Here is a 72,089-nt window from a genome sequence, read left to right on the forward strand (position 1 = left end):
TTTGAAGAACATTATTGAACACATCCTCCATTTTCCATTTAATTAGGTGACATGACAAAGCCAAACTGTGAGAAGCAGTAATCTATACTAAATGGTAATGAGTTATTTAACTGCTTGGGGAGGTGCTGTAATAGTACCCATGCCTTGCTAAATGCCGTTCGAATGTCAGGATTTAACCCTCCTCCTCCCTCTCTGAAGTTCTGCAGGTTTTAGATCTGGCCACACATTTTTTCATGTAGTTATGTGACTCGGGCTGGTAGAAGCGCGTTGTCCCCATGTTGAAAATTTGACCAGGTAGCCAACAACTTATGCATGAATCTGAACCCTCATTACACCCCCACACACATACGTATATCCAAGGACACCCCAGCCCAAGACCAGAGGTCGAAACGTTGAACACCTAGTAGCTCCTGTGTGGAAGAAGGTGGACTGTACTCTCGATTGTGAGGTCTTGGATGCAAGGTGTAACTACAAGAATGCATGGAGCATGCAAACGCTTCCGAACACAGAAAGATGACAATGGAGGAAGTCAGCCAAGTGAGCATTTATAATGAGCGCAAGTATGCACATAGGTAATCCGGTTAACAGATCCGTAAATCCAATTAAAATTCCATGGCATGACTGAATGATGCCACAGTCTTTGCCAAAACCAAAAATTTAGGGGACGATTGAGACATAACTACCCCTGAAGGTGGTCTCTACCATATTGGATGCCACCTCCTGTGTTCCAATTATGGTCTACAAAGTTCTAGAATGACGAGTAGTGAGGATATGGATGTCGAAGTTAACTGAAAATATCGAATTATGAAGACAAAATGCAAAAGTCTGTATAAAATACCTGATATGTTCTACAAAGGCCACATCTGTCGGTACAAGATCACAGAAGGGAATTGTTTTACCCTGGAGTAATGTCCTTAAGCTGATATGCTGCAGTTGAAGTGCCATCATTTGGCACTAGGGGGCAGTGCTATGAAGCATGACATATTGATTCCTGCCCATCTGAGTTGACGTAGTGCTATGGCCAACTCATAGATTGCTGCCAGCAATTGTGAGGAAGGACCCCAGAGATCTGGCTGTCCTCTGAGCCAAAAATAAAATTCCCAATCAAAAGGGATCATTTCCTTGCGAGGTGATTTGAACTTGGTAATTAAGAGCTGTCTTCATCAAGCCTGAGACTGACAGCTCCTGGTGGATATTTTAGCTGAGGATGTGTAACATGCAGAACTAGACGGATACCTGGGCTGAATTCACCAGAACGCACAAGTGGATCCACCAATGGTCCCAGTCTTCCGGGACCGTGAGAAGGTTGTCAACAAGAGAGACACGCGACTGAGCTCAACTGTTCAACCAGGTAAAATCACCGCCATGTGAAAGAGTCGCAGCCTTCCTCCGAGTGCCACCGTGTGAGATAATTTAGATGTTAAAACCACCAGGCACATGTGGAAGGGAGCTTGGGGAGACCGTGAGCTTTGGCAGGAGATGAGAATCTTCTTCCTCTTTGTAATTATTTCAACGGATTTTAATTGAGAATGCAAATTATTCAAATCAGTCTCATTCCTCACAGGAGCATGCCTGAAGAGGAATAGCGAATAAAGAAACGATTACAGTGTCCTTCAGATGCGGGGGGGACCTTTTATTCCACGTGCTGGAGGGCATGCTGTCCCTCTTGACATTGCTTTTTGCCCATGGGGGGGTCCTGATAAAGGTGAAAGTGCGAGAATCTCATAAATATATCACCGCCTGCTTTCTGTAGTAGCGACTGCAGGGAACACGGGCAGATCTTAGGGAGTCACACTCTTAACCAGGCCCTTACAGACACCCTTGGGCATGTCTTTTGTTTCGGGGCACCGCTCAAGTCACTTTACCCCCGCATGTAGTGACTGTCTGTGGCCAGCAGGGGGTGCCATGCAAAAGGTTGAATTGTAAAAAAAATGGTGCCGCTGAAGACACAGACCTGCAGCTGGACAGACTTACAGTGCAGGACACAATGACCTTGTAAGGAGCGAAAGAGCATCTCATTGTTGTCACACACCTCCTTCCTTATTTTTCTGTAGCCATGGCGTTTGTGTCTCTTTGATTCTTTCTCTGCCAGGTATCAGAACCGTAAAACCACCATAGATAGTCTGGTGCTTAGCTGGCAAGGAAAGGTCACTTATGTTACCTCACCTATAAAACCATGCATATGGATTTTATGGACTGGCTGTTGCAAGGCTTCCCACTGTCATCGATTCTTAACCTTGATGCAGTCAATGGTTAACGGCTTACAGTGATGCAGTGTGCTTCTGACAGGGCATCTCCAGGTCAAACACAGAGTCTTTCACACTAACACAAATACCACTTTCTCCTGTGAAAGCTTACCACTCAACAAGCAGACCAAGATGCAACACACAGGTCACACGTGAATATTATTATGCAATACTGGACAGCAAATCATTTTAAAAGAGTAAACTGGAAATTAAAACTACAGCTTCACATGTATAATATTATAATGATATAAACAAGACTTTATTGATTTATAAGGGGTCAAATACATTCTAATTTCTCTATAACATTTGCTGTTAAATATAATGTACAAGAGATGCATCATCTCATATGTCTTAATTGTAATGGGTCTGGGATTCCCCTTCTTAATGCTGTGGATCATTAATTTTTAATAGTGCATTTATCACAGTTAACCTTGTCATTCTGCTACAAGAGGGCATGGCCAGGGACATTCCGTACCATACACGCACTTTGTTTTACCACAACCAGTAAGTGGCTCCTGGCTGTAGCTTTGATACTTTTGGAATAGAATAGAATGATAATTTATTGATCCCCATGGAGAAATTCCCCTTTTGCCTACCTCATCCTGCTCTCCATGTTATTGTGCCTATCATCAGTGGGGTCCTTCAAGGTCCAGTACTTGGACCAGTTCTATTTATTAATTGTGTGATTAGTTTAAGGGAGATCATCTGTCTGACCTGGCCTGCTTTTCTCTCGTTAATAAGTGATACCCAAGTCAGTGTGATGGCATCAGTTTGCCTGACAGCTTGGCAGTTGATGACTCAATTTTCTGGCACAGAATACCAATAAAACTGAGGGAAAGCTCAGAGCTGAGACAGCCCATCTGGCGTTTTACCTTGTTTAGCTTAGTCTATCATTCAGGTTTTATTAGCTGTTTGTAATTGGCAAACTTCTATAGGCTAACACTAATATGGATATGAAAAGCCATTTCTTCTTCCTCCAGATATAGATGAACTTTGTCTTATCGCAGACTGATGCTAGTAAGAATATTAAAAATCATTTCTGTCCTTGAACCATAAAATCCCATCATCAAATCCCAGGCTAACTCTAATGAAGATGTGACCAAATCATTCCTGTCCCCGAAATGTCAAACAACATCGTCTAATCCCAAGCCAGCTCAAATGAAGATGTGAAACACCATTCTCCTGTCCTTGAAACATTGACTACTGTTATCTAATCCCAGGCGCTAAGCGTTTGACGTACTTGTCTGAGATCCTGCGCAAGCTTATGCCCCGAGCACATTGCCGCTCCATTAAGGAAACTCCAGCAGAGGAGAAAATCCTACATATTGGTTTCTTACACACAGCTCATGTCTCCAGTCCATAGCTACACATGGAGACACTCAGTATCTGTAAGGCAGCTCATCTAACAAACCATACAATCAGCAGCAGCATCTTCTTATCGCAGCCATAAAGCTCTCTCCTCTCACCCCTACTTCACGATTCCCAAAAACTAGACTTGTGATGAACAATCCTGTTTGGACCCCCTCGCACGTCCACTGAAGGGCTCTCACAACAACAGTCCGACTCGTATTACAGCCGGTTAACCAGCCAACTCATTTAGCTCCATTTCTCCTTTTCACCCATTTCTTTTCTTCGCTTGTTTGTCATTTTCCGACAAGCCGACGCATTTGATTTTCTTTAGATTCTTACATCTTTTTGTTTGTAAAGTGTCCTTGGCGTCCGCATATGATTGGTGGGGGGGGGGGGGGGGGGGATTATGGAATGACTGAAGTGATAGAAATTTAACACCATCCTAAATAGATCGAATTCCTTTGTTAGCATGTTGCTATGCTAATAAGTGCCAACGATGTATGTATAAAAATAATTATAATAAGGAATAAAGCCTTATATGAGGCTACCAGCAGATGGTTAACGGTTTTTTTCATCCATTTCAAGCAAAAACACAATCTTTATTATTATTCACATCCAAAGCCATTGTTGGGTTGCTGTTTTATTTTTTAATAGGCCTATAAATAATATGGCATACGAACCCAAAAATAATTCAAGAATGTTATCCCCACAGAAACGCCCTCCTGTATCTCGGTGTTCCCTCGCCTGTCGGATCGTTCATCGGTAAACTATCCAGGGCCTGGAAACACAAGCTGCGGGGGTTGCACGTTAACCCGGAGCGCGGTCGGAAAGCGCGAAGCGGCCGCGAATTGCATGCCTCCCCCGAACAGGCGACGTGCCCTGGCAGGGAAGGGCTATGATCGCGAAAAGAGCCGGGTAAGCAAGAAACAGCACGTGGCGATGCCTAGCTGACGGAATTACACGACACGTCCGCCGGGGGGGGCGCGAATGGCAACGGCTCAGCATCCACAAGTCACAATGTGAACAGAAGATAGTCAAATGTGCTGTGATCGCTTTTCAGAAATGCCTCAAATGTCACCAGTGATCTTCAGTAAGATGGAAGATCCCACTGTGCTCGTCGCGGGGTCTGAAATCCTTCTCCGCTCTGGCAGAACCTGCTGAAGTGTCGCAGCGCTCGGCGGCGGAGATCCGGGTGAGCGGCAAAGCCGCACGCTGGGGGAACCGCGGCATTCAGCATGTCGCCTGACCCATGAACGCGTACAGCGGAGGGACGGAGCGGGCAGCAGGCTCACTAGACTGGTGTACTTTTCAAAAATGAAGAGGGAGCTTGTTTAGTCAAGGAGGGAGAGGAATTAGCGTTAAATATGAACGTCAATTAGTCTACGGTGAAATATCCCAAAACAGAGAAATGTTACTAGTGTTCCACAAAATATCAAACAACATGGAAAAGTGATGCTATTATTTGCTTGCTTAATTATTATTATAGCTAGTTCAATAATTAAAAGTGTATGCAGATTTCCAAATTAATTAATCCCAAAGCATGCACTTAGTAATTAGCCTATAATTCTTTAGTCATATTGTATTTAACGCACAGCACATAGTCCAGATGTCGAGGCAATAACGGGAGAAATGTGTAGTAATTAATAACACAATAAATTATTTTAGCGTAAGGTTAATTAATACAGTCACTTTCCCCAATACTTTCTGGAAGTATATTGATAGAACAAATCTTTGAGGAAAATGACTGCGCAACAAGGAACTTCAAGCAAGTTAATCAAAGACCTGAGCCCTAATTTGCATTAATAATTATCAAAGAGAATAATTAACATGCATGCAAATCTAACAGTCACGTTCCAAACATCACAGACGTCCCTATAACAATCAAGTAACTAAAATAAGAGATTGACAGTCTTACTGCTCAATTAGCGCAATGTTTTGCGTCTTTTGAAAAATACTGGATATTGAGAAGTATTTTTAAACGCTACTTTCAGGTAACTGGAATTGTTCCGGAGTGTTCCGGCAGCCCTGTTACACGTTCTCAAAATGTGCAGCTGCTGGGTGTCTATTCGGCTTTGGAAAGTGAGTATTCATTTACAAATTCTCACAATTAAATGGGGACTTTAAAAAAATTACCAGATACTCCGTGTAGAGACCCAGATGACCTCTGCTGATCAAATATACATCATTTCTTTTTTAAAATGTTTCAGTTCTATAGCCCGGCCATGTTAAAACGATCTCCGCTGCGATTATCGAATGATAGGACACGTGTTTTGGGCGCTTTGAATGTCAACATGGTGAAGGAGAGGCCAGGCAGGCACTGAAATGGAGAGGGCGAGGGACACCCCGAATGGGTAGGCGTTGCTGGAGATGAAGGAGCGCAATCAGGGTAAAACAGCCTCCGAACAGACCCTGTGATAATAGCGGACTCCTAAAGGCATTTAGGCCAGCAGGTGGCAGTATAGTTAAGGAGACAGTTTCGTAAGCAGTAGATTCAAGGGTTTTGTCACATGTAAGACGTACAGTGTCTGCAGTGAAATGCAAGGTGGCCAACTCCAAATTAGTAACAATAGCAAAAAGCAATAATACATTAAAGTAACATTACGAAAAACTTATATCCATAAATAACCATACTGAAAAATCCAGCATAGACCAGCGTCGCTTGTTACCATCATGGTCAGCGTAATAGTAGTAAACCCTTGCCCTGCGACAGACTGCCACTTCATCCAGGGTGGCCCTACCTTGCATCCTGTGCTTCCTCTGATGGATTCTAGCCCCCCTGGGATGCAGAACTGGATAAGCAGGTATGGAAGATTGAGGAATCTATATAGAACCCCCCCCCCCCCCCCCATATGTTATAGTTTTTAATGCCCTTTGCTAATTTCTATTCACGTTGTGCAGAAAAAAACGATCAAAATGTATTATTTTCAATACTACAAATACATGGCAAGGATCAGTTCGAATGCACAAATGGTACGGCACAAAGTAATGATTATGGATGAAGACCTGAGCTGTGATTGGACAGAACTGGATCAAAAAAGAAAGAACAACAGGAACACTGGGAACCAAGGATAATGGCACATGAGATAAAGGATAATGGAGGAGCATTTTCATCGCGGCTCAGGCTACTAACACTAACTAAATATCCTGGTGTCTTTGATTAGCCGGAACAGGGGACTTGTAATTTAGTCATGTTAAGGGGGAAACTCACTAGCTGGTGTTACATTAGGGCCTTTGAACAAAGAGAGCATGAGTAAGTGAGGATGTGTGGATTTAAACAGCACGACGGAAGCATGAACTTCAGAAAAGCTTGTCCGTCAGAGTAATATCAATGGTTCTAATTCAATAAAAACATCCACATACACACAAACACAAGGCGACAAAGTATGGAGATGTGAATGTAACCGAGGACCTGAACGCTTATCTGAATTCATCACGTTATTTTTCTGGATATGTCATTTAGAAAAACTCTCGGCCGTTTTGTAATTGGACCAAACGACAGATAAGGCAGCTTTGGTCTGTCCACCTTTCACAACCGAGAGCCTGAATCCTGTTCCGGGACGAACACTGGACAAGATGCCATTCTATATCAGAGCTCACATGATGAGAAACTGGAAACAACAGGAAACCAGAACATCCAGAGTATTCTATGCACGGAGAGCAGGGTTGGGATTGAAACCCACAGCCCTGGAGGTGTGAGACCACTGCCCTGCTCACCTGATTTTAGCTTATGCTGCAAATAAACTGGTACCAGATAATCGGGGTAGATTTTGACCTTGAGTTCCAGCGTCAGCCATTGTCTCTCACAGCTCATTTCCCATGGGTCTTTGCAGTAGGAGCCTTTCCTGAAGTAGATTAATTTCACAGTTTTTTTTTTTTTTTTTGGGGGGGGGGGGGCGTGACCTTTTCCGGCTCACACACAGGTTGCCAGGGGGTGACTCGTAGTGTAGCGTCTGACAGGCGTCACTTACATCCTGTCAATGAATCCCATGGCAGTTCATTAATGATTTCAATTAAATTCTCTTCCCCTATGAATTATAACCCACCTACCACAAAAATAGGCGATTGGGGGGGGGGGCGGCGGCAACTGTCTCATCTTTTATTGCAGATGTGAGTTAGTTATCCTGTCACAAGGCCGGAGAATCCATTTCCCCATCTCTCTACATGACTTTTTTTCTCCCTTCTCTCACAGATTCTCACCCACACTTTGCCAAGTGGCATCTCCTCACCCCGAAACGCCATCCAAATACAGGACAGTGCCCAGGCTCCAGCTGCGTCTAGCAATGCGCGAGCCCCTGGCAGGTCCGGAAGACACACTTAACGCATCGCTCAGCTGCGATTTGGTGGTCCTGCTAGCCCACCCCCCACTGCAAATCCATGCTGTCTTCACTCTGCCAATGCAGGGGGCTCATAAATCGCCATGCTTAAGCTCCCTCACAGAGCTTTCTGATCTGCCGCCATGGCGATGGATAGCATTAACGAATCCGAACCTCTCTCCAGCTTAGAAGTATCAGAATAATGAATGAGCCGCTGCATTTATACTAATTAAGCTGGCTGGAAATCTGAAGCAAGCGGAATATTTTTAGCTTATATGGTCACGGGAAGAGCACTTGCCATAATAGGAAAGTGTGTGTGTGTGTGTGTGTGGGGAGGGGGGAGGTGATGACATATAGTTCTGACATATAGCTCTGGCTGAACTTTTAAACGGTGGTCAGGTGTCAGGAACAGTTCTCCGGGATGCCACTAGGGGGCAAAGCAAAAAAAAGAAAATTCTGCTAAACAGGTTGAGCCAGATGATTGGCACTGAGGAACAAATTAACCAGAGAAACTGGGGAGGAATCCAGAAAGGGCTGTTGGGGATGTGGGTTTTCACTGCAACTCTCTAATTAGATTACTAATTAGAGGACTGATCCAGGTGTGAAGAGTCCTCACACCTGGATTTGAACATCTGACCCAAAGGTTCATTTGTTGGCATGTCATGTTACTACATTAAAGCAATACAAAATAAACTAAAGAATGTGATCGAAACATATTTTTTATCCGAAACCACGTAATTAAATAGTAATTGAATATTTTTTTATTTTAATGTAACATGTAAATGAAACTTAAAAATGCATCAATATGGCTTATCACTACAGGAAATATTCTTCCTTATTCATTTGTAATGTCCCTGCGAAAACGTGTTAAAATATCAAGTTATTCACAAGTTGCTTCTTACACACGGCCCACCTCTATTAGAGTCTAGCTAGTAAGTGAAGTTTTAGCAGCAGGACATTAAGTGAAATAAGTTGAAATGCAAAAACACGGGACAGAAATTGAGGCATCATCTCTCATTGTTTTGAATACTTTGTGACTTCGCCTCATGATAGCTGCCTGCGATTGGTTCTGCAGACCCTGAAGAGAGATCAGACTTTGGGGACACGGACAGTGGAGCATGGGGGGGGGGGGGGACCGCCTGCAGGAAGAGAATCTAAGCTGCCCCAACTGGTGCCCCAAGTAGTCGCAGTAGACAATACATAATATGTTATACGGTAGTACAGATGTATAAGTAGTTGTTACATCATATTAATCATGTTAACCGTGTATTTGCAGTGATTCAATAACAATACGTCAATCAGTAATCAAAGGACAACCAAATATTTACAGTGATTCAATATCATACAATCAATATCTATATACATATTTCAAGTTGAAGCTTAGCAGTCAAGACATGTTCTGGTAAATTGAGCAAGATGGGTGGATTTTATCTTGCTACCAAGGTGAACCAATAGAGTGAGAGAATTGTGTTATATGTTTGAGCTTGGATTGTTGGTGTTTTGTGACCAATCAGGACTTAGAAGTCCTTATTGGGAATTGGGAGTTATGGCTTATCAATTGGTTGCCATTTGTGCTCGGGGTACCTGGTGCCAGAGTGTGACAGAGTGTTTTGCTGGATTGCTGGAATAAAGGAGATAACTTTGCTCATCCACTGAAAGGTCCGGAGTTTTATTTATTAGAAGGGATTTTGAATTTTTCTACCACACTAGGAATATGTCACCCACTTCAGAAATCAATGACTAACGAAAATTAACATTCCTGCTGATAGAAAAAAACATGATTCTTAGTGCAAAGTTAACATTTTATAAAACCATTGTCTTGTACAAAATTTTGGGACACAAAAAAGTTGAAGGAGGCAGAGCCACATTCTGGCAGGGCATGATTTGGACATAAGGAGGCAGAGCTGCAATCCGGAAAGGTGCAATTTGGACATAAGGAGGCGGAGCTGCAATCCGGAAAGGTGCAATTTGGACATAAGGAGGCGGAGCCACATTCTGGCAAGATGCGATTTGGACATAAGGTAGTTTGCCTACCTATAGGTTAAATCTTCCCCTTCTTGCAGTGTCATCCAGAAACTTCCACAAGTATGGGAGATCACTTAACTGCTATGGGGGGCAGGGCTAATTTGGGAGGAATGCTTCAAATCCTGGTAGAGGACATGTCATATCGTGGGAGAGGATGAAGTCTCACACTGAGAGTGGGCATAAAACGACAGACCAGGACAGCACAGTGGTGCAATACCCGTACAATTCATTACAAAGAGCTTCCAGATGCTTTCGCCTAAACACTTCCCAACATTGTGTATCCAGACTTCTAAGCCTATTCAGTAGTCTGCTGTGGTGTAGATTTTTTTGTGCCCAGTAATCCCAGTTTTTGTTTTTTTTTTTTGGGGGGGGGGGGCAGTAATCCAAGTTTAGATTCAATCCAGGTACCCCATAAATAGAGTAGATCACCACCCCCCCAAGGACTCTGATAAACACCACCCCCGCAACCCCGCAAATAGCATTAGACAGTTGGCCCATTTGAGTGTGATGCCTGATTAAAAAGGTTGTGTAGGCAAATTGCTTCTCTCATTATAAGGTGGCCATCATTTCAGGCAGAAAATATTAGTGCCTTGAAACAGACACTAATGGAGTTTAATCGCTTTGTTCTTATTCTGGGGATTTCCCTCCCACAAGTGTAACACAGTGCATTGAAACCACTGTGTATGACAGGTCAGGTACTCTTTGACTGACAATCATTGTTATAATCTAAATAATAATAATAATAATAATTATTATTATTACAGGACAGCTGGGTACAATAAAACGTATTATTTCTCAAAATAACAAAAAAGTACATCAGAACAACAGCAAAAGGGGAACAAATCACTACTTAAATCTTCCAAACTTTATGCAAAGAGAATTCAGCTTGCCATTATTTAAGGAAAAGGAAATGATTCTGAAATCGCTTTGCAAGCCCGCAGGGAATTTCACATCCATGATTCAGACCTGAGGTTGTGTTGGTTCATCCACTGGTCTCTAGCTCATGCTTTGGGCTCCACCCCAGACCTGTTTTCCGCGTTTGACCCTAGCATGAAAGGTCGTGGACTCATGACGACCCAATGCTGTCACACCCAGCAGGTAGGAACGAGCCTCGAATGACCATGATACAAGGAGGCCAGTGCTGTGATGAGCCTCGAGTGACCATGATACAAGGAGGCCAGTGCAGTGATGAGCTTCAAGTGACCATGATACAAGGAGGCCAGTGCAGTGATGAGCCTCGAGTGACCATGATACAAGGAGGCCAGTGCAGTGATAAGCCTCGAATGACCATGATACAAGCAGGCCAGTGCTGTAATTAGCCTCGAGTGACCATGATACAAGGAGGCCAGTGCAGTGATGAGCCTCGAATGACCATGATACAAGGAGGCCACAGCTCTGATGAGCCTCGAGTGACCATGATACAAGCAGGCCAGTGCTGTGATGAGCCTCGAGTGACCATGATACAAGGAGGCCACAGCTGTGATGAGCCTCGAGTGACCATGATACAAGGAGGCCAGTGCAGTGATGAGCCTCGAGTGACCATGATACAAGGAGGCCAGTGCAGTGATGAGCCTCGAGTGACCATGATACAAGGAGGCCACAGCTGTGATGAGCCTCGAGTGACCATGATACAAGCAGGCCAGTGCTGTGATGAGCCTCGAGTGACCATGATACAAGGAGGCCACAGCTGTGATGAGCCTCGAGTGACCATGATACAAGGAGGCCAGTGCAGTGATGAGTCTCGAGTGACCATGATACAAGCAGGCCAGTGCTGTTATGAGCCTCGAGTGACCATGATACAAGGAGGCCAGTGCAGTGATGAGCCTCGAGTGACCATGATACAAGGAGGCCAGTGCAGTGATGAGCCTCGAGTGACCATGATACAAGGAGGCCACAGCTGTGATGAGCCTCGAGTGACCATGATACAAGCAGGCCAGTGCTGTGATGAGCCTCGAGTGACCATGATACAAGGAGGCCACAGCTGTGATGAGCCTCGAGTGACCATGATACAAGGAGGCCAGTGCTGTAATGAGCCTCGAGTGACCATGATATAAGGAGGCCAGTGCAGTGATGAGCCTCGAGTGACCATGATACAAGGAGGCCACAGCTGTGATGAGCCTCGAGTGACCATGATATAAGGAGGCCAGTGCAGTGATGAGCCTCGAGTGACCATGATACAAGGAGGCCAGTGCAGTGATAAACCTCGAGTGACCATGATACAAGGAGGCCAGTGCAGTGATGAGCCTCGAGTGACCATGATACAAGGACGCCAGTGCAGTGATGAGCCTCGAGTGACCATGATACAAGGAGGCCAGTGCAGTGATGAGCTTCGAGTGACCATGATACAAGCAGGCCAGTGCTGTGATGAGCCTCGAGTGACCATGATACAAGGAGGCCAGTGCAGTGATGAGCCTCAAGTGACCATGATACAAGGAGGCCAGTGCAGTGACTTTGGGAGGAGCCCCGACATGTCTCCTTTAAGCTGAAGTCCCGCCATCAGTCTGTGTGTTGTCAGCCCAGTAAGTACAAGCAAGCTGCCTGAAGGTTTTTCCTATTATCTTGCAAAATTTACTAAGTGCCTCTATCGAATCAACCACATATTACTTTTCCTAGACACTATTATAAACTGTAATAGCCATACAAGGCCAGAATACAGCACTGCAGGTTAGTGCAGTGATTAAATTTAAAGTAGCAGAACAATCAAAGATGAAGGACGGGTTGAATTATTTCTTATCCCAGAAAGCTCCAAATCCAGAAAATGGCTCGCAGGCAGGGCTCTGCGAGATTGTGGCCCTAGCAGACAAGCTGCCGGGGATGACTGCGGACGAGCGGGTGTCTTATAGAAATATGACTCTCGATCCCTACAAGCGATATGGTGCCGTGGGCTTGAGTCCCAAGCAGAAAGACGATAATGCTGTCGCAACACAAAGTGGGCTGAGGCTCAGCCGAGATCTGGTCAAAATGGTGCTTTATGGGTCCACCACGGTCCAATTCGCTGAAATGCTGCAATTCTTTCCACCCATTTATCAATCCATCTATTTGTTGATTCGTCGATCCATCCGTCCATCTGTCCAGAAATGCTTTGATTCCATCCATCCATTCAGTATCCAGAAATGCTGATCACATCCATCCATTGATCAATTCATGTAGAAATGCTTTTATTCTGTCCATCCTTCAGTCTTCCATAACTGCTGATCCACACACACACAGTGGACAATTGAAAGACATAGATTCATCGATTAATTTCACATTTTTAGATCCCAGGAGGAAATTGGAGTACCTGGAGGAAATCCCTGCAAAGCACCCCCCCCCAATTCTGCACACACACAGTTAGGGTAGGGAGCTACCCTGATTGCTCATAAGAAATGTTTGCACAGGTGCTAATTTTTAATGATCCTACGTTTCTGCATGAGGATCATGAGGATCTTCTTTAATCACGTTGAGATGCACATCTAGCTCAAGATGCACAGCTCAAGCCATCTGGCACAGTCTGGGAAATTGCAGGGGTCTGGGGGGGGGGTAAGGTTTCGATTGGCCAACTCACATGTCTTTTCTTCATCTCATTCGCTCTCACCCGCTCAACATTTCGCCTACTCATCTCAGCATTTGTCTGCAGCATGGGGGCGCTGTCCATCCCGTTTGTTGGCCGATGCAAGTCAGAGCGTGTTCCTGCAGCTTAGTTCCCCATATGGGCCCCATTCTTGTTAATTAATTGCAGTGGATGGAGGGGGGGGGGTTAGATGGGAAGTCAGTGTTGTGACCTGACAGGCCACTTGTCTGCCTGCTTAGTGTGATGATCACCTCATTTAGATTGGGGGGGGCGTTTGCTTCTGGGCCATCATATGAGAAGGCGACCAGCAGGAATATGTGACGAGTAGAAATATTAACGAATTAGGCTGCCGATGGGATGGCTGTACGATGAAACCCAGTGCATTCAGGGGAGTTAATTGCTCTAGTTGCGACCTTGCCGCACACAGACAGCTCTTTATGCACGGGGTCCCTCTCCATAAGTGTAATTAGTTTGCAGGATGCAGTGCATTAGGCCGGTGGCCGGGCAGATTTTAAACACGAAGCGTTTTATAGAGAACGATGGTTCACTGGAGAAATACCATGTGTTAGTGTTCCACAGCCAGGGGCTACGACCCCCCTCCCCCACCCTCCAGATATAGGATCCTGCCCAAGTTTCAGCGTTTTTTGCCATGTGTGTTCAGAAGAACACAGTCAAATTCTTATGCAAAGGTTTGCAGGGGAGGGGACAGGTGCTTGGGGAGGGGGGGGACAATAGGACAGACAGCAGTGCAATAAGAGACAGGATAGTGCAATTTAAGAGTAAGTGAACTTTGAGTAAGCAGGCATCAAGTTTGCTCTATTGTTCTCCTTCTGTTTCAGACACTGGTTCCCCCCGCAGCCATGGTAGCTGAAACTGCTGAAAGAAATTCCCCCTAGCACGGGATTGTGTGCATCAGTGTGTGCCCTGTCATAAGCGTGTGCCCTGTCATAAGCGTGTGCCCTGTCATAAGCGTGTGCCGTGTCATAAGCGTGTGCCCTGTCATAAGTGTGTGCCTTGTCATAAGCGTGTGCCGTGTCATAAGCGTGTGCCCTGTCATAAGTGTGTGCCTTGTCATAAGCGTGTGCCCTGTCATAAGCGTGTGCCTTGTCATAAGCGTGTGCCTTGTCATAAGCGTGTGCCCTGTCATAAGCGTGTGCCTTCTCATAAGCATGTGTCCTGTCATATACACCATTCAAGGACAGGAAAAATGGATGCAGAGTGGGACAAGACACCCGCTGGCATTCCCAGCTTCCCCTCCCGGCTTCCCCTCCCGCGTTAATTACCCCCATGAGGTCTGGGTTACATGCATGGCCATGCCCCGCCGCCCTATCGAGCGGCTCTCTCACCCGCGGCTCGTCATTAGCCTTGCCGGCAGGCATGCCGCGTTTCCCAGCTCCTTTCATCCCTGCTGCTTGCTAAACTCTACTGCAGAGGAACCCTTCAGGAAGTCTGTCAGGGAAACGAGTTGCTCCTATAAACTTCTCTGAAACTAATGTAAAGTAAACTGTCCTTGGCATAGATTCACAGAGACAGACAGACAATAGAAAATATCTATTAATATACACAAATAAACAATTTTCCCAAGGAGATGAATAAAGTGTCCCTTATTCTATTCTATTCTATTCTATTCTATTCTATTCTATTCTATTCTATTCTATTTTATCTCTCTTAAGAACAATTAAAATGATCCTACTACACACATGACTATTTATGTTGACCCCTTATGACGGTTTTTCCATAGAGCGCTAAATGTACAGAATTCATAAATGCGTACCTCATATATAGGCAATGATGCAAACGTAGCCTGAATCTCCATCCATTTCCATAGCCGCTTGTGAAGTGCATGGTTCAGAGGTGTCAGCCAGTGCCGTCTCACCGCCAGCTGGGGCTTCAAGCATCACAGCACCAGACGTTTCACTGAAAATGTGGTAAAACAAAACCAAAACTGGGTCACTGAAGGCTCCCTTGAATCTCAGGTTTTCTCTATCGAGGTCACTGCTGCCTCGCATTCCGTTGGCCAATCAGCCTGCCTAAAACCTTAACACTGAACTTCAAAGATACAGGTATTAGCCATTTTCGGTTTCGTTTTAACTACCATGTTCCTTGCCCTGGACTATAGGGTATTACGGCAAAGCCTTTATCAGTCTCACAGTATAGTTTCTGCAGGTGTTGCATAGCTAACTAATAGTAAGACAAACCACCTCTCGAGCTCCCAACCCTGAAGTTAATTGGCATGTATAGCAACCTCGGTACAAATACTGTGTTTCTGTGCTGCACATCACTAACTCTGATGTTAACCACCTCCCCAGGAGCTGTCCACATCGAGCGAGTCTCTATTCGCATATTGACCGAGATGGATGCAGCGTCCTATTGACAAATGGCGCAGGAAGGTTGCCCAATTGATTGAAGGTTAAATATCCAGAAAGAGCCACAGGAGTGTCGGGGGGCTATCTGCTGGCCTGGGGTGTCTGCTAAATTACGTGACGAGCCGGGCAAATTGATTGGCCGAACAGGCAGAATGGCCACAGGCTGGTTTAATAATGGGGACTGCCTCTCCCCCTCGCTCTCCTCACCTCTGTGGATTGTCATCGTGCTCATGTTCACTCCCGTGGTGTCAGGTGACGGTCCTACACTCCGCTGGTCCCAAACTCATTTCCTCGCAGCTTTTCGAATCGCGGTAACGACCACGCCGCCGAATCTCCAAACAATCCTGGGAGCAATGGGGAGGGAAAACAAGATGGATCGCCGTGGAAACGCTCAGTGAACTCGAAGAAGCCCCTGCGGATTGCTAAAGCCAGGTATCCAACAACATACATTCATAGGGCCCGTTATTTGTGGCATTTATAGGCAATGCCATGTATCTTCATCATTGTTTATTATTAATGGTTTAATTACTCAGCCCTGCTCTGTGCGTGAGGACATTTATGTTCTTCCAAAGTTAGCCAGAGTCTCCTTCACTTCCTCTGGTCCATAGTCCTGCAATTAAGTGAAATGGTGTTTCTAAATTGTCCCTGGCAGGTAACTGTGTTTGTGTGCCCTGTGACGCACTTGCATCCCATCCAGGGTGGTCCCCTACTTTTTGCCCTGTGCTTCCTGTGATAAGCTCCAGGCCCACCGTGACCCTGCACTGGATGAGTGGATGTGGAAGATGGATGGGTGGGTAAAATGGCATTGGCTGGTCCAATTACCGGACAGCTGAGCGTTTTTCAAAATGAGACCCTCTGCTGGATAAGTGATATGGAAAATGGAAGGATGGATGATTACAGATTATGCCATACGACGAAGGTCTGCCTGAGGTTAGGTCAGTCGGAGAATCTACCCAAATGCAGGTTCTTGGTCTTTTTTTGCCATTTTTTAAATTACAGCAATGTTTGGGTCATGGTGTGCGGTGTGTTTGCATCAAAAGAACTCGGTTATTCAGATATGGAAACACGGAGCGAGATCAAGGAGTTTGTTAACTGGAGAAAGTTGCAGTAACAATCAAAGACAGTCAAGCGGACTTTATAGCCGCGGCTGGAGTGCATTTAAGTGCAGGTTTATTCACAGTTTTAAACCCTCCTGTATCAGTCTAATTTCTGCTGCCTATGACTTTGAAATGCCCAGATATGAGAGGGACCCTTTGAATTTAAGTCCCATTTGGAAGCAGCAGAAGGATTCGTTGATTAAAAAAGAAAAAAAAAGAAAACAGGAGTCTTACTGAAGTTTAGTACAAACTGGTGGATTTCTTCATAGTGCCTGTGGTCTGAAATTCAAATAGATCCTTACTGTGGAAATAGCATCTTTTCTGACAGCTTGGAAATGTTCTCCCACTCTCTGAAACACCTGGACATGGCTCTGAATTTTCAAACCAGGAAGACAAAGCTTTTAAGATGTGAAATGTCTTAGTAACAAGATGTCATTCTATCTATGTAAAAGTATGTGGGGATATATGTCTTTGTTATCCCTTACAATAACCACTGGATATCTTTCTCAAATCTTTAACGTCTCTGAATGATCACTCCTATTTTTTTTATTACAGTGGTAAACAACAATTTGAAAAGTAGATACCAGGGAATCCAGAAAATATGAGGTTAAATTAGATTAAGACCTTTGTTCCTGTATCCCATTCAGGGACGTCTGGCTTTTCATCAGCTCGCAGTCAGCGCTTCAAAATGCTACATCCTGCCTGCCACATCCACCTGACCCTCCTTTCTCCTTCCTGAAGTGACCCTGATGAGCTACGCCTGTTGCTTGTTGGCCCTTGTTAGTCTTTGTATTTAAGAACCTGTTGTCGCGTCAGGCTGGTCATTGACACCTACCTTTCTATTGCCTGTACCCTTCCCTATACCAACCTTCCAGTTTTTGACCCCTTGCAGTCCTGTTTTTTTTCCAGGCTCTGCTTAGTTTTTTTTTTTTTTAATAAAGCAACTTACGCCTGCCCACAAGTACCTCTTTCTGCAAGTTGCGACACAAAACCTATTATTCGTTTTCAGAGACAGCGGACACAGAAACAGAATTAGACTGTAGTTTCTAAAGCTGCAAAAAAAATTACAAACGTGGTGACAGTAATTTATGGACTTTTACCTCAAAAATATACAGCACACCGTGATCGCATTTTTCCACTTCCTCTTTCAATAAGAGGTCACTGTAATACTTTTTTGGAGCAGTCAGGGTAACACTGCAGACGGTCGAGCTGCTTTTCTCGTACCATGAGTTATTTCAAATGATGTTTACAGTTCCAGTCTTTGGGGCTTCAGAAACACCAATTACTGACAGAAACTAACTCCAGCTGTCAAGGCTGGCTGCCCGGGGCAGTTAAGAATCTCAGAGCAACTGTGTCGTGTTGGCTAGGCGAGGGGCCACATCCAATGCCAGACACATGAACTTATCGTTTCATGAGGAGCAATGAGATAAAGAGTTTTTCATTACCATTTGATAACGATTTTATGTAATTTAGGAGAAACAGGGCTGCAGTAGGGGGCATAGATACCCTGACAGACTCAGGGGGCCCAGCCCTTCATAGGGGCCCTTGAATACATAAAATTATTAAATTATATAATGGGGGGGGGGGGCGGCATGGTGGTGCAGTGGTTAGCACTGTCGCCTCACACCTCTGGGACCCGGGTTCGAGTCTCGCCTGGGTCACATGTGTGCGGAGTTTGCATGTTCTCCCCGTGTCGTCGTGGGGTTTCCTCCGGGTACTCCGGTTTCCCCCCACAGTCCAAAAACATGCTGAGGCTAATTGGAGTTGCTGAATTGCCCGTAGGTGTGCATGTGTGAGTGAATGGTGTGTGAGTGTGCCCTGCGATGGGCTGGCCCCCCATCCTGGGTTGTTCCCTGCCTCGTGCCCATTGATTCCGGGATAGGCTCCGGACCCCCCGCGACCCAATAGGATAAGCGGTTTGGAAAATGGATGGATGGATAATGGGGGGGCCAATGTGACAGTTTGTCAAAGGGCCGAGAATGCCCCCTTACGCCCCTGATAAGACGCATACCATACAGGCCTGAAAAGAATATGCATGAATTTAGCTGAATTTAAGGCTTCACCTTTGTTACAGATAAATTGTCCTTGAATGAACAGAAATTGTCATTGTGGGGTTTCCTCCAGGTACTCCGGTTTCCCCCCACAGTCCAAAGACATGCTGAGGCTAATTGGAGTTGCTAAATTGCCCATAGGTGTGCATGTGTGAGTGACTGGTGTGTGAATGTGCCCTGCGATGGGCTGGCCCCCCATCCTGGGTTGTTCCCTGCCTCGTGCCCATTGCTTCCGGGATAGGCTCTGGACCCCCCGCGACCCAGTAGGATAAGCGGTTTGGAAAATGGATGGATGGATGGATGGATGGATGAACAGAAATTCAGTAGGTATTCTGACCGGAGACAGTTTTCGTTAATGTGAGGAACTTTAGCCAATTATGTTCAGCGTAATTTTGCAAATTTGTGTAAGTGAAACTTGACTCGGCCCTGAGATTCAATGTAAGGGAGGTGGAGGTGGTATGCTGCTTTGTGTTAAGCCTGTGCTTTTTACTCCTGTACTGAAGTAAATGTTTGGGTTGAAGTAAATTCAAACTTGTAAGTTTCCTCCCCTTTTGGTTCACATGGGAATCAGGTAGTAATTAGACACCATTGTCCTAGAAGATTTAAAAAAATAATAATATTCATATGCAGGAGCTGTTTTGTTGTTGGGGTTCCACTCAGAAAGTCACTTCGTCCCACCCTCATTAGTCTAGTGACTGTTTGTGGCCAACAGGGGGCCCCCAGTACTCAAACATGATAAAATTTCTTTTTTAAAAGCAGTTGTTGCACGTTTAAATAGCTAGTCACCTATTTAGGGCTTCTCAACACATTAAGGTTCCATTTAAAAGTCGGTGTTACGGAATGAAATCGCTTATGTTGTTCCGGGGTCTCCAAGGCATTACTTCCTGCTGCTGGCGGAGGAGGTAGTATTATCCCCCACAAATCCACTTCTTAAAAAAGCGCATCTTTTTCAGGGCTCGGCTGAGAAATCGCAGTAAATCCAGTCTACTCGGCCGCTGAAGTGTCCCATGCCATCCATGCGTGCGAGCGGCAGCTGTGAATGCGTTACTAAATTGTTCATTACGTCTCCAATTACCCTTCTGATAACAACCCCAGTTCCCTGGACGGTTTGCGGGAATTCACATCTTCACTAATTAGAACTGTTACCGAGACAATTGCAATGGTGTAATTATTTTCTCGTTTTCACTATCTGAGTATTTGAACAAAAGAATCAGTACAGCGCACTGCATACCCAACATATGGGGAATATGTTGTACTGAAATTAAAATTTAATTCGGCGAGCAGGCATAGGATGTGACGTTTGCGCGAACGCCTATTCAGTGCATACTGCATTGCGGTCTTTCCGTGATTTTGGATGCAGATCTGTTCTTTCCATTACTGGCGTAACATATTAATTCTTTTCCATTTATTTTGTCAGCATCATGCTTTTTTCCCATTCATTACAAGAGTGACCGATGCTGACACTTGCGGCAATATGATGCAGGAATCCATTGAATCGTATTGCGTGCAATATGACCTGTGATCGAGGCCGTCAAATAGTCACATCGACCTTCAGTTGTGTAATTTATAACATCATTTGTGTTTATTGTTAATAGCCCTACTTGTTAAAAAAAAGTCTACATCCGATATGGACAGTACTTGCGACTAAATAAAGTTATGGTTAGGATTTTAAAATTTCACACCTCTGTTCCCTTGAGGACAGAAAATGAATCATACATATAAACACCCATCTTCAAACCCAGTTTCAAATCGCAAGCCGTGTGGTTAACCTGTATCACCGCGTCCGCAGTTCGCAAGGGCTATTATTTTTAACGACGTGGGTTTCGCCTTTCTGCCAGCCTATGATAATTTTGTCTGCACCTGGAGGGACTCGGGTGTCAGTCCGGCGGATTGCACGGCCCAGCGATCCAGGGGGGCACAATGTAATCAGCCCGGCTGGGATAGGACGCGATTAGTGCGGAAAAAACGTGCCTCTTAGACTCATTTATTGGCATTTACATAAAAATCACGGAATTGTGTCTGTGCAGATAGACTCACAAATTTTGCATTAGTTTTTTTTTATTCGTTTTTTTTATTGTTATTCAAGGCGCGTTATTGATGACATTTCGAGCGCAAGTATATCTAAGTGCGCGACAGTTGTTTCTTGGGCCGTAAGTTTTTGAATAACTCCTTAACCAAAACACAGCTTACTGCCCCTTGCCCTTCTATTGAATTTCCCCTTTGGGGCGTATTTTCATCACCGAAAAGGAAAGGCTTATTTCCAGATCTTACTCACATTTTGAGTTCATTCATCCCATCAGGAGACTGACAGGTGCCCGAGTTATTTCCCATAACTAGCCCGGAGGGGGCACCAGTGATCCGGACCCGGAGCTGGTAGAGTGGCAGTCCAGAAGGACGGTGGGAACGGAGGAGCTGCTCGGAGCCGTAATGCCGACTATCCGTCCTGTCCATCACCACCTTAAATCTTCACTTTGCTCCAGTAAAGCATAAAGCTGGATGGCACAATTATAATAATAAAGAAGCATGCAAGCATCGAAAGAGATTTCCATAAGGGCTTCTGTACATCTCTTAAATAAATTCTTTAAATTGCATCTTCTCACCAGGGGTTACCGATCACCCCTGAAACCCGAACATGAGCTAATGGATCCCACCGGAGAGATTCTGCATTTGCGGTTTGCATTTATCAGGTCCAAAGTCAGCTAAGCAACTTTACACCAAGGCTGCATTATCCGTTAGGCCTACTTTACATATGAAGGACGGGTCATTTTAAATGGACGAGACATATAGACGAGACATTAAGTTACTTGGATTAATTGAAAAACAGGGTCTTTGGAGTTAGATATTCTTAATACCAGACCTATCCAAACTGAATGAATCACACGCACGATTCAGTGGTCCAAATTCAATGGTGTCCATTGAATGGCCATGGGTGTCCAATCTTATCCGCAAAGGGCTGGTGTGTATGCGGGATTTCGCTGGAGCTCCTTAATTAGAGGACTGATTGGCTCAAGGGTCTTCACACCAGGGTTTGAACAGCTGACCTAAAGGTTACCCCGAAAACCTGCATACACACCGGCCCTTTGCGGATAAGATTGGACACCCTTGCCGTAGGCTATAAGCATGTAGCGCTAGAAGTAGTGGGGTCTGTTTCGTCAAAGAAAACATAGGGTTATGTTAACGATCTCACAGTGACTCAGAAGCGACTTTACGGTTATTTCTTCAAAAGACTACAGTTGTTAGCTGTTGATATAGCTACGGATGATATAAACGAATTTAAGTAAACTATTCATTCAGGCTTTCAGCACTCGCCATAATGCGCCTATCGGTATAGACCAATAACCTTTAATTCTTACATTCAAGAGCAAGCTTCAGCTAATGAAAGAGGGAAGACAGATACAGAAACCCATATACAGCTAGTAATACCAACCGGAGCGCTACAGATGTTTAATGACAACATGGGGTCTTTGACTGAAGGTCTCGTCGAAGTGTTCCCTCCGTAAACCTAATAACCGTGAGATACCCCACTGTTTAAAGGCCTTATTACTTTTCTAACGTTATTTCCTCCTTTCATCCTGTAACGTATTCCCGCAATGAAATTAAGTTAGGTAGCTGCGGACAGTTTGCAAGGAGAAGGCTGCAAGTACGCCCCCCCCCCCTTTTCCCCGCCGGCATTCACTAATAACTTATAACAGGACGGAACTAATTGCAAATTATACGGACACCGGTACATTAAATTGAAACGAAAGTACGCATAAGTCAATTAATCCTTCCACCGACCACGACAAGGACAGATCGAAACTTTGCATATATTCAACGACGGCTGCGCTTTTAGATCTCATTTCAAACGTGAATTAGTACATCAATACCAGGTTCTAGTAAACGACACAGGCATCACAGGAGATTCAAATTAATAAATCACTTGCATAATAAACTTTTTCCTCCTACCCCGAGTGTGTATTTCGGAAAGAGCGTAATTTGTGCTGCCGCACATCGTGTTAAAACGAATGAAGGTGCATAATAAATGCACACCTATAGGGGTGGGCGACCGCATTGTGACTGAGACGTCAGTGATTCACTGCTAGTAAACAGGGCACTGTCCATCCTGTTATACAAGCACAAAGACACACATACACACACACACTTGCACACATATACACACACCCCCGTACCGTTGTCTTTGGTTCCTTCCAGTGTCTGTGGCACCTCTGCACCGAATACAGATTTCCATACGCTTAACTGCGGACGCACCGAGAGGGGACAGTGTCAGCACAGGCGAGGGGAAGAACAGAACCGAATCGCAGCAGATGCGATCCTCGACACTCCGGCCCGGCTTCTCCCACGGTGCGATGGCGGGGTAAGACATTTCTGCCAACATCAGGAAAGTTGCATGCCCACGAAACCACTATAGACTCGTGGTTACTATGAACCCGCATTGTCAATTCGATGTATTAATTATAATGCATGCATTCAAGTTTAATTAGGATGCGCGTATCTGACATTACGGAAATTCACTTCGATCATGTTCAAGTTAGAAACTACATTTGTTTGCAGCAAAGAAATGTACATTGCTGTTTAAATGAATTACCAACAGAATCAATTTTGTATATGACTACTTGAGTCCTGCATGAATGACCTACTTAAAACGTATATGGTTAAACATTTTGGTACGAATAACTGTAAAGATGTAAACAGATTAAACATGTTGTGTGTCCTGAATGAGAGTTAGGTTCTTGGTTACCTGCACCGTAATAATTATTTTGATTTACAAACAAAGAAGTATTTAAGTATAATTCTGTACTTTTTAAAGGGATTTTAAAAAGTCTTTTCTTTGTGAAGAATTAACTTTGAACACATTTCTGATAATTCTATGATGTTCATGTGGTTAATTCTCCTGTGTGTGGGTATGTGTTTTTAAGTTTGTGTGTGGCTGTATATGTGTGTGGGTGCGAGTGACATTGATATGATAATTACAGTAGGCATCTGCAGAAGCTAGGAAGACAAAACAGATCCAGTCATAATTGTTTTGACCACTGAAAATAGAGCCTGGAGTGACTGTTGTCATTACGTTCTGCTGATTGCTTCGTTCCCGACAGCTGTGCCTGCACCATGCATGTGATTTTCCAGCATTAAGGCCAGCTGCAGTCCTCTTGTTCTTTGAAAATACAGATGAGCACTCCATCCCATGATTATTTTAATGCTTTTGTGGGATGTTGACGTTCATGGGCACATTGCACAGAGGGACCCAACGATGGCGGTGCGTAACACACTGTCGTCCGGCGTCTCCCAGGAAGCACAGGTGGCGCGTAAATTGGCAGGATGGCAGCGTACATCAAAGCGGTTTATTACGGACTGGTCTTCCGCGCAGACCTTTTTACGGCGGCCTTTTAGCAAAAAGCATAAGCCATCCAGCTGGGGTAGTTGGACTCGGCGAGGCTTTGTACCCCCCCCCCCCCCCCCCGGCAGTGCAGTTCTGTGCAGTTACCTGGCTTTCCAGAGCTGTTGAATCCATTTACAAGTGTGTAGAAGAAAAGGTCCACTTCGACCAGGCTGTGATTTGGGAGCTGGCCTGAGGGAAGGACTCGTCTTGGTGTGTGAGGTTTTGAGGCGCCCTTGAACTGGCCGCTGTTGACATCCCCCAGCCAAGGCAGGGGTTGAGGCTCAGTGACTAGCTACTCTCTTAGTCTCTTGTAATCAGCTGCCACCTACTTGAGCCTTAATGGTGTGACGTATACACTCCGGCGTTCCTCCTTCCCACACATAATTCCAGCTGGAGAGCAGCCGCCTGGAAGTCTGGCAGGTTCTCGAATAATTACTGCGGTCGGGGGAATACAACAGAGTGTTTGCCGTCGCTGTTCCCAAGCAAAGGAGGAGTAAGTAGTGCTTCAGGTGATGGCGGGGACACTAAAATAAACCGGTTAGAGGGTGTGAACTGGACGCCGATTTGGGCTCCTTCACAGAAGGTTGCTGGCTCAAATCCCTGTAGAGCTTTCCATTTGTTGTAACCTCCTGGGCTATGCGTGGCCTGATTGGCTGTAGAAATACCAAGCTGTAGAGACTGAGTAGAGTGTAGACAAATAAGACGCTCGGACGGAGCTCTTAGCATGACATGCATTCAGGCACAAGCTTGCTTCCCTAACCATTAGCCCACCACTGCGAGGTAACAATAGAACAACTGAGGTTACTTATTTGAAAATCTGCTCTTGGAATCAGTGATCCAATCTGCGATCTGTTCTGGGATTTCCCAGCCACGAGAGGGAGGCAATATGCCAGAAGCAGGCAGAAGCTGAAATCCAAAAGCTTGTCAGAATCTGGCAGGTGAAACAAACTTTGTGATGAAATTCGAAAGTCACAACAAGAACAGGTCAGACAACAAACAAATGAGCAGAAAGAGAGAAGGATCAGTAGTGGCAACCATTGCACTCAATACCTCGCAAGGGTTCGAAGGAAGTGAATCTATATATGTGCTCATTAATTAGAAACAGGTGATCTCTATATTGAGGTGAGGCAGAGCACAGGAGAGCTGACCTGGACTGCACCGACTAATCAGCAATCTGCCCTGTTTGCTAGTTGCTCAATAAATTGCTCTAGTCCAACCCTGTCTATAGATTCCTTGTTCTGTATTTTGCTCTGCTCAGAGGTTCTTCGATCCATAGTTTTCTCTGGTACAGCACTGTGTCCAGGTTCCTGGATCACCACCACTGTGACCGTGAGACTTGAAGTCCACCCCAGAAACTTATCCAAAGATACAGTGAAATGGCGGATGAACATAAGCTGGAATGAAACTCTTGATCAAAGGAGAGCATAATACAAAATTGACAGTTATCTTTCAAAAGTGTCTCCAGGCCAGTTGGCAGATAATCGACTCCCCGCTGAAATCCAGAGACAACGGAACTAACACATCTTGGGGCAACAACAAAAATCACAATCAATAAGTTACAAGGATTTTGTTTTAGACAATACCCCTAACAATGCGCAGTCTCCAAGCAACAACCTACTTGATTCTAGTCAACATTTCCTCAACTCTGTAGCACAGATTCTTCCCAATAGAGTCCAGCTGGCCAATTGAATCCTGCTTCACCTCCAAGAAGAGCTTCAAAGTGTCACAGGTGCTGTCTGAGCCAACGGTTAAGCGATTCTACTACCAGGCCTGCAAAATAAATAGGAAAGGCTGTTTCATACAGAGGACCCAATCTGTAGCGGGGTTCAAGCTGTGTGTAGTCCAAGTTTTCCTGGGCGATATCACTGCATGTTATACAAAGCACCTTAACTAGCCAACGTTGCGACAAATTCTCCCATGTTCGTTTGACAGTCTACACTGCTGTTAAAAAAAGGAATTTTGATATGTTTCTATTTGACGAGGCAGCTGCTGTATTCAATAAATAACTGACATCTCACGTGTCATGAAGAAAAGAGCTACTCCTACAGCTGTATTATTTAATGTTCGCCTATTCTGAGCCAAACAGAAGGTCATGTCATTTGATTTATCTGCTAGCTGCTGACACGTACATTAAGGAGTGTTACACAGCCACAGTCACAGCATTATATAACCTGCCTGCCATCGAAACATCCACAACGATGGATTTCTCGTCATCTTATTGGAAGTTTCTCGTGTCTGAAAGTTCGTAATTACGTTATTTGTGACCTTTCTCACTCCTTTCGACTTGGCCGTGGCACAGGAAACATTGATTTATGTTCGTGGATGCGGCCACTGATCATCGTCAGATGCCGAAGGGATGCGGGAAAGAAAAAAGCGGTTCTCGACAAGGGATTTCAAGTAGGATAGTAGGAAGGTAATCATCGGTTAAAGTGGTTACCATTCGGCTTGCAGAGTGGCACCAGAATTACAGGTAATTTATACTCAAGACATTAGTTCTTCTGAACCATTTCTCATAAATTACAACATAACGGCAACTTAAAGGGTGCGCTGTGCTGAAATGGAAATGTTGGCCATCCGTGAAATCCCCCAACACATTGCGTATCTTAGATAATCATATGGTGCCTTAATGTGTCGATACCAACAGGTGAGCCTCTGTCACATTTTTCCTTGTTAATGAAATCTGAGATTCACCATAAACAGCATGAATAAAATACAGTAGCTTCAGAATTTGCAGTAAATCATCTTCTAGAATTTCCCTTCCATAATCACTCGCCCATTTACAGAGTAAGAAAATAAAAGTTTCTAAAGCAGTATTATACATAGTAAAATAAGATGAAAAACTATTGTGCCGTGATAAGACATACAGGAAAAATAATGAGCTTAAACAGGGATGAATTTAAGAAGCTTTAAAATATATATTTAATAGTTTGGGCACCACAGCGACTGCATGACCATGTAAGGGCGAAGCACTGGTCATGAATATTTATGACCTCATCTTAGTGGGTGGGATTCCCAAGAGTCATTGTTCAGGGATGATGCTGCCAAATATTGTGGTGTCTCAGGGAGCCTGATTTGTGGAAGGTCGCCATTCTGGAGGGACAGGAGAAGATCTGGCTCTGAAGCCTTACATTCAGGTCACTGAAGATCGGTGTGAATGTCAGACATGTGGGTGCCAAGCTGGTATATTGGGTAGCCCTGTACCCTCACACCCCCAATGGGAGATGGATGAATCTAAGACAAGTATGTAGATAGAGGTAAGGAGCGGGTGCTAATTACAGCGCTTTGCCTCACCCACCACAGGACAAACCACCTGAGGGATGAGAACCTCAGTGCAGCCATGCGGTGGGTGATACCTCAGCACCACATCTGGAACAGTGCGAGATCTTTTCTTCAGTGTGAATGCCAATCCTGCTACCAACACCCAAATTTAGGAGGACCTCCCTGGAGGGCTGGATGTAGATTAACGTTGTACTCAATCAATTGCAAGTTAAAGGCCCAATGGAGTAGGATCACTTCTGGCATTCACGGGATTCGTACCAGCAACCTTTTGATTGCTAACGCAGATCCCCAGCCTCAGGGGCACCACTCCACCCACAATGAAGCAATCAATAAAACTCAGTTTTTCAGAAATTTACTGGGATTTTTATGAGGAAAAAGCTGGAATATGTTGACTGTGCTGAGTATGAAGAATGTGTGAACACCTTCGTTGCAATCTGTCAATTTTTCATAACTGCTTGGAGAAATTTATTTTTGTTTTTCTTTCTCTCTCTTTGGTCTCCTAGGGATCACTTATAGATATTTATTTTCATATCTTTCTATAGTTTTACTTAAGAATTCAAGTTTGTAATTCCCATGCAAGGCACTATAATCCTGCAATAGTGTTCCAGTGTTTGGCACCAGACCCGTAATCCCATTTTTGTTCTGTTGTCTGTTACAGGGTCAAACCGTCAAAGGAGATTTGGTTCTGTCAGGGCTTGTACACTTTTGTAGCCAGGAACGAGTCAAACATCTGACTGAAAGGATGGCATATCTCAACCTGACCAGCTCAGCCAATCACAGCTCAAAGGAGACAGAAAACTTTTACCGGCCGTTTTCGGTGTTCAGCGTGCTGACACTAACTCTGCTGGCCATGTTGGTGGCGGCCACCTTTGTGTGGAACGTGCTGGTGCTCGTGACCATCCTGCGGGTGCGCACTTTCCACCGCGTGCCCCACAACCTGGTAGCCTCCATGGCGGTGTCGGACGTCATGGTGGCTGCCCTGGTCATGCCACTCAGTCTGGTCCATGAGCTGAACGGTCGTCGTTGGGCACTGGGCCGTGCCCTCTGCCAGCTCTGGGTCTCGTTTGACGTCCTCTGTTGCACAGCCAGCATCTGGAATGTGACTGCCATCGCCCTGGACCGCTACTGGTCCATCACCCGGCACCTGGAGTACACACTGAAGACCAGGAAGAGGATCTCCAATGTGATGATTGCCCTCACCTGGCTTCTCTCAGCAGTCATCTCCTTGTCGCCACTTATCGGCTGGGGAGAGACCTATTCGGAGGAGCTCATGGAGTGTCAGGTCAGCCAGGACCCCTCCTACACAATCTTCTCCACATTTGGGGCCTTCTACCTGCCCCTCTGCGTGGTGTTGTTCGTCTACTGGAAGATCTACAAGGCTGCGAAGTTCCGCATCGGGTCCCGGAAGACAAACACCATCACACCTATGGCTGAAGTCATTGAGGTATGGCAGGTTTGAATTTCCCCCATAAATTTGGCCAATTTCAAACAGCTGTGATTTTCACAGCAAACCATACATCCATCAATCCATCCATCTTGTAGAGATGCTGTTTTTTATTACAGGTGTCTGTGTAGATGGAAAGGGCTTATCCAGCTGAATCAATGGCTGATATTGTGGACATGGAGAGACTCGTAGTATGGTGTAGAGACTGGAAATGAGGGGTAGAGTATAGGGGGAAGGGATGGGTTAAACTTCAGTAACAGTAATGTTGGAGGAGAGGGTCGCAATGGAGTGGTTGGTGATACAAAAATAGCCGAAGATTTGCGGGGCCGTTTAGGGGGTGAAAATCCCATGACTGTGTAACTATTTGCCAAAAGCATGGGCATGGATTTTCTGAATCAGAGGCTGGTATTCTCGGTCACAGGTTTCAGGTAGGTAACAAGTAAATCAAAGGCAGGTATTCACAGTGACAGGTGAATCAGAGGCAGGTACTCACGATCCCAGGTGAATCGGAGGCAGTTGCTCACAGTCAGAGGTGAATTAGAGGCAGGTATTCACAGTCACAGGTGAATCACAGGCAGGTATTCACAGTCACAGGTGAATCAGAGGCAGGTATTCAGTCACAGGTAAATTAGAGGCAGGTATTCACAGTCATAGGTGAATTAGAGGCAGGTATTCACAGTCATAGGCGAATTAGATCCAGGTATTCACAGGCACAGGTTTACTGCAACGGCTACTCATAAATTAAATATTTAGCATCATTCATTTATATTCTGCGTAACTATAACCTGTTGTCAGCATTTATTTAAAAAAAAAAACATCTGTGATGATGAGCCTTGTGTTCTACAAACAAAGTAGGGGATGATTAGATAATGGTAGCTAGATAGCTAGCCAAGACAAACTCAGTTTTCCTTATAAGAGTGTACTCCACAAAGCAAGTTTGCTGGATAACTTCTACAAAATATTTTGACGAGAAAACCGATCCCTGGCCACATATCAATGTCCATGGTCCACTGGTCCTTTAGTAAGTTGCGCGGATGGATCCCTGTTGAGTTCACCTGCCTTTGATTGAAGTAAATAGTAATTTGTTTAGCAGTTTTGATGACAAACAATCCGTGCTGCAGCATGTTTTGCCACTGAGGGGGCATGTTCTGGCGGGAAAGTAACATCAATGCATACCCTCACTCACAGGTGATTTAGAAACAGGTACTTACAGTCACAGGTAGTGCTGAGCATAGTTTATCTCTCAATATGGTATCAGTGTTACCCATCTGATATATCAGTTCTCTGAATGTTTAAAGCCCCATGCTGGAAGTTTCAGACATGTTTTCTATTTCTTCAACAAAAAGCTAGTGGGGGAGGGTAGGGGGCTAGCACCCCTTATTTCCACATGAGTGCATCCTGAAGAACAGTCTTGGCTGTCCCGGTGTTAGCCCTGCATCGCAGGTCATTAAAAACATCTGCCTCGCCTCAGCAGGCACCTGAGCTCAGCGGTTTGAGAGATGAGCTGTCCCCACAAATCAATATCACCAAGCCAGGCGGAGGCCTTGCTGACAGGAGAGTGTGCTTCGCAAATGAAGTTAAAATTAGCATGTCACCATCTTTTATTGTCGCCGCATTATTAGTTAAAGTTAACCTGTTAGTACAGTTTGTAAAAAATCGGCTTGCTGTGCTGCTGCGACGCACATGAACCGCATACATGAAATGCTGTGAATATTTCCCTCTTTCAACAGACTTATTTATTCCTGTACATGTTTATTCCTTGTATCTTGTTATTTCATGTTTGCGCATAGAATGTGAAAATATTGACTCGTGGGAAGCATTCAGATGTGAAGTCGAAGCAGTTACATTTAAGCCAAGAAACGGGTCCGTGGTACAAAAGGAAATTTTACCTGGAAATATGTGTGCAGAAGCTGTCAGACACACGGGGAAAATGTTTTTGGATCTTGTGATGTTCTCTAGTCACCTTGGGGCTGGCAAGACGGAACCCAAGTTGCCAAATTAGAGTAGATTTTGATGTAGTGAATCTGATATTACCATGGTAATTAATTCTTATCTGTGGTGTTTTTTTTTCCCTTACCGAATACTAGAATAGCCGTTAAGCATAAAAAAACACAGCTTATTGATTTTTTATTAGTCATGTACTTTTGCTAATCTTTTTCGACAGGATGTTACATTAAACAGGTGATGTTGTACAGCCATTCCCATGACAGCTGATCCAAACACTACATAGAGATGTAGCAACTGAAGTGCTGACATCAAAGCCAGGGTCTTTAAGAGGTGAGAACTGGAGAGCAGAGGAGGAGGAGAGTTAGCAGGAACTCCTGAGCTGAGTATTGGAGGAAGTTCTGTTTGGGCTTCCAGGACCATCCCCCAGCCACGTGCAAGTCGAGCAAGTCAGAAATCAGCTTGTCTTGTCAGACCTGAAGCACTGTGCAGATATTTCACTCTACTGAGAGTTCACTACCTACGTTTATGGAATTCATAACAGCGAGTGCAGGATTTTTCTTTTTGCAGTAAGAGACATTTCTAACAGGAACCTCTATCATCTGTCCAGCTTCCAACTGCTTTTCAAGTACAGAGTCACTTTGAGCCTGGAGCCTATCCCCGGAAGCACAGGGCACCGCTGGCTGGGATAACAATACGTTACAGGACAGACTCACACATGTTTTTATGCATATCTTTGTGGGGGCCATTGATTCACTCACACACATGCATACATACATATGAATTGAATTTTGAATTTAGTGATTAATTGTCATTGTTGACACACCACAGCAGACAATGCACAACAACAGAATGTGTTCTTGGCATTTAACCCTTATGTGACAATGTGACATAGCAGGGGGCAGCTAATTCAGCGTCCGGTGAGCATTTGGTTAACCATTAAGCCACCACTGCCCATAAAAGCACACACTCATGCAGTTCATATATTCTTGTCATTGTGGGGACTATCCATTCATTTCTAAAGGCATAACCATAATCCTAACTAAGATAACCCTAACCCCTACCCAGCCCTAACCACAAGTAACCAAACAAAATACAAGACTTTTGGCTATTTTTTTTATTATATTCACACATTTTTATAAAATTGAGTTTTATATAGTGGGGATCTGAAAAATATTCCCACAAGCTGCAAAGTCACATTTGGTCCCCACAATGTGCAAACACTCACCCATGCATGCATATACATATAGACACACACAACTTTTAAAATGCTTGGCACTGACTAGATCTTCCTAGAACTGGCTTTCTGAGTAGAGTGTTTCCTCCAGGGTCCAGTTTGATGCCTGTTTGTATGGCCAGACAGTTTGCAGGATGTAAAGCATCTGTCTTCTGGCTTGACCTTCTGTGAACTGGCTGACAGCTCAGATGAGCACTGACCGCACTATAACATCATCCTTGCCCACATCAGGCTGTCGCAACAACGCATGGCCGCGGGGGCTGCACAGAGACGCCAAAATTGAAATTCACCGTTACTCTCTGTGTTCGTTTTCTACTGATTCAGCATCGATGGTGGGAGAGAACTAACAGCACTCAATATATATTCCATAAATTACTGGGTTTACATCTTTTACATATTTTTATGCTAATTTCATGCATTCCCAGTTTACTTGCATGTATACAATGACTTATATGCTAATATACATCTAGCAGCTATATCCATAACCAAAGAACTTTGTGAGAATGTTATGTATAGCAGTATAAGGAGCTGATTTCAGCGCTCTGCAAGGGTTTCTCAGAAAACCAGTGATCCTATACTTACACAGAGTATATGGCCTTCACACTGTAACTTGGTTAAGTTAAAGAGGCTGCATCTCTGTCCAGCAGGACTGTACATAGGGTAGTAGGAGGATAGGGCAGAAGATGCAGGCAGTGAGCCAGATTGATCGGTATTCAGATGCTTTTGAATGGTGGTATATCACTGACCCCAAATGGAAGGATGGCGTCCTACAACTTAAAGCCATCCAGGCATACAAATGTACTGAGACTGAGGAAGAAAGGGGCGGATTTTGCCAGGGGTGAGATGTGTATTCATTAGACAAGTTGGGTGCACTTTTCAGCCCAATTGGGATTCAACTGTATTTGAAATGCAAGAGAATAGGAAAATCATGTGTCCTTTTGCGGACTGGATGAAGACCTTGGATTGTATTGTCTCTGTGGTGTTTTTTCGTCCAGGTGAAAGAGGCTGGCCGCCAGCCGCAGATGGCGTTCACGGTCCGCCACGCAACGGTCACCTTCCAGACGGACGGTGACACGTGGCGGGAGCAGAAGGAGAGGCGGGCGGCGCTGATGGTGGGCATCCTCATCGGGGTCTTCGTGCTCTGCTGGATTCCCTTCTTCATCACAGAGCTCATCCAGCCCCTGTGTTCCTGCGCCGTCCCTCCCATCTGGAAGAGCGTATTCCTCTGGCTTGGCTACTCCAACTCCTTCTTCAACCCGTTGATCTACACTGCTTTCAACAAGAACTACAATAACGCCTTCAGGAACCTTTTCTCCCGCCAGCGTTGATGAGCATGGGGACAAAAAAACACCCCCAACACACACACAAATATATGCTGTGTTAAGCGCCCGTAAAAGTGACATTTCGTACATATCTGAAGCGACTAATGAATCTCTTCTTTAGCTGACATCACACCCTGCCTTGCTGAGATCTTCTTATTGTCATCCTTCTTTCAACCTTACCGGAACACCGTTGAAGCCAACGCTGTCCCAGCAAAGTCTGTTTGTCTTGTTTAAAAGAAATGCATGTAAAATAACGAAATACCCAGCTGCTCATGTTACCGGAGTCGATGTGAAAGAACATGTCAATTAAATGCAGAGAGCTGGCGCTGTTGTGCGAAGAGACCCTTGGGGTCGGACAAGTGTTAACGAAGCAGGGGAAGTTCATAATGGCCGGTCCTCTGGATCTGTTGTCAGATCGTTCCCCTCATTGACTGAGTCAAACCTGCCCTTGGCCTGCCAATTACCCGCTTCCCCCTCCAGTAGCTTTTAAAGCCTGCGGGTGCATGACAGCAGGGGGCTGGATGGGCCCAGACAGGCTCGGGGAAGTGCCAGAATGGGGGGGAGGGGAGCAAGGTGCTCTGTGTGTGCAGAGAGGTAGGGAACTCCATCCATCACACCTTACCTTCACTGGAAGGGGGGAGGGGTCTCCCTAAAGGCTGAGGTATGAGAACAATGAACTTCTCCTCCCCCTCCACCCCGTTTGTGGAAAAGACCCATGTCATACCACCGCTATGTGTGCTCCTACAGGAAAACCGCCAGATGAAGGCGTCAGTTGCAGCATGACCCCCGCCGGACACATGCCGGTCACTGTTTTGCATGTGTTGCATTAAACATGCATGTTCTGTTGCAATGTCGAGGCATCTCCAGTGGAGGGAATATCTAGACAATGGCAGATCACTTTGTGTTTGTTGTAATTTTGCTGGATTCCTGTCAAACTTGTACCTACATTTTGTTTTAACAGATTTTTTTTTCAGTCAGCAATGTTTAAGTCGCACCTTCGGTGAAATAGACCAATCAAAAGTTTGTACTGGGGTTTCCTTTAGCATAACCAGTCAACCAGTCATTATTTGTGGATAACACCGGTTACCCTTGTTGATGCCCATTAAACGGACGTCTCCTGGCAAGAAAGATGTCGCTCGTTAAGGAACACTCCTACGTTCAGACACTGATGTACCGCAAAATCTCAGATTTTCTAAGAAGAATGTAAAGTGAAAAAAGGCTGAAGTGTGTATGTATGAAGGTATATGAGTTATTTGGTTGTTCAGTGGAACATTTTGCAGTGTTGGATCGGAGCTCACCGAACGTACAGATGTATTAATAATATTTTGAAACTACAGCAGAGCTTGGTGTACGTAGCTCACTGTGAATTTCGTTTCCTGTGGCAGAAACTTTAATTCAGAGGCCTTTACAGGAGTCCAAAAGAGCGGGATAAAACCTGGAATTAGCACTTCCTTGGTTATGCACTCTGCCAATTCAGTGGCTGCTTTGTTCACGCTTCAGTGGTTACATTTCTGCCACATCTGGCTGGTCTTTAATGGATGAATGGCTCGCCTGAGAAATTGAATTATAAATGTGCTGTAACGACGGGGCTTTGTTTGCGTTGCTCAAAGCATCAACGGGATGTTATTTGCCGACCTTGTTTGGTGCAAGCTTTTATTCCAATTATTTTGTGTGTGATAATGATTTCGCACAAGCATTTTTTTTTTCACGAAAGCGAGCCGTACGATAACAGCTTCCAAGCTGACCCCTGAAGTGTCATTTAACTTTTGCCTCAGTCTCCTTTGGAAGTGGAGATGAGAACTTGTTTACTGTTTTATAGTTCAAACGTTTTCCCCTTTACCCCCAGGCTGATGATGCCATATATAATATGAACGCCTACACAAGATAGATATTTATATTTAAAGGAGTTTATACGTGGTATCTTCTACACACATTAGGGTTATTTTGCCTTTGAACCAGAAGATTTGGGCCTGTTTTCAGTTCCTTAAACTTAAACTCTATAATGAACAGTTACTATAACATGAGTTTACCAGGAACCTTTTTTTTGCACGTTACAGTGTATAGTAGGGATGGCACCGAAATGAAATTTTTGGCCGAAACACTTCGCCAAAAACCGAAACCCTGAAAGAAACTATTATGCCAATTTTTTATTATGCCATTGTTGTTATGGCTGGGACTAAAGTGCATAAATTAATATTCATCCTTCAAAGAATAAATCAGTTACAAAACTATGAAAATATTTTTTAGCACTGACTACTGACATTTGAACAATGCACAATTTAAAATCAAAATAAAATTCTAAATAAAATGTTTTACTTGCTCCCACTCCTGAATAGCCTACAGGCCTATAACTGACTGCTGAAAGATTGTAAAATTAAATATCTTCTCTCTCAAAACACATTCTCTATAGGACTGCTACAACAAAGTGCATTCGGAACGCGTGCTTTAAAAACTCCTGAAAGATATAAGAATATTTTCTCTGTAGGCCTACAACAAAATAGTGCATTATCTTAACTATAGGCCTTCAACAACAACAAATGTACCAGGAATTACATACTAATGTGCAAAGTGGATAAATCCAAAACAAATACGTAAACATTGGATCAGAATTCTTTTGCAGCTTGAAATCTGTCTCGATCCATTTAAAGTTATACTGAGCATACTGGTGAAGCTGACGTCTGAGCTCCGTATGTCTGTCGTAAAGCTGATGGCTAAAATATCTGCAGCTATAAGCTAAACACACGTCTGAGAAATGCCATCTACTTGCCATGGCATAACGGGACTGAATGTGCTCGATAAGCCTACGAAATCCAATGTCCTTTACGACAGAGAACAGTTGATCATCTAAGGCAGTGAATTCCATTATCTTCTGTGTAATGCTCTCAGCCTTGGAACAATCACTGGGAAGCTTTCTTGCCTTTTCGAAAACGTTCGCCACAGAGGGAGAGGATGTGCTGGAAGGAAATTTCCTCTTCTGTGCCGCATTCGTCTCATAATCAGCATGGCGATCGGGATATTTTGATTTCATATGATAAATTAATCCCGACGCTGAGAAAGTCTTCGCAGATCCACCCCCCTCTTGAATCTTCAGCATTACGTGCTTTACGAACTGCTATCCATGGGTTTTTCTCTGATATTTCAAAATACGCCTGCATGGCAGACATGTTGGTTCTAATCCAGTCAGGTGTGTTCTGGTTGCAGTTTTTCTTGCGTCATCAGAACATCCTGTTTCGCACATGTTTAAGTCTTTCGGCTGAAAACCAAAAATGCATTTTTTGGCCGCTGTAGGCTGAAAATTTTCGGAACATCCCTAGTGTATAAATGAAGTCTTTTAAGTTTGATGACTCCTCTAACCTACCTGATTTGTATGTGGCTGGTGATGTCCAGTCTACACCTGGTAGATTGTGCACTGGAATAGTTGGTGAGCTGTTCTCTATATATCCTGTTGGGCTGCTTTATTAGCTGATGGTTTCCATTGACACCAAGCAGTTCTGGTTTCTACTCAGTGAGCCTTGGTTCTCCTAGACTTGGTTCCTGCTGGGTGTGGACAGTTCCATCTCCAGACCATTGTTTCTCACCCCATTCCTTAGGGAGACCCAGACATTATTCCTCCCTCCCAGCTCCCAACAAACATGTACCAGGTACTCAGTGTTCTTGATTGCTTGAGTGTTTGGTTCAGGTGTTCTGGCAAAAAAACAGTGTGGACTGTCTGCGGGTCCTTGAAGACTGGGTTGAGAAACACTGGCTAAGGCTTCTGTGTCAGTGACGTACACTTCTTCCCCAGGTAACAGTAGCCACAGATACTTCACCCTGTGTTTTATGTTGAACTTGCCACCTCTTCTCTGTTTCTTTCACCAGTAGTGCTCCGTGGTCAGCAGGGCCCAAGAGTTCTAAGAAATAGGGAACAGTTGCATGCCATGTGTGCACCATAAGCAAACTGCGCTGTATTTATTCCAGAGAGGTGTAGCTGTATAATCGAACAATGCATGGTGGTAGGGAGTGGCCTCAAATAGCTCTTTCAATGCCCCCCTCCCCACTGTAACTCTGTGGAAACTACTAGTCTACTAGTGTCCTGCTTCAATCCATTTTCAGCCATGAAGACTGTACAAACGTGTAGCCAGTTGTCAGAGTTTGAGGAACGCCATGACGCAAGAAGACGGACTTCAGGTGGACAACAACATCTGTTAGAGTGAGATTTGCTGTCTCCATATATCTCTAAAACTAATGAACAACAAGCAAGTATGTACTGCTGTTTGTCACGGTCAGGCCCCAGTTTCTCTCAGCGTCTTAGTTGGAATTAGAGACTAGACATTTGTTCTCTCTGTGATGGAGTTTCTCGATTTTTGGACTCATTCGATGAGTTGATGAGTCAGTGAATCTTCTTGGACTTTAGGTTACCAACACCTTGTATTCCTCAGCTTGGTTGTAGATGTATTCATTTAATGATACCCAGTGGGGCCAGTTTTTTTCCGTGGTCCTTGGTGCCCCTGGATCAGGTAAGAATGAAAGGTAACACATACAATAAATCATCCCCCTGGACTTTTCCATCAGTGAACCACACCTCTTCCCCAGTCCCAGGTAAGAGTGGCTCGAGATGCTTCTCTCTTTGTGTCTTTGTCAAAGCTACTTGTGTCTTTCCAATTCTTCTCCCTTTGCTTTGCCTCCAGCACCCAATGGTCAGGAAGAGAACAGTCTAAGAGGGTTTCTTGAGGATCCATATAACTCACCATACCACTGTCCAAGACATCAGTCACCTCCATCACCATCCGCTCTTGGAAGTGTTCTGGGGCTGAAGGAAATCTGAATGGTCACCAGTTGAAATAGTATTGGCCGAAATGGGTGATAGATGTGGTGTACTTTGCAGGGTCTTCTGTTAATGGTATCTGTCAAAAGCCCATACTGGCATCCAGCTTGTGAAATATCCATGTACCTGCCAGTAAGCCAAGAGTCTGCTCCACAGAAGCTAAGATATAGCGTACTATCTGTTCAGCCCCATTCATCTTGGTCCACACATATGCTCTTGCTTATTCTGTAGGCATCCCTACCACCCCTGAGCACTAATCAGTGAGCTCCTCTATTCTGCTAATGATGTCCATCTGCTCAAGCTGTTCTTTCACCCTCTCTATTAGAGATAGAGGAAGAAGGGTATGCTATCTAGCTTAAACTTCACAGCATTAGGCCGGCAAACTAAACCGAAGCTACTCCAGATCCCTGGGTAAGTCGGTCTCCATAGTGATGCTTTGAGCTCTGGATAAAAGCTGAAGTTTGGTGCTGGATGACCTGCCCGACAGCAATGCTTGTCGATTTTTCAATCGAACAGTTCAGCAGGGCATATGGTGAACTCAAGGTGGCCTCAATTTCTCATTCAGCTATCTCTCCAAAAATTGTTTTAAATCCTGGACAATTCAGGTCTTGCTACTGATAGCTGGTCACAGCTGACCGACATCGCATCACTCTTCTGAAATAAATGATGCTCCACTGCTTGTCATGGTTTTACCTGTTTAATGAATGAATGAGAGCTTCCTTGATCCCTCTGTACTTTCTCTCAGCTTCATATCATTTTTTTTTTATAAATGAGCCTTTAACCACAGGGGTTACAGTCCATTGCCATTTACATTTTATTTGGTTCGCAAACGCTTTTATCTACAGCGATATACATTTTGTTATTATTTAAAAAGAGCATTTAGGGGTTAAGGGCTTTGCTCAAGGGCTGACACAGGGATTTGAACCAGCGACCTCCCAGCCGCAAGCACAGCTCCCCCAATGCCAAACGGAGTATTATTGTTAATTGAAGGTATTGAGCTGAACTTTATACTGCTAACGTACAGATAAATACAATACTGTGCAAAAGTCTTAGGCAGCCAAAATTATGTTTAAATAACTGTCATGTTGGTGTAAAACTATGCTGTTACGCCTGGCAAAGTGTGTCAGCTTAGCCATTTCAAACCCTCTGCTAAAATAACCCTGTTATTTCCAGCAACCAAACAACACACCCATACTAGCCCACCTCATATATCTATTCATTATCTCGTTCACTTTTTTACCTAATTAAGTTAATTAAGCGAGCTGGTGTTGAAATTTAATAAATACATAGAATGGTTCAGGTGCCACTGAGGAGAAGTTTGGGAACTGAAGTGATGTTCATCTAGCCATCCAAGTAGATATCAGTAACTTTTTGGAGAACAGAGGACATTTTTACTAGTTTCTATTGTGTTACTCGTAATTTTCACATCTTCTTATGTTAAATTATATTTTTTTGCTCTAAGAAAATGTGCACTTACTATCCAGATAAACAGCGTTAAACATTTCTTTTGAGTGCCTAAGACTTTTGCACGGTACTGTATATAAACATACTTTTTAATAAATGTAGCAGGAAATTCTCCCACCACAGCAGTTCAGGTCAGGTTGAGGAGCATGAGCTGATGCAGCGTCCCACCACACAGGGAAACTCCTATGTTGAGCGTTTGGTTCAGGCGTGCGACATAGTGTATGGGGCGAATGAAAAAAAAAGTGATTTTAGATTTGTGGGGCGACTCTCTTTTCCATTAGGGAAATTTTTACACCTGCAGCCAAGAATGAATCACAGCCACGCTCCAAACTCAAGTCTATTCAGATCCTGAAATGTAAACAAATTGAAATTAAATTCCTGTCAGTTTTCAACAAGGCATAATTGGTGAAGCATCAAATATTTCTAATGTGCTTTGAATAGCTTGAATGAATTCCAGTCTGTTGTTATTACATCAGACCAGGATATACATTAGTGTGCCTATATGAATAGAATTAAACTTTTTCCCGCACCTCAAGGCAGAAACTGAGGTAGTGATCACCTTACTTAGCTTGAAAGAAGTATGTTTGACTCTCTAATGGCCAATTATTGTCAGAGTTCATTCACCAAAGAACTACCACACCAGTGTGAACAGGTGAACTTCTAATGTTTACATACTGGTAATCAGTTTATTAGGAATGCATAATAATCAACATGATTTCTTAAAGGGGGGAGGGGTTGCTGAAATTGAATAGATAGACTATGTATCATCGCAGCTTGATGAAAACTACACAAGTCCACTTTTTGCCAATTGTGAATTTTAGAGTATACCCATTCTCCTCTGCCTTCTTATAGCATTTTACATCTAACTGACCAATAAAAGGAAGTTTTAGGAAGTAATTTATTTAATTAATATTTATATTCATACTAGTTAACATTTGTATTCATGGTGGCTTGTATTGGTTACTTTATATCGCTAATTATAATGCAACATTGATAGACGGATATCATTTGCTTACAATAATCCATGTAAGTCCATTTAAATCATTAAATTTTTCACCGATGGCTACATGAAGAGTTTTTATTTGTGGTGCTAAGGGTGTCTCATTATCTTTTTTTAGGTTTATTTTTTTATATATTTATTCTGAGAAAATGTGTTTTTTCACACTCCTGAAATAGTGGGATTTCACAGATGCGCGGGATTCATCGGACAGCGACGGTATGTAAAGCAACAACTGTGACAGGCGCGTGAGGAAGAGCGGTCGACGAAATATGTGAACGTGAACTGAGGTTGGATTTGGGGGGAGAAGAGGCTTAACAGGAGGAGAAAGTTGTGGTCAGGTATGGTTCGAGGACTCGGGAAGGACGCAGCAGTGCTGGTGGAGGAGATCCCAAGGAGGAGTTACAAGCTCAAAACTAGTTTGGGAGGAAATGAGGGGAGTCTCGCCCTTTGGGAAGCAGTCTGTTCATAGTGCGACGTAGAAAACCCAGATAGGGACCATATCAAGGCGACATCCCTAGATTTTATTAGTTCCTCCACCAAGCTTTTCCACGTACATAGCCATGATAAAAGGGGAATGATCTATGATACCGTGTGCCCTGCGATGGGCTGGTCCCCCATCCTGGGTTGTTCCCTGCCTCGTGTCCATTGTTTCTGGGATTGACTCCAGACCCCCCGCGACCCAGTAGGATAAGCGGTTTGGAAAATGGATGGATGGATGGATCTATGATACCGTATATTAATGTTTTCTTAAATGTAAGTAAATAACATGAAAAGAGCGCAAAAGTGACAAAGGATGTGTAATAACTGTAATAATGTAAAATAATCTAAGCATCACTTTTAATCTTTGCACTTTTGGAATGCAAATTAAACGGTCTGGTTTCAGAACAGTGTATTTTGTGTGTGAGGTTATTTTTAAGGACTTTCGACTTTTCCTTTAGATCACCTGGTGGCTTTATTTTACGGAGATGCTCCTAGCTGCGATGGAGATGCTCCAGAGACTCTGATCAGATGGAGTGGAGCAGATGAGAGCTTCTTGAATACATTTTTGGGCCGGAGACTGAAATCTCCGATTCAAAACACAGTGGGTGCTTCTCAATGCCAGGAACGCAGAGATCGTACTTGTGGTTTTGGCAAGAACACAGTAGGGGAGCAATGAATCATGGGATTGTTCTTGTTTGGTGAGGATGCAACCAATGTATCCCTGATAAGTAGGTTGGACCAAAAATGATACCCAAGGATTTTTACTGTTCTCTATACTTCTGTTCTTCAGGACTGAAATTAATCTTCGGCAACAGAAGGTGACGTAAAATAGCTACAGTACAAGGGAACACAAGTACAGTCAGGTGCGCATGTTAAGAAACACCCTCTCTTACTACTGCAGAACACGATACCATCAACTAGGCAAACTACAGACACAACTATGGCAAAACATTTAGTGCAATGAGGTTACAGGTCCTGTTAGTATGGCAAAATATGGGTAGGCCATTGAGATTTGTGGAATACTGTCTAACAGTTTGACAGAATTACCAACTACTCATCTCCACAATGGACACAAAATGGCTCTGGATCTCAGGGAATGGATCTCAGCTTGATGACAAGTATCTCATTAACCTCATTCTGCATTTTTGGCAGAAGTTCAAAGCTTTCTCTCCCAATAGAGTCACCAGTGACTTCCGATAGGTTTCCAGCTTTGACTTGACTGTTTCAGGCTTGAGGTCTCTCCGATTGACATTTGTCATCCTGTCCACATCTTGGATGAATCTAGTCTTTTCTGTATCTGCCTTCAGATACAATTGAACAGCCCAGGAACTTGACTTCATGTCAATGTTAAGCCCTTCTTCTGCACTTTGCACAGCATGGCATATCACTGTGCATTGTCCTCATCTAGAGGCCTCCCCAGACCAGAAAATCCTCCATATGATCACTGTCCAGGCTATCAGTCACCTCCATCACCATCCTATACTGGAAGTGTTCTAGGGCTGAAGAAAATCCAAATAGTTGCCAGTTGAAACAGTATCAACCAAAACAGATAATAGATGTGCTGAATTTTGCAGGTTCTTCTGTTAATGGTATATGTCAAAAGTCCAGCTTTCTAAATATCAGGGTTGGAGCCATTCCGCAATGCTTTCATCAATTCAAATCCAAATCAGCAAATGGAACAGGAGTTGGAATTTAAATCCCCTTGAAATTCGAATTTAATTCCAATTCCCCATAGTTTTTTTTTTTTTTTTGCAATCCCAACTCCAGTTCCATTTCCTGATTTGGATTGGAATTTATGAATGCATTCCAGAATGGCCCTGACTCTGCTAAATATCCATGTGCCTGCCAGCAAACCAAGCTGTTCGACTAAAGCTAAGGTATAATTCTCCTCCCACACAGCCCCATTCATCTTGGTCACCACATATGCACATGCTTACATGCTTCTGGGGCACCACCATCCCTGAGCACCAGTTGGTGAGTTATTCTGATATGATGGTTATCTGGCTAAGCTTTTCCGAAGCAGAGGGATTGTACGCTGTGCATTGAAGAAGAAGGTTATGGCATTTGGCTTTAGTTTTATAGCATAAGGCCCCTGAACTATGAACTATGGAAACAACCGCGACGACACATTTCATGCCATGAGGCAACAGGTCCAGTTGCCATGTTGACATACAGGTAAAATATTGAAGTTTACGCAATTCCATTTGACAGGATTCTCATACTCCTGACAAAGGCCTATTGTTTTTTGCCAGGAAGGTGAAATGCTTGTTTAATTCCTGGATTATCTCCCAATGTGGTTAGTATATGACACCATTGTTGGTTTAAAGCATTTATATGCAAAGATTCTGGCAAGTTTCTGCCTTGCATGACCCTTCCCTTTATGTTGGGGAGTGGTCTGTCCCTTGTGGAATCCGTTGGTATGATTCTCATCCTTCCTGCAGATTTTTAACTGGATTCATTAAGCCTTGTTTTGGTGGTAGCCATGGGCATTGTTAGGTCCGATCACTCGGAACTACAGCCCCGAGTATTTTATCCCAAACCAATCTTCCTTCAAATAGAAAAAAGTCAAGCCCCAGGTAAAGTTGAAATAGTCCTTGATCTTTTCAATAGCTAGAAACGCCCCTGGTTGTAGCTATGGGAATCTTTACCATTCAAGGTCACCGGTGGCTTCTGATCAAACATCCATCTCCACATGGACACAAAGTGACTCTTGATCTCAAGGAAAAGGCTGAGACTGCAGAAACACTGTGTTGGTGGCAGGAGACCCAGGTGGCAGAGACAATAAGTCATGTCGCGGTGACTTCCAACACCCCATAAAAAAGTACCCGGAAGAGGTGCATGCTGGGGCAGCAGCACTGGACGACCTGTCCAATGGGAACATTCATTTACTGAGGGCATTTTTTTTGTTCCCCTGTTGTCATGCATGACAGACTTACATCCTGGTCCCCAGGGCAGTCACAGATTCTCCAGCTTCTATCCTCCAGTCCGGGTCAAAAGGCACAAAAGTTCATCCCTCGGCCCATAAATGCACTTTATGGGCTTGTCACCACAGCTGGACCCTGACTGGGACAAGCCTGACCGTAAATGTATGAGAGGAGACTTGGCCGAAATTGATGGGGGGGAGGGGCAGCTCAGTGACCTTTTCCAGTGTTTTCAGAGGCTCTGAATTGCACTTATAACTCCGTACAAGACCTGACCCAGCACAAAACACAAAAAGGGTCCCAGTCTGCCCAGTATTGTGACTGATATCGATGCTGCATATTACAGATTTTATTTTCTAGGGATTAGCCTTGGGGCTCCATTTAGCAACAAATCACATGGAGAACGACATAAATCCACCAAGATCCAGCCACACAGATTACCACACTAATCCACGGTACAAGCCCGCTAGGTACTACAGTCGACTGCAGCAATGAACCTCTCCATGAAGAAAAGCTGATCTTTCACACAAAGTGAACCTCCATCCCATGTGGAGTAACATCCTGCGACAAGACAGCATGAGAGAGCTCAAACGGGCTACTTTTTTCTTCCCTGTGAGAATGTGTAATTGCTGTGAAAGAAGCCGTGTGCTGGGGCCAATTCTGCCTGCTGGATTTCCGACGACAGGCATCAGTCAGCCCCCACTGGCCAAGCGAAGATTAGCCAGCACATACCATGTGGGTCCCGCGGCTGCACCTCCTCGCCGCTGAATAAATGATGTCATCAGTAATGAGCCCGTTGCAGGTACTCCCCAGCTTAAAAGAGAAACCTGCCGTTCATAGTGGCTGAAAACAAGTAAGGGATCGCATGAGGACAAGGATACCATGCTACTTTTAAGGAAACCCGGCAAGTAGCTAGTTCTTGGGTGACCCTTGACCTGGAAGTGGTAATTGGTCATGTTAATGAGCTAATGGCTTTTTGCGACTCCCCTCTTGGCCAGTGGATCAAATCCTTAACTGGATTTTAACTAGAGTGCCGGTTATGTTGTGCAATTTGTTGATAGCATTGTGAAGTTTAATCACCACTCTGATCAGAGGACCAAATGAAGTTCGCATTGGTTATTAGTAATAGTCCAAGAATTTCCACTTGGGATCAATAAAACTCATCTTAATTTTAGATTCTGGAACAGTGGAAATTGCAGCATATGTAAAAGAAAACTTGTAAGCAAGGGAACTCACTAATTGTTCGTGTTCGTTATGGAGCACTTAATGTAGTTGCAAAGGAAAGCAGATGTAATGTAATATTGTTATATATATACACACACACACACACACACACACACATTGTTTTTTGCACTCAGTTTATTAATACCCCTACCAGGGGAGAAGCCCTTCTTGATCTTGTTTTCTCTAATAACCAGGATAGGATTTCAGTTGTAGAGGACATGAGTAACATACAGACTCTTATTACTAATCCAGCATCATCTATGACTAATATATATATAACTGAAGTTGATGTGCTACAAAGCCCAGCTAAGCTCAAAGTAAATAAATCGCAGGGCCCTGATGGCATCTTACCTATAGAGTTAAAAGAGATGAGGGATATTCTTAGCCAACCTTTAACTTTGCAGAAATCGTTATCTGCTGGTGTGGTACCTTCTGATTGGAAGCATGCTGATATAACATCCATATTCAAAAAAGGGGACAGAAGTAATCCAACAAACTATAGGCCAAACAGTTTAACTTGCATAACTGGAAAAGTAAGGAAAACTATAATCCCCGCGAAAATAATAGATTACCTGGATTCAAATAACATTCTGAGGGATAAACAACATGGATTTAGGAGAGGTAGATCCTGTTTAACTAATCTACTTGAGTTCTTCAAGGAAGCTACAAGAGAAATCGATCTCAAAAAGGCCTACGATGTGATCTACTTAGATTTCCAGAAGGCCTTTGATGTTGTCCCCCACAAACGGCTCTTGCTTAAGCTCAAAGCTGCAGGGATTTTAGGAACAGTAGCAGCGTGGATCGAAACTGGTTAACTGACAGGAAGCAGCAAGTAGTTATTAGAGACACAATGTCACAGTAGGCCTGTGGTCATAGTGGGGTACTGCAGGGTAAAATTTTCGGACTACTGTTTACATTAAGGATATTGACACCAATATATACAGTAAACTGGTTAAATTTGCAGACGACACCAAGGTGGGTGGTGTAGCAGATACTCAACTAGCAGCAGAGAGGCTATAATGGGATCTTGATTTAGTTAGTGATTGGCCTGATACCTGGAAGATGAAATTTAATGTAGACAAATGTAAGCAATCCATGCAGGGAGCAGAAATATAAAGTACAGATGTTTTATGGGTCCCACTGAAATAAAGGTAGCTGATTATAAGAAGAACCTTGGTATGTATGTTGATACTTCCATGTCCCACTCTCTCCAGTGTGGGGAAGTAATTAAAAAAGCCAATAGGATGTTGGGTTACATCTCTAGGTGTGTGGAGTTTAAGGAGGTGATGTTACAGTTATATAATTCCTTGGTAAGACCGCACCTAGATTATTGTGTGCAGGTTTGGTGACCATACCTTAAGAAGAACATTCCTGCCTTAGAAAAGGTGCAACATAGGGCTACAAAAATGATTCCTGGTCTTAGAGGAATGTCTTATGAGGAGAGGTTAGCTGAGCTGAATCTCTTTAGCCTCGAGTAAAGGAGACTAAGGGGGGACATGATCCAGGTATATAAGATTCTAACTGGTCTGGATGCTGTTCAGCAAAATGGCTATTTTAATATTAGTTTAATTACTAGAACTCCTGGCCATTAGTGGAAATTAGTAGGAGATCATGATCAAATGGATCTGAGAAAGCACTTCTTTACACAGCATGTAGTTAGAGTATGGAATAGTCTTTCTACTAGTGTAGCCCAAATTAAAACCCTGGGTCCCTTTAGATCAGAGCTGGATAAGATTTTAACAACTCTGAGCTATTATGTAAGTTCTCCCGAAACGAGCTTGATGGGCCCAACGGTCTCCTCTCGTTTGTAAATTTCTTATGTTCTATATTTGTCATGCTGTGAAAAGGAGTGACTCAGGGGCCCCAAAAGGGGAAAACAAAGAGCTAAAGAAAACAGGAAGGCTAGCAAAGGATAGCGCACAGGCAGTGGGAGGAATCAATGACTAGTCTGGGGAACACAGGACTGGCAAGCACGTATATATTGGACTAACAAGGGAGTGAATGAGAGGCAGCTAGCTGGGAGAGATTACCACCACGGTGAGGAACAAGAGCTAGAATAAATGAGTAACAGGTGTGGCTTGTTAGGGTCATGCTAGGGAGGAGACAAGAGGGTCAGGTGGATATGGCAGGCAGCATGCAACAATATAATATACACACGAGCTTAACCCTGACTTATTTCCATCTAGTATCCAAGTCACACCTATAAGCCTGTCACAATTATTACATAATTTCCTGATCGCGATTATTTGAACTGACCGTGATTATTTTTTGCATAACCGTTAGAATGGTCTCCATTCATCTGTATAAAAATAGCTATTCCGATTCTGGATTCTTTGTGTTCTCTGTCTGTTTAATAAAAGTTCAGCATAGCACCTGCATTTGTGTCCGAGTGCATGTTTATGCGGCTCGTTACGGTGGGATGACTGTATGTATGTGTTTCTGACGGCTACCACTATTATACTGCAGCAGAGTCAGTATATTATGCCAACAGGACAAAGAACTAGAGAAATTTGTGTTTTTTTATGATCCCACTGTTTTGGAGTGATATAAGCTGGTGCGCATAAATGGCACGCAAGTAAGCATTCTCCGTAAAGCGATAAACGCAGAAATTTCTTGTTGCAGCAGCACAAATGCGTATGTACTTTATGTGCATTCGCACTGTTATGACAAGAAATTGCCGTGCGTTTTAACCTTTATGTGGCTGATTTGTACTTCTTTCGCGGTATTAAGGCTAATGCACAGTGCACAAGCAGTATTTTTTTTTTTATCATAACAGCGCGAACGTACATAAATACGCATTTAAACAAGCGAAGAATATAAATATGACTGGAAGAATCACAAGATACGCCGAACTTAATATTTCAGTTTAGAGTGAACCAAAGCTGTATGTATACCAAAATACCATATCTTTGGATAGCAGCAATTTCAACTGATGAAAATATTAGCTAACATTTCAGATATGGGATATTTAGGTAATATATAGTGTTGACCAAAAAACTAGATCGGAGTGTATACTTACAATAAGGAGAATAGAAATTGCAGTTATTTTTTAAGTCAACGGAATTATTAACACCAGGGGTCTGTGTCTTCTTTTATAAAGCTGGATTTCTTGCTTAGTCGGATAACTTGTCAGATTTAAGGTACCCTATAGTTTAAATGAATTTTATCTTCGGTCCCTTATACTTACTCCAGACTACCTTAATTCCAAAAAGTTTAGTTTCCTGTAAATGCTGACAATATGATTTGCCGTAAAATGGCAAAATAAACTGATACGGCAGTGCAGACATGCGAGGGAAGATCGGGCCGGTGGTATGGGATAGGGAAGCGACAACACCAACTATTTATCTAGAAGCGTTTAATTTAATGCCAACAATTTTTGGCCCCAACAATTATTGTTTACAAAGCTTAAAAGGCAAATGCAATTTTTATTTATATGTTCCATATATACAATATTTAGATCTTTATAATGTATAATATTTATAATGTTTATGTAATATTCAACTATGATTAGGCTAACAATAGGCTGATAGTTTTATAAAGTGACCAGGAAAATAAAATCGTGATTATTCATGACAATTAATCGTCAACTAAAATTTCATGATCATGACAGCCCTAGGCACACCTTAATCCTTCTACTGCAAGTGTTTGTTTTGTTATATTACGTTTGGAATTTATTACCTAAATCATATTATCATCACAGCTTATTTTTGGTGTCTGCAAGAAATCACTGTTGGTGCGAAGAAAAAGAGAAAAAAAAACACGGGAATGTAACTCAAACATGTATTCTGCGACTAAGCGGCAGTTACTAGCTGCTTGTGCACCGATCAAAGCCCTGTCACTCGCACAAGCGTCACCAAGGGAAAAGGAAAAAACAAACGGAGATGTGTGACAAGATACATTTCCGGAACTGTCCAAGCATAAAGATGAAGAAATGGGAACCGAAAATGTCGAAGCGACTTGATGAGCCCTTGTGAGACACCTCTCGTCATTTTTTTTCAAGGTGTGGGGGACGCACATAAGTGGGGGAGGGGGGTGGCGTTCTCAACAAATCTAGCCAGTTCTGCAGAGTGGATAGTTGAATACCAGTCCACAGATGATAAATTAAGCAGCTCTTACAGGTTAGTTGAATCAGGCTCTCCCTATCAATGGGAAGTGATTTCAGCTGTGACACTTGCTCTACTGCACCCCAAAACTTTCTGTGAGAATTTTCTAGACTTGGCAAAGATGGCTACTGTCAGCACTGAGAACAAGCACCAAGGCCAGTATATAAATTCCCATAATTCTTTGGTGTTAGTGTCCCATGAAGAGGATGATGGCAATGACAAGACTCAAACTATGGTCTCACACTCTAAGGCAATAATTTTCACAGTTCCTCAGGTGATGACACTGCCAGGTGTGTATATACAGGGGATATGCCTGCATGTTGGCACTCACCAGAGAAGCCAACCCCAAGAACTGCACTACCTTAGCCTCTATTTTTCCAACAATCGACAATGGGACCAGGCCAGGTCCGTTCTCGCCTCGAAAGGGGCAGGGCGTGTATGTGTGTTTCAAGTTTACGGGGTCCGGGCGCCCATTGGGAGAGATTCCCCCGGATTGGTGTAACACTACAGTCCCAAATGGGATGAGCGATGTCACCATCGGTAGTTGGGCGCGGTCTGGCCTGTATTTCTACTGCGGTGGCCTGCGTCTACTGACCAGGGTACCCCCAGGGGGGCAAGGGGTGTGTGCGATGGTCCGGTTGGGGGCACCCCTAGTTCTCATTGGTGAGCGGCCTGTCAGACTCAACACAACCTCTGCAGGCTCGATATGTAGGAGCCGGCATATCTTCCGCCGGAGCACTCACCATTTCAACCTGACTGCAAATTCACCTACATAAATCGCCGCCATAGGGATCCCTAGAGGTGTACCAGATGAATTTAAATTGGCAGACCAGGTGGCTCCGGGGTTTGAAAACATCCCCATCGTGGCAGCTGTATTTCCTATGACTCCCAACAAAAATGTAGACAGGATCAATTATGTACATTACAACGTACTCCGCCTGTCCAATCTTACCAGGGATGCTGTAGAGGGATTGGCAGGGCAATTGGGGCAAACATCCCTCATGGTGGTTCAGAACCGTATGGCCCTGGACATGTTGCTAGCTGAGAGGGGGCGTGTGTGTCATGTTCTGGGATGTGTGTTGCACCTTCATTCCAAACAATACGGCCCCAGACGGATCGGTCACGAGGGCCCTGGATGGACTAAAAACGCTGTCCAAGACAATGCATGAGCACTTGGGCATAGACAGCATCTGGGACAAGTGGATGGTCTCAATGTTCGGTCAGTAGAAAGGGTTAATGAGTTCTTTTTTGCTATCGCTGGCTACATTTGCTGCCATATTGGTCACGTGTGGGTGCTGCTGCATCCCCTGCCTCCGAGCCCCGTCCGTACGACTGATCACATCCACCATAGAGAAATGTGATCCAAGTCTGCCACTCATGATGCCCCTCCTCCCCCTTCCGGAAGGGGTGGAGGAGCTCAGGGAGGAAGACTTCCACCATAGGTGGTGATCTCCTAGCAGGAGATCAAAAGGGGGAGTTGCAATTTCCCTATTCACACAGGTGATCTCTTTTCAGAGATCAAAAGGGGGAATTGTGGAGAGCAATAACTGCAGGGGAACAAGGACACGTAGGGAGGCTCTGTGCGTACCAAAATTAACCTATTGACGCAGGCTGTGGTGGCAGCTGCTAGACATAGCAGCTGCTAGGATAACGTACCGAATAACATGGTGTACCAGATAAGGCGAAATTGCCAGAAAGTGGAAAAGTACGGACAGGGGCGGGGGCTGCTTGTAGAAGGGTATAAGACACACATGAATAGTAAGGAAGTCGAACTCTGTTGGGATACGGTGTATCACAGACTTCCCAGATCGATCTGTTGAATAAATGGAATAAAAGGTTATTGGATTAACTCATCCACACCTCCAGGTGATCTCTTCTCATCTACGGACCCGGTGGAGTCGGCTTACTCCAACACCTCCTGGGCAAAGTCAGCACACACTCAATGATGTCCAATCGTTGGTGAAGGCTACAATGAGAGTCAAGTACAGGCAATCTACTATTGGACTGACTTAATGTCTATAGGTTTGATACATGTTAGTTCTCACATTCAGCCTCAAAATGGAGACATGCTGGAGATTGTCCCCAATCTGAGATAGTATTAATTAAGACTCTGTAATGCAAAAAGAGAGCATGCAGCTATTGTAACAATGAGACAAATCTAGACAAAGGAAAATTCAAAGACTCAGAAAGAGTCATCCAGACAAAAAGGTCAGAATATAGAGAAACTGTGCTTGTTACGAAAAATTAGAGCTTGTTCATCTGGATTAATGTAATATAATTAGCTGAGGCCAGCGCATGCATAATGTACAAATTAAGTCAATTACATTTCAGTCATATCTAAATGTGGAAACCTAATTCCACAGCTTTATGAACAGCTTCTGTGGGTGGCACTGTCTTGTCAGAGTTCTGGTTTCTTAATAATATATTATATACAAATGCTATTCATCCGTCCATCCTGGGTTGTTGAGGGGCCTGGAGGCTATTCCAAGATGCACAGGGCACCTGGCTGGGGACACCCTAGAGAGGAAAATTGAAACATTACCACTATATCATTTATTTAGATGTTTTCTTCTTGTTTTCAATAGCCTGCTGACCTGGATGTTTGGGAGAGCAGTAGAGGCCAAATTGTATAAATGAGGGTCATAAGTGCAGAAAAATGCCACCACAAGGTGGAAATAACAGGTGTTTTTATCACATTGTGGGGACATTTGGTGCCCACAATGTAAAATATACATGACCACACACACACACACACACACATGCACACACACACACGTTTCCGGTGCTTTATAGAAAACCCTGTAACTGTAGACTAGTTGTTTGTCCCGACTCCTTCTTCTGTCCCCTTCTGGAAGCTTCCATCAAATCTGACATTCTGAGGCCTGTGATTGCCATTGTCTAGACAGGGCAGCGACGCGCTTTGGAAACTTCTGTGGGGAACCACCCGGAAGCCATTTCTGAAGCTGAAGCTACGGAGCGAGTCTGGTGCCTAGTAGCGTCAAGCTTCACTGGCCTGACTGGGAGATTGGTGAAATAGAGGAAAACTCTTCTACGGGTTAGATGAGCCCCAAAGTCAAGACATAGAACCACAACCAGCTTCAGAGCTGGTCCAGGGGTTCAGACTGGCTACATCAAAGAGCTGAAAGATTCGTGTTATGGAATGAAAAAGGAGAAAAGGAAATTCCAGTCACCATGGAGGAGCACCACTCTCTTTGGGGAGGGTGACTTCAGTTTGCTTACTGACTGGAAGGACCCAGTACAGAATGATGAGTTGACAGAAACCGGAACAAGAAGGGTCACAGCACGTCAGCAGGTGTGTCCATCACCGTTAATAACACACAAGTCACTCGTTAAAAAGATATTTGGATCAGTTATCAATCACAGTTGTTTAGCTGACATCCAATAGAAGCTAATGAACAGGTTTTTTTCAGTGTTTCCTGATGATGTTAAATCCAGCGATGCATATATTTTTTTTTGTTCTACTGAACACTTTCCAAAAAATTCCTCTGAAATCCAGAGACTCTTTTATTTGAATTCTAAGAGATCCTTCTTCTTGTGGTACCTAGCAAAAGCTCAAATAACATTTCTCAGAGTCTTAACCATGTCATTCAGCTCAGTGCAGCTGATGAAAAAACGCAATATGAGACGAACTTTTAAAGTGTCACTCATGAGTAATTTTCATCGTTAGGCTGGAGGTAAGGAGAGCACCGGCGCGCATTGAGCATTAAGCCACGAATCTACCCACTTCGATATCCAGCGCCGTGTGGAGAAGCTGTATTCTTGATGAAAGCTTTTTAAATGGGAAAGGTTTCGCCCAGTTTCTGGAACATACCGGGGCGAGGGGAAAAGAGCCAGAATCACGTTGCTGATTCAGGTCCAGCGATGAGGTCACGTCAGAAAGCAACCCCCCCCCCCCCACTTTCAAGCCAGCCCCAGAAGACTTTGCATCATGCTTTTAGTGATGCCAAAGGTGCTGTTGAGATCACCACCATCAGCGCCCCCCCCCCCCCCCAACCATGATAAAACATTATTTTTGCTTTTTTTTTGCTCTGATGGAGGAGCTGGGATGGGAAAAAATCCATCTATACCCCTGTTCCTACAGCAGCTGCCTCCCCTTTTGTTCTGAAAACTCGGAGCGTCACTCTTGAACAACTGTGGCTCCTTGCGTATCCACTAAAAGGTGCACTAGAGACGATTCCTGAGATACTCTCTAGTGCCACCCACAGATGGCACAGGCCCTCGAGATATAAATATATATGTGCATGGGCAGGTCTGTAGATAAATGGTGGGGGAGACGGTGCCGGAGCAGGATGGTCTGAGGCTGCCTCCTTATCACGCTTCCTTTTGGGCTCACTGAATTATCTGAAAGTTGTTTTTCAAAAAAACTACCAGCCCCAAGCCCCTTCCACACCCCTGCTTAGAAAGGGCATCTAACTTGAGAGATCTTGGTATTCGTACGGGAGTGTGTGTGTGTGTGTGTGTGGATTAGGTTTATATTAATTTGTGTCCTGTTTTTTTTTTTTTTTTTTGATGTTGTGGGGACCATTTTTCAGGTCCCCAGAAAGATATGTGAATGCAATCCATCCATCCATCCATTTTCCAAACCGCTTATCCTACTGGGTCGCGGGGGGTCCGGAGCCTATCCTGGAAGCAATAGGCACGAGGCAGGGAACAACCCAGGACGGGGGGGCAGCACATCGCAGGGCACACTCACATTCCTATGGGCAATTTAGCAAGTCCAATTAGCCTCAGCATGTCTTTGGACTGTGGGGGGAAACCGGAGTACCCGGAGGAAACCCCACGACGACATGGGGAGAACATGCAAACTCCACACATTCCACACACATGTGACCCAGGCGGAGACTCGAACCCGGGTCCCAGAGGTGTGAGGCAACAGTGCTAACCACTGCACCACCATGCCGCCCCGTGAATGCAATCAAAAACTAGAAATGCCAAAAGTCTTCTATTTTGTTTGGTTACTTATGGATAAGGTTAGGGCTGGGTAGGGGTTAAGATAATTATGTTGGGATTAGAGTTTTCCCATAGAAATGAATGGAAGGTCCCCATTTAGATAGGTATGCCAAGTTTGTGTGTGTGTGTGTGTGTGTGTGCATGTGTGTGTGTGTGTGTGTGTGTGTGTGATTCCTCTTCCTGGCCTGTGAAGTTAAAACAAAAGGGGTCTGTTTTGATTGTGGGAGACGGCACCTCGGGTAGGAGTGGAGAGGCAGAACCTGGCCTGGGAACAGCAGACTGACTGGGAAGGAGATTTCCTGCTTGACGTTAGCAGTGGGACCAGTACAGCATAACATGTAAACAATGAATATTAAAGGTCTCTTTTTGGTGTGAAACGGAAGGAATTATTAAAAAGGAGTTACAGGAGACCCTCTACAGTTCCTGGACCGCCTTTGTGGATCACTGTCACTTTTCAGACAGAGGTGGACTAGCCCCCCCTCCCCCAAACCCCCTGCATTAAAATAAATCTGACATTTTTATAAAGCCAAAATCCTACATCTACTTTATGGTTCATTAAAAATGTATCACTTATCATTTAAAATTTATAAGGCTTTAGGGTACAAATATTCTGTGACCCCAGCCAGGATAAGCAGTTAGAGGATGGATGGATGGATGGATGGATGAATGGATGGATGGATAGATGGAGAAAGTGCAAATCCAGGCATTCCGCACATTATACAGCTGGTTTGCCAGATGAAGGCTTGTCTCAGGACAGCTGGGCTGCCAGAGTCACAAATGCCTCTGATAGGCCAAGTGAGATGGTGAGCTTGACTTATTCCAATGAAAGTAATCTGTTATATAACCAGGGGATAAGCAGGAGTATCAACTGTGTTAGTGGCAGTGGACAGGGTGTGCACTCAGATACACTGCCACATGTATCCATCGATCCATCCATCTGCTTATATTGGCTGCAACCTATCCCAGGTAGGCAGCCCAACCTGGGGAACACACTGAGTGGACTGCACACACATACACACACATCATCCAGGGTGGCAGATACCACTGTGACCTTGCATGCCTGAGCAGCATATTTTCAGCGCTGTCACTCTATCTTCACACCCCTTTGTGGCATCGGAGTGCTGACATTTCAGGGACTCCTCGTGCCTGCATTGCCACTTTCCTCTCCCTCCTGTTTATGCTGCCATAGCCGTATCTGCCGGAGCTTACATACTGCACTCACCTAACTGTTTGCACTGCCTCTAGTCTCCCCTACTTTGGCTAATGCACTTTTGATGTCCTCCTGGGGTGTTCTGCCCAGAGACCCCCAAAAAACAAATCAAGAAATCCTGCCCACCCTTCTGCCTGTGATGTCTTCCCGCCTGTCCTGCTGCTGTGACATCGTTCATCCTGCTATCAGAAGCAGGACCATCACCTGCCCGCTCTTTGAATTTATACATAAATCTTAAAAATTTGGACTATACATTGGGATTCTGTCATTTGTTTGTGTGTTGGATGCCGGATTCTTTCCACAGATCCCTCCACGTGCCGATGTGCCGCTTAGCGAGGCCCGAGTCTCCGCCCTGCTCTTGGTGTGTTTTTCGTCTCTCTAGCTGTCTGTCTCGACCTCCTTGGCTCCTGGGTTTGTCTCCCGCACTCCATGCAAACAGGTCCTGGATACACGCTTCTGGAAGAAGAGAGAAAGGATTAATCACAATCCAGAAACACTGATGGATTTCTGGCTGATGCTTTTGTGCACTGAAATACTGCCGAAAATACCAGCATCCCCCCCCCCTGGACGTCGTTTTTCACCACTGCTGCTATTTATTTTGTTGCTCATGACATATTGATATTGATGATGCTTATTCCACTGTAATCATCCCTTTGAAAATTCACATATAAATAAAAACATTTACAGGCACATGAGATGGACTACATATCAGACAGTTACATCTATGAAATAGATGATTACGTCTATGAAATATTCCTATAGGTAAGTCTATAAAATGTATAATTATTAGCTAGAAAACCATAGTCTTGTATCCGATTAGACGCTAAAATGCCTAGAGACTTGTCAGTCAATAGAGATGCTTGATACTTTGTGCCTGCGCACTCAGATTGATGATTATAATCACCGTTGTTGTTATAATTTTCAAAATCCGCTTCAATTTGAGCTGTTTTTCCACCTTCCTAAGTGGTTGGGCACAGATTTCAGAAAAAAAAAACATATTGGAGGAGATGAAACAGAAGTTTCTTCGGTACATAAAAAAGTATCAGTGGGTTCAAAGCTAGTGGGCCATCGTTGGTTCACGCATCTCTCTAAGGTTGATTCAGTAGAGTTCTCTCCTCAGCTGGAAGGGCACCAGCACAGGACTGGGCTGTACTCTGGTCTAGTCACTGCCTCACTGCTGGAATTCTTGCAGTGTTGTGGCAACGTCCTTGGCCTGTTGAAGCCCATTTGGCTCATTGTCAAACTTTCACCTTGCACCAGTATATATGGGTGGCTTGATGACCCCGGCAACACTGCAGGATGTTCGGTTGGATCACCACGATTACGGCGTCAGACGCCTGCTTGATGCTAACTGCTTCACTTACAGGTGTAACGCAGGTAGATACGGATAACCATCCTTATTATAATCATTTTCACGATTTGCTTTAGTTTATTGGTCAAATGGATCGAGAAAAGCTGTGAGGATTTGAAGGGTTTGCGGGGCACGGGGCACCCGGCAGACGAATTCGGCAGACGAATCAGTGCCCATGAAACTGCCAGATGAATCCGATGGAAGCGTCCTTTTGTATCCACGGCAACTGCAACACGAAAACCTCTGAAATGAGAGGAGGAGAATGCGGGCCGTATTGATTGAAATTCATGCTTTAAAACGGGGGTTTTGATGTCATTGAATACAGAACAATTACTAATCTTGAGGCCGTTTTCAGAGTGGTGCCCACCTTGGTCATTTTCACACTCGCAGCTCTTCATGTTTTGAGGGCGCAGGTTGGTCGTTCTTGTCCAGCAGCAAGAGCATCGGCAAGCATGATTAAAGCCTCGGGGGAGTTTTCCACTTTCAAAAGGCCAAAGGGGGGGTGGGGGGGGTGGGGGGGGGGGTTTGGCTTCGACGGGACTCGGTGACAGTGAGAAGAGCGGAGTGAAGTTGCCAGAAAAGGCTTTGATTTACAGCTAAGTGGCTCATTTGCGAGTAAAACCAGTGATATTTTCCAGTGTTAAGCAGCAATATGGATGAGGAGGGGTGAGGGAAAGGCTGGGGGTGGGGGGGTGGGGGGGGCAGAGATGGGAGAAGGGGACAATGTGCTTTGTACTGTGTTTGTACGTTGTGGGAAAGTTCAGGGTAGGTATGATACCTCACACTGATACCTGGGGGATCAGTAAAGATACGTCACAGTGATACCTGGGGGGTTAAGATGCCTCACCTTGGCTCGTGGTGGGTGGGAGAGGAAATGCCTTATACTGAGAACTCGGCCGGTAGGTCTGGGACCTACATCACGCATGCCTGCGATATTGTGTAAAAGATCAGGCATTTTACATAGGGAGATGAAGGTGCGACAAAGCATTTTCCTCAGGGAGTCTGATTTTCAGAAGAATATGAAGGATTAGAGCAACTTTGATTTGAATTTTCTGTAATAGCTGCAAAGGGATTTGAACATGGGGCGGCATGGTGGTGCAGTGGTTAGCACTGTTGCCTCACACCTCTGGGACCCGGGTTCAAGTCTCTGCTTGGGTCACATGTGTGTGGGGTTTGCATGTTCTCCCCATGTCGTTGTGGAGTTTCCTCTGGGTACTCTGGTTTCCCCCCACAGTCCAAAAACATGCTGAGGCTAATTGGAGTTGCTAAATTGCCTGTATGTGTGCGTGAATGGTGTATGAGTGTGCCCTGTGATGGGCTGGCCCCTCATCCTGGGTTGTTCCCTGCCTCGTGCCCATTGCTTCCAGGATAGGCTCCGGACCCCCCACGACCCAGTAGGATAAGCGGTTTGGAAAATGGATGGATGGATGGATGGAATCGAACATGCAATCTTTGGGCATTACAGATTTACACCATACTGTGACCCTAATAAAGAAACAATGAGCCTTATTTGGGGTCCGTAGGAGGCAGTATAATTCTGACTTTAACTCACCCTTGCCATCAGAATGGATTTGTCAACACGTACCTTCTTATGGCACATCAATCTTCCGAAAAGGCTGTTCATGATCTCGTCGGGCATCGGTCTCCACTAGGATTATGATCCCATTGCCTGGCTCGGGGGCTAAAACCAAAATCCAGGGAATCATCCCAACAGTGTCTCTCACTGTAGGAGCTATTATTGAGTGTGAAAACGATCCAGGAAGTCGGAAAGAACGCTAAAAGTGACATTCACGGATCGGCGGTCCTAAATCCTGACAAATGTTCCAATCGGTTCAGTTACACTGTGAGGGGGCAATTACCTTTTTGCACAAGGGTATTTGGTGTTGCGTGACATCCATACATCTCCCCATCTGCTTATCCTGCTCATGGACATGGGGGTGTAGTGCTGGGTTATGCTACGGACAGGATTCCGGTGTGTTGGGTAACTCCTAATCAAAATAAATCACAGACGGCCTGTCCAGTGAAGTTCCCTATTATTTATTACACAATTTTGGCTGCAATGTGACTTCATTCAGTGTTAAACATATTAAATTTAGACGGAGGTCGGAGGTGTCCGGCTCCTTTTGTCAAGCCAAATAAGACACACTTAACACAGACACATTATTGCTGTCACCAGATCCTGCAGCACGAACGTGAAACAGCGTCAAAAACCTGACTAAACCTCAGCTAAAATCTAATGTCATATTTAAAAAAAACCCGTAACCATCAAGCAAAAGACCATCATTTCTGAGCATGTTTCAGAGTTCCTCCAAATGTATTTCACACATTATTGCGCAGGGTGACCTCACCAATCGCAGTGTGGTCTGAAATTAACAGAATGGGTGGAATCACGCGGCAGCAGGCAGACGCTGGCTGAATGGTATCAATCATATTTCCATGGCGATTGTTCCCTAGGTGAAGAAGTGCTTCGTGCAGTGAAGCCCAGATGACACTAATTAGGCTTCTGGGGTCATTAGGGTTTTAAAAACTGCGCAGCTTTGGGACGGACTGTGGAATTTAAGGACTCCCCAGTGAGCCACTGGGCTGATACGGGGATGGGGAGGGGTACTTTTAGGGCTCAGTGATTTCTATAGGCACTTTTTCCTTGAAGGGACACAGTCCCCATTCTGTGTTTTAAATTTCAACGCAGATATATGCTGTCAAGCAGCAGTTTTATTATCTGCCCTTTGGACATTCTTGTATTCTTTGTAGTTTCTCTTTCTTCCATGCCTCATCTTACTAGAGGGACGTGTGATCTAAGACGTGGCCAAGTACAATGATAGGATGAGGTCTACTGGGAACGTACTGGCGACGTACTGGGGGATTCGGAATCACGATGCAGAGGCTGCTGGGTGCACGCTTTGTAGAATATGCAGTATCTAAGGCGGCATTGTATGAAATGCAAGGGAAACAGCTGACATGTCCTTGGATGTGATCAAGTCACTGCCAACCTCTTGTTCTCTGAAGACGTTTCCTGTCTGTATCTAACATATGTGTGTGTGTGTGTGTGTGCGCGTGTGTGTGTGCGTGTGTGTGCGTGCGCGTGTGTGTGTGCGTGCGTGTGTGTGTGTGTGTGCGTGCGTGTGTGCGTGTGTGCGCGTGCGGCAAGGAGGGGTGGTGTTAGCAGAGACTGTCAAGCCCGTTCTCAGGCTGGTGGGGGGTAGTGAATACAGCTCCATTCTCGTCCAGTCAGCCGTGACTCTGCAGGTGCCCCCCCCCCCATGTCTGTCTGTCTTCTCGCTCCACGTGAAGTGTAACCGAAGCTAATACAGGGTTGCCAGCTCTCACGCATCTGGCGTGACACTCACGCTTTCAGACTCTCACTCTCGCGTAAGAAATCTTACGGCAAATCTGCATATTATTCTATTATAAACTTCTAATTTATTCTATTATAATCTTCAAATTAGCCAAGCTTCAAAATAGCCACATCAAAAGCGCTGGGGTAGTTTGCAAACCCTCTAGGCTATTTACAAGTAAATAAAACTGTTACACGCATCTAAATACCTATGCAGACTTGTCTCGAATTGGAAATCTCACTCCAGCCAGCTGACCGAAGCTGGAATCCCCGCTAACTGCGGCTATACAACTGGACAGCTCAGGAATACAGACTTTCCTCTGCGTCTGCCGCCTTTCTATATGAAAATTATCTTACTGGTCAAACCTGATGCTTTAAAAATTTCACCCAGCGGGTTTAAATTAGGTTCAAGTGGGAAACGGTTCATGATATTAAATTCTGCATTAAATATTAATAAGTTAATATTATAAACCGTGAAATTCATCGGTCAAGAAATAAATGTTGCATGTCCATTGGAAGAAAATAGTGGTTTTTAGTTGCAGTTATACCCAGGTAAAATTGTTAATTTGAAACAGAGGGTTAAAAAGAGTGCGGAGTGTTTGTACGGTGCGGTTTTTAGCTGACATGCTTACGGTTTGGATGAAAATCGCCGGCGAGAGATGGGATGAAACGCACCCCAAGGGAGACAAAGGAATCAAAGGCTGCGACGCAGGGAAAGGATCAGAGCGCTGCTCTCGGTGCGGATCAAATACTGGGGGGGGGGGTGCACCTGCCCCTGGCTGCGGCCGCGGAAAACTGCACCCGCCCACCCTTCCCCGACGGCGGGCGCTTATTGCGGATAATTTCTGCCGGTACCTCTCACCTGAACGACGGGAAATCACGCAACGATCTGAAATGTCTACTGATATAAATGATGCTCATTACAGTTTTGCTATTGAGAATGGATATTTATTAAGAACCATTATATTTAAAATAAGGGTTAATTGCCAACTTTGGTTTGCTGGCTGGCCTGAGATTTTCAATTCGAGACAAGTCTGCACACGCATTTACATGCGTGTAACAGCTTTATTACCTTGTAAATAGTCTGTAGGGCTTGCAAACTACCCGATGCTTTTGACTTCGCTATTTTTACGCTTATAATGGAATAAAATAGATTTGCTGTAAGATTTCTTGCGTGAGTCTGAAAGCGCCAGATGGCTCTTGGATCGATGGCGGCCCTTTAAAACTGGAAATGCCACTATAATTTTTTAAGTAACCAGAAAATCACATCCAAACCCCACTTAGGTGTACTTTTAATATAAGAATTAACTAAGAGCGTGTGATTATTTTACACTTTTATCTCATCATTTGTTTTCGGAACTTTTCCGCCTAGATTGGCTGCCAGATATATCTAAGGTGTTCTAGATCAGCTGTCTTCCAAAATAAATTGAACAAAATAGAATATTTTTTATCCTGCGTTTATTCAAAATGGTGCAGAGTGTCTTGGTGAGGCGGTTTGATCGGCTACAGCGGGGTGTCTTGCCTGAACCTGAATCGGAACCCGCCACCAGCTCCCCACCGCTCCTATTGCAATAGTGTTTCTCTGAGTGGTGAGCAGACTTTTCGAGGGGGAGGTGATCTAGCAGGGGAGCGTAGCTGACCACTCCTTTATGCCAGCTGAGGGGAGAATTCCCCTTATAACTTTTTGCGATGGGGGAAGGTCCCCCTCGGAAGATTTTGCATAATTGCATAATCAAAGAAAAAAGGCACTTGGAACGGCTGGGGGGGAGGTCACCTTCTTCAGTTGAAAGGGGCAGGTTCTCAGGCACCCCTAGACGCCCCATCCCCACCCCCCACCCGGACGTGCTTCATGTTACTGTGGTGTGACAATCCAACAGCCTGACCAAGACCAGTTTTGTCCAGGTGGTGATTGATGGTACTGTATCCAAGGCTACCATTTCAGCATCTAGGCTCTGAGGATGCTCACTATCGCTAAACACGACTAAGAGGGTCTTCGTAATTTAAACCCTACTCCCACCTGGTAGAAAGCACCCTATGAGTTTATGGGGGGGGGGGGGTAACTTAGCTACGCAAACACACAGAAATGGAAAAGGAGGGGGGTGGGGGTTTCACTGACGATGTGCAGGGTAGGTGCAACAAGGACATGTACACACTGCAGACAAATAAATGCAGGAGGGTCATTGGCCCAGCACACGCGTAATTGATTTCATGGACATGGCACGGTACAGGTTCTTAAACGCTGTATTTTCAAATGAAAAATTTGCCCCTATTCTACAGGCTCCGCCAGGCTGGCAGGGAGGGATTGAATTGGTTTGCTCTGGGCTACTGCAGCCGGCAGCTACCTGATTACGGGCCGCTTCCCCGACTACCGGGCCCGTGCTGGCGTCACAGAAACCTTGACGGCCGTTGCCGTGGAGACGCCTCACCTCCTGTCCGCACACGGGCTTATAATTTCTGAACACGTTATACACTCCGTTCTGCGCATCTGCCGAAGAATTTGAATCATTTTTATACCATCAAGAAGTATTTATTTAGACCTAAATAACCTAAATGGAAAAACTTTGATTCTCTCCATATTATCCTTTTGTGGTTTGGACCCCGAAGCCCCCCTACTTTTTTTCTCAGCCCCCATGTGTCACAGCCTACCGGCCATGTCTGCCTAACCCTCCTGTTTCCACCCTAATGTGGCCATGATGGACCACGCCTGATATTTGTAGCACTACGTTTGTCTTGTATTTATGTACGTTTGTCTCGCCCGCACTGGTCCGGTCATTGACGTTGTACCCTCGTGTTGCCTGTGCCTTGCCTTGCTCCACCCCTCCCGTTTTAAACCTCTGTGATCTTGTTTATTTCCCATTTTTTGTCCTGTGAGTTTAATAGAACTCCTTTTGTTTCGCCTCAACGCCTGCCCTCGAATCCTTCGTCCTTCACGTCGTGACACCACGAAAAACAAAACACATTCAGTGACGTGTTCTGAATTTTCATATTTATTTCAATAAACAGTTGCTTAATTAGTCAATCCAGTTTATATGCACTGAGCCATAAACAATTGGCTCCTGTGTCTGTATCTAGATGTCTTCCATAATGTATTGTAAAGTGATGGCAATGTGTCGCGTATTTCAGCTGGTAAATACAGGACACATTACAGTAATTTACACTGCTGAGTCTGTCCGATCCTTGAGGAAACATATAGTATTATAGAAATGGTTTTAAAACTCCAGTTAGACTGGTTGGATCAATTGTAGTGGCTGGTATAGTAGCCATGAGATTAAGAAACTGGATCAGAGCCTTCTGCTGGTTTTATTTTTGTCATACAGAAATAATTGCACCAATTCAAAGTGAAAAACACAAAATGAAAGAGAGTGAGAAAAAGCTGAGATTTGTCTGAACATGACCTGAGTCATCCCATCCATCCATCCATCCATCCATTTTCCAAACCGCTTATCCTACTGGGTCGCGGGGGGTCCGGAGCCTATCCCGGAAGCAACGGGCACGAGGCAGGGAACAACCCAGGATGGGGGGCCAGCCCATCGCAGGGCACACTCACACACCATTCATTCACACGCACACCTATGGGCAATTTAGCAACTCCAATTAGCCTCATGGGGAGAACATGGAAACTCCACACACATGTAACCCAGGCAGAGACTTGAACCCGGGTCCCAGAGGTGTGAGACAACAGTGCTAACCACTGCACCACCATGCCGCCCCCTGAGTCATCCCTAACCTGAATTCACTTTATTTACTTACTATTTCATAATGACTTAGTAGCTGCCTGGGTTGATAATTGCCCTGTCTATTCATAATAATTATGTGTATTACAGTACGATCTCAGAATAGAATTTATGAGAAAATCCAGGATCTTTGACTTTGAGGGGCCTTTGGTTGGGAACTTGAAGTAGAACAAAATAACAAAATGAGAACAAACAGCAAAGACTTTTGCAAAATAAACTAGTGGTGAAAGAACTTAAACAGGAAGGATACAAATAAGGACGAGGGCAGCTGAACGAAGTGCAAACCAAGGGTGTGGGAATGTGTCTCTGTCCATTAATGACAAGATAGCTACCGAAAAATGAGTGTCCCGGCCAGCCAGTGCGCTGATGCACCGGAGTCAGCTTAAAGCTTCGAAAGGCGAGTCTTTGTGCCGTCTGCCTATGGCGTGAACCGTAGAGCAGCTGCGCCGAAAGATCCTGGCAGAGCTCGAGACAATCTGTCGGTGACGGTAGAAGAAAATCGCACTGGGTCACCAGAGACCGCGAACCTCGCAGGACATAAAGTCATCAAAATACTTTCGTTTTCCTGTTTTGTCTTCTCTTGCTTTTTGAGGGCGAGTCACTTGATATGAGAACAACATGAAGGAAACAGGATTTAATTTGGGATGGGAGTCTGGAAGGTTTAAGAAATTGGAAAGGAAAAAAAAAATAAGAAAGGAGAGATGCTTCAGGGCCAGTGAATGGTCGCCACATGAGAATACCAAACAAATGTGGGGGGTTTCAGAAAGGGGCAAAAATGAGGAATTCACAAGTCATTGGTCTGGGAATTGTACTTAGGAAAGAAAATTATAATTTACAAAATCCTATTGTTCACTTATGGGTATCAGGATAAATACAGAGTTGAATAAAACACACAAATTCCCCTTCAGATTAATACACATTAATTTTCCCATTACTTTTCAACATTCTGCTTGCAAGCTTAGTAATAGCATTCTAGTTGATTAAAAGTATAATCACTATTATTTTGGATGTTAGCTTTATAATTTTCTGTTATTAGAACAATGTAATTGATTTTTTTTGCAAAGGTTTCTGGCTCAACTTTTAAGTAAAATGAAGATGATTATTTCAAAACCCAATTTGTGTAACATAAGTCTTGGGAATATAACCAGGATGCTTCAATTTAACTCTAATTTCATTGAGTTGGTGACATTTTAAATTAATTCTTTAAATAGTCACTGGCTGCACCATGCATGTAGGTGAAGAATGAGGTAGAGAAGAATCCGCTGAGGATTTATGTCTAGGAGCTTGTTAATAACTGTATCCGTTGCTACTCTGTAGAGCACCGTAGACTGGCTTAGTGATGGTCATAATATGGAATCGTAGGAGATGCATTTCATCTTGCTGATGACCCTGATGTTGACCTTACCAATGACCTGTCAAGGAAGACATCAGTAGACTGTGGGTTGTGGGATGCCCTGTCAGAACCTCCTGCAGAACAGACAGGACCACAGCAGAATGCGACGTCTTGGAGCCCGGGAAGAGGGAGGCTCTGATGTACCATGGGATCTGTGGGTAAACGTGAGCGTGAAATGCTGGTTCTTCCTAGGGCATCAAAGCAACTTCAGCACTGCATCAGTAAGACGTCTGGGAAGAGGGGGCTTCATGCTCAAAGAAGAAAGGGAAAACATAAAAAAAAACATCTCCTTACATCATGACATCCAAATAGGGCTCTTCACCTGATTGCGTAACAGTTATTGATATGATTATACCGAGAAAACTGCATCTGTCCTCTCTTTGTTTTTCAAGTCATAATTTGATGCAAGCATCAATTATGATACAAAAGAACTTTAAAAATAATTGCCTGCAATTATTATACGGTCGAATGCATTAGCGTGTCTGTTTCATAGATGTTAGGTGTGTGTGCTGCAAGCTGGTTCCCATCTCTGTGTATTTCGCCACTGTTCTGTCACGCTATTGTGCTCGAGCCTTGTCCTTGGAATAATCACAACAGAGATATGGCACAGAATGGAGGCTCTTTTTCAAACCGCACGTGTTCCTCGTCTGAAGGAAATGTGTCTCCATCTTAGAAATAAGTGGAACGTGTGAGATCCATAAAAGAATAATGTACAGTCTACTTTCTGTCTAGAAGTCTAAAGCATGTTTTCTAAGGAAGGCAACCATGGTGGGGTCAGAGGTCGCATACTTATACAGTGCCTACTGAATGTCATGAGAATCCTACCACTTGACTGTTAATGTAGTACATACTATATGTATGCCTGAGAACAGTATGCATGCATTCAGACACACTGCTGTTGCGATCATGCTCGTTACTTGGATGTTTTCCAGTGATGTAGCTTGACCCCTGCCTAAGTTAAAAACCGTTAAAAACTGTTATCAGCGAAAAATATAAAAATACATCTTTGATTCAACTCATGCAGCTATTGAGTATTGTTTTCTACATATGTTCTCTACCATCTCGACAAACATTTCTGAGCGAGCAACGTTCTTCATCTGTGGTTGCAGCTCCCGTGGCCTTGTGGGATGGTGTAGCATCTATCAGTTGCATGCTTCTGAATTTTGTAGAATATAGTACGACACATGGGAACCGGTCACCAACTGTCTCAGCGAAAATGAAGATTCGGATATACTGCTCACTTTGCATACTATTATATTCCACCTACTACATAGCAAACAAGTATGCGATTTCGGATGCTCCCATTGAGTGCTCGTTCCTCAGCTATTAGATTGGCTTTGAGGTCCCCAATCATTCTGCCTTCAGCATGCGAGCACATGGCTTGCCTAATTTGAGACATGGAAAATTCAGTAAAAAGTACACTCCAGTTATAATCAGAAAGGCAAAAAGGCAAGGTGTTGGCAAGGTGTTCCACAGAAAGTGTACATAAAGGTCTGCTATTGGAGGTGATCTTGCTTTTCTCCATTACCATGGTAACGGAACATCTACATTACGAATTCTTGCAGTGGTTTTGGTGAGGAAAACACTGTTTGTGATGATTTTTGATAATGCTTAACTTACCAGAAATTCAACCTGTCCTTTTATACCAATATTAGCAAAAGAAGAAAATCCAAGATACCAGGTTATTATCAAAGTTTTCAAACATTACATCAAAAGATAATTATAAACAATTCCCAAAATAATTTCAAAATATAACTAATTTAATATGGAGGTGATTCCAAATAAAGCGAGTTTACTTGTATTCAACTGCATGTATGTTATACTTAACGATTTACTGTTTATACTCCAGTCAAATTAGAAGATTATAATGTCTGAAGATTATCAGCAAATTACAAAAAGAAGATTCTGCATAAGAATTAAATGGGGTTTATCTAATCAATATGATAAATACACTGTTTTGAGAAGAGTTATTTAATGTGATTTTATGTGATTTTTCAATTTCCTTGTAATTTACCTTACTGGCTTCGTGTGATTTAGATTTTACTGTCATTCAAAGACGAGCAGGTATGTTGTTAATTTCTCTTGTGCTTACCTGCCCCCTGGTGTTCAGAGTTATTACTACGCTTTTTTTTTTTTTAAGTCTCGATATTTCTCACCCCAATAGTCTATTTCAGGGCTATTGACCCTACTAATGCAGGGAATTCTCTTCAATGTATCCCTATAGTCAGACATTAGTTTCAGTATTCCATGTCAGAGATACAGAAGATCAATAACGCAGAATCATTTTGTCTGTAAATAAGATAGCATGATATCTTGATACAATGGCGCAGATTTGAGTATGAACAGCAGAGATATGTCCCTACTAATATTATAGGAATACCATGCGTTTAGGGGGCGGGGGGTTCGGGGCTGGTTTCGTCCCTACCAGTGTTGAAACTAAACCTGCGTTCTTATCAAGTCATAGGCTAATCACTGGCAAAATGGTCACATTTCATGATGTGAGCATAATAAAAGGTATGTATGGGATACTGTGGCGAATTGTTGAATCGAAGCTGGTATGTATTTACTCTTTAGTCCGAGTCATTTTAGTAGGGCGTGTTTCATAAGCGTCAGAGTTGTTGCTAGGAGCCTTAACGTATAGCAGAAGTGAAGGTACATATAGGCGGGCACAGTTGCTGAAGCGTGTTGGAAGTCTATTCAACAAATTGACCCTGGTCTTTCCTGCTGCTCCAGTGAAGGTCAGGAGGCACAGAATACCAGGTACTAACAATTAAGGAATATGGGACAGCATTCAATAAGAAAAAGTGTTGCAATTATGGTAAACGAGTGTTATTCCGGACAAACTTGTCAGCCGGTTCAAAATGATGTTTTTCACTAGCAGAATAGTGAAAGTGGGTCATCATATCACAAGTCAGTGGGTTAATGGAAATAAAGCTGTTTCGAGGAGCTGATCGCGTGCCCTTTGATGTTCAAATTGTGCTTCAGACCCGTGACTACTTTAAAAGGAAATGCAATATTAAGTTTTCCTTTCAAGTATTGGCCATTTAGTCGCCAGTCAATAGAAAGTGAAATAATGACACCTTACGGCCTTTAGAGACAGGTGAAGGGCTAGATTAGGACAAGACTAGATTATAAAACAAATAGGATGGACCATTTCATTCTTACTTGTTTATTTTGTTTGGCTGATTAATTCATTGGACTAGGATACTTGGTTTATACGTGTCAGACACCTGATGTAAATCTCCACAGCGCTAATCAAATTCCTACTCGGTTGTCGATATTTGAAGTAAAATTACCCACCATGCACAGCGACTCAATTATTCTATGGTAAATTGGTCATCACTAATTAAGTTATATGCCTTCAGAAGTAATATATGAAAGTGATATCTGTACATCCCATCCTCCAAGTGCTTATCCAGTAATGGATTGTGGTATGTGCCAAAGAAAAATATTCCAGATTAGGTACTACTAACTCAGGCACAGGGGCCTAGGACCCGGGGAAGTTGTGGACGTGTACCCCCTAATATTTAATTTGCGTTCATTGATCTCCCCAATAAATAGCATTTATACTTACATTATTATAAGTTGCGTCTTTTCCCCTATACCAAACTCTGTTGTACGCCGTTCCTTATGTAGTCCGTTTACGTTTTTGCATAAACCTCAAAACATTATCATCCGGGTCGAGTCAACCCTACTAAAAAGTCCCCCACCCCTCAAAAAATGGAGTTTGTTAAACATGAAATTCTGTGGGGTGGGGAAAGTGACGCCAACGTTTTAGGATGTTTTTAACATCTTATTAAATTAGCTGGCAGGAAAGAGGCCAGTGAGACTGGCCTGGGGCGAAGTCTGGTAATGAGCGGAGTGATTCATTCCGTCAGAGAGGCGCCCTGATAGAGACGTGAATGACAACTTCATTTCCTCCACTTTTACTTAAAGAATTACTTATCTCTAGGCTTTGCATGACGCCGAACCCTAAATATAACAATTATTTTTAAATAGGTCAAAGAGAACAACAAATGTTGCCACTTCATCATAATGTGGGTAAGACTGACAGTCATTGTTAAGTGCGTTGCTTTTTGATGGTTTAAAATTTGTGTAGCGTATTTTCAAATGATTGAAATGTTCCATTAGATTAATTTATCGGGTAGAGAAAAAAAACACTTTAAACAGGCTATTTAGACAATAACACAGAGCTAAAAGACGTCTTCGATGAATTATGTGCATTAAGATTACAAATGCTAATGCACGTAACCACACGAAGCACGCAAAAACAGAGGATAAATTATTTTGTACCCCTACTGTGCAAGTAAGTTTATGGGCGCACATACTTATGTAAGATGAATAAGATGCTACTCTAAATTCAATGTGTTAAAATTGTCAAAAATAAAATGTATTGCAAATGACTAAGCTACTGGCATGAAGTAAAATACTGAGGAAGTTTTGAATTCGCCCTTCGTGCGTGGAGCCGGTGTCCGGAGGCTTCGAGGACGGGCGCTGGGTAGGGCTGCCATGTATCTATATTCAAACATCACGCTTGGTGTCGCTGTTGTTCACCGTCTTATTATTAGCATTGTTGTTGATATTTCAACACAGATATGTGTTATGCACGTTATGTATTTATTTTCCAATACATCTTTCCAATGTATATTGCTGCCGATATATATGAATACAGGGACCCCGACAGAGATTTTGGACCCCATGAAATATACATAAACTCAGACCGATTTAATTATGTTCCGAATGTTTTAGACTAGAGCCCCTGTCACTCAGGGACCCTTGGAGTCATCCTAACATCCCCCCCGCTACCACCACCTTTTACAGCACCCATCCGTGAGTATATTGCAGTGGTATATTATTGTATGTCATAATGACGGCTGGGATTAACCTAATTGAGCTTTAATGAGTTAGAGCAGAGATCTGCAGTGGTGATTTATGCTCAAAAAACAAATTAATAGCATTAATAATAGATCAATTTATATGTCAAAATGTTTGCTGAATAATAATAATAATAATAATAATAATATCTAATCTGAAAACCACTGAAACTGACAGTCAACAAGCGTATAAAGTGATTAGAAGGATTTGATCCAATTTTTCTATTACCTACTGACTGCATTTGGCGTCAAAGGCCTCTGTTTTACTATTGTGTTATTAAAATTCCAAGTGCACGGTACAAGGGTATCAGTTGCGAATTACCTACAGATAATCCCAAACACAGAAAATAGCATCAGCTCCCTGCTATGTGTCCACGATGTAAGAGAGTCCAGGGCCTGGCACAGCTCAGTAATAATGGCTTTCCCACCTGGGCAAAGATTCTACTTTATAGCATGCAACAGATTGCTGTGTACATCACTGCACATTTTGTCGCAGCGGAATTTAAAGCGACAGTCCAACCTTAGGCCTATGTTAAGGTATTCGCTGCCCTAATGGTAAAGCAGTTGACTGATACATCAAAATATTGTTTTATATATTTTTATCTAAAGGATGTTCTCAGGCACTTCCATTTTTTTGAGCTTAACAATAATTTTAAGCTCCCCCCCCCCCCATCTGAAACCAGAACCATCAACCATTTGGTCAAAGTCCAGTTCTTCAGTCATTTGTCAATCAGTCAGTAAATGGAGCACCTTCTCTCAGCTGGGACATGAGATGTTCTCCTGTAGCATTGACTGCTCTCCTCTTTTAAATCCATAATTAGGACGTGCCATGCCATTATCCGCTTTCGTTCCACATGTGTGTAATTCACATCATCCCGGCTGACGGCTCCAGTCCCCCCCCCCCATCCCACCACCACCACCATAAACACACACGCTCACAAACCCTCACACATCTCAGTTCCAGCAATCACTTAATTGCCCTAATTATTTAATTAATTTGAAAAATGTCAACACGTCTAAAAGGCTTACAGTGAGGTTTTTATGTAACCGTCGCTTAAATCAAAAGCATCAACATTAAAAGACCTTGACAAACTCTGAAATGTATCAAATTAGGAGTGTAATTAGATCATATAATTCAAAGTCTATAACCGGTATGATAGAAGAACCTTGTGAACCCCAAGAATGAGATTCTGACATCGGTAATGAGGCATTATGATTAAGATGCCTTCGCCTTTTTTTCCGCCCGTCATTAAAGTATAGTCTGTGCGTTACCGGAGTTATTACTGATGGAAGCAAGTAAATATGTCAGAAACCATTTTGCGAGACCCAGAGGCGATATGAATATTTCTTTTCCCCTTTTTTGATGCTTGATATGAAAAGGAAATCCCTTTCCACAAAGCTTGCCGATTTCCACCTAAGGCATGGTCCAAGATGCCTTCACTCTCAGTCACATGCCTGGCATGAATCACATTGGAATATATGCTTACATAAGCAGATATGTATCTATCCATCCTTGCGTGTTGGAGCCATTTAACCTAGTCAGGTGTGTGGTAGGTGAGGGTTGGCCGTATAGGAAGGTGCAGGATAAAGAACGCCCTTGGTGGGATGCCAGTCCATATATACTT

At 43.9% G+C, this 72,089-nt stretch overlaps 1 protein-coding gene across 1 annotated transcript; it reads left to right on the forward strand.

Moving 5' to 3' along the window:
* The first annotated feature begins 23,249 nt into the window (after positions 1-23,249).
* Positions 23,250-34,835, forward strand: LOC125740246 (5-hydroxytryptamine receptor 5A-like). The gene is made up of 3 exons (XM_049011148.1): positions 23,250-23,352; positions 28,313-29,098; positions 33,275-34,835. The coding sequence occupies exons 2-3, from the start codon at positions 28,397-28,399 to the stop codon at positions 33,605-33,607; spliced, it is 1,035 nt and encodes a 344-aa protein (XP_048867105.1). The 5' UTR covers positions 23,250-23,352; positions 28,313-28,396; the 3' UTR covers positions 33,608-34,835.
* The last annotated feature ends 37,254 nt before the right edge of the window (positions 34,836-72,089 follow it).

The sequence above is a fragment of the Brienomyrus brachyistius genome, chromosome 4 (genome assembly GCF_023856365.1).
Source record: "Brienomyrus brachyistius isolate T26 chromosome 4, BBRACH_0.4, whole genome shotgun sequence".
Classification (NCBI taxonomy): domain Eukaryota; kingdom Metazoa; phylum Chordata; class Actinopteri; order Osteoglossiformes; family Mormyridae; genus Brienomyrus; species Brienomyrus brachyistius.

Coding starts and splice junctions, on each gene's coding strand:
- LOC125740246 (XM_049011148.1), top strand. CDS start 28,397: ATGGCATATCTCAACCTGACCAGCTCAGCCAATCACAGCTCAAAGGAG. Junction 29,099..33,274: donor CTATGGCTGAAGTCATTGAG/GTATGGCAGGTT, acceptor TTTTTCGTCCAG/GTGAAAGAGGCTGGCCGCCA.